The 72089-nt window shown below is 40.3% G+C and overlaps 1 protein-coding gene across 1 annotated transcript; it reads right to left on the bottom strand.

The window, feature by feature from the left end:
- Positions 1-15465: 15465 nt before the first annotated feature.
- Positions 15466-32070, bottom strand: LOC136874441 (insulin-like growth factor-binding protein complex acid labile subunit). Its single transcript, XM_068227803.1, has 4 exons — positions 32041-32070; positions 30650-30655; positions 25196-25813; positions 15466-17238 (listed from the first exon to the last, which is right to left on the bottom strand). The coding sequence occupies exons 1-4, from the start codon at positions 32068-32070 to the stop codon at positions 16006-16008; spliced, it is 1887 nt and encodes a 628-aa protein (XP_068083904.1). The 3' UTR covers positions 15466-16005.
- Between the last annotated feature and the right edge of the window lie 40019 nt (positions 32071-72089).

Genomic DNA, 72089 nt, shown 5'->3' with positions numbered 1-72089 from the left:
ATGGAACGCTGCCATGTAGGTATGTAAACGATCAAAGTTTCAGACCCATTGGATTGTTGCTACAGGTCTCCCCACATGATTGGTCACGGAGGAATCAACTCCAGTATACGGACTCTGGTTAGCGTAGTTGACTTGCAGTCTGTACAGTGAAATGTTCCCCGTAAAATATGCCTCGACGACAGAGAAGAGCACGCTATCAACAACTGTCGCCGTTTCAGAGGGCTCGGATAATTGGGCTGTGTGTGGCTGGATTATCGCTAAGGACTGTCGCTGCACGTGTTGGCCGACAGGCATCTACGGTACAACGTGTATGGCAGCAGTGGTGAAATGAAGGTACACACACTCGTAGACCTGGCACAGGCCCAGCGCGACGGACAACTGTGAGAGAGGATCTCCGCATCATTCGGATGGCCCGGATGGAACCCCATGCAACAGAAGCGCCAATTCGAGCAGCTGCGGAACCCCATGTTACACAACAAACAGTTGGTAATCGCCTGCATGCAGCTGGCTTACGAGCCCGTGTCCCTGCAGAAGGTGTTCCATTGACCCCACAACAGCGACGTGTAAGGCTGGCCTGGTGTAGAGAAAGATCGACGTGGGTCGACGAATGGCATAGGGTCGTCTTTAGTGATGAATCGCGCTTCTGTCTTGCCCGCAGTGATCACCGGAATCGTGTGCGCCGACGTACCGGGTAGAGGGGCCGCCCAAATCTTATTGTCGAGAGGCACACATGGCCAACAGCAAGCATTATGGTCTGGGGAGCTATTGGCTTTAATGTGAAATCACAGTTAGTGCTTGTTGAGGGCACTATGACTGCTCGACAGTACGTTGGTAGGCTACTCAATCCAGTGGTTGTCCCTATGATGGCGAACATTGCTAATGGGATGTTTCAGCAGGACTATGCCCGGGTTCACACCGCACGCATCTCCAGAGAAATTCTTCACATCACAAACTTATAATGGCCCGCCAGGTCCCCGGACCTCAGCCCTATTGAGCATGTGTGGGACATGATGGGTTGACAACTGGCGAACCGTCCTCAGCCACCCACAACTCTGGAACAACTGACCCGTGCAGTGCAGCAAGCATTGGCGACAATTCCTCAGGAAGCGATCCAGGGCCTTATTGACTCCATGCCTCGATGAATTCATCAATGTATTGCAGCTCGTGTTGAGCACAAACTGTATTGATTGTTGTCCAAACTTGCGGTCAGAGGGATCTGAAAGTGTAATCATCGAATCATAACCTAATACTCGTCCTGCATGTTTAATTGCAGCAATGTAGCACCACACCTTCTGGGTGTTGCAATTTACATTTTCTTCAGTGTAATATGTATTAGTTTTTGTTTCATACAAACAACTCCTTTATAGAGTGGAATGTCTGCACGAGTATTGGTAGTAAGTTATTATATTTTCTTTTCTGCATCTTTGGTGTATTTACAAATGCACCCTCTTATATAACGTGTGCAGTAAAATGACTGCTTTTGTTTTCGTTTCATTTCAGGGAGTTATTACATTCCCAGCATCATAATGATTACTGGACGGGCTGTCAGCTAAATGCTATTTGTTTCCCAGCACCCGATATACAGCACATTGTCGTTCCTTCGAAAACAAGTGACTAGGTGTCCCATGCATCACTACTGCATGCGGGACCTCTATAAGTAGAAAGTACGGCGCTCGCGAGCCACATGATATATACTTGAAATTAGTCATGAAACTGCTTTCTTTTGATTATAAAAGTATTCAGATTTACGACCAGGATTATGTAAATTTATATACCGAGGGCGTTTGCCGTGCGGTTAGGTCACTCGTCTGTGAGCATGCATTCGGGAGATAATAGGCTCAAATCCTGCCATCAGCAGCCATACTGCGGCCAGTATCCAGTATTCGGGAGATAGTGTGTTCGAACCCCACTGTCGGCAGCCCTGAAGATGGTTTGCCGCGGTTTCGCTTTTTCACTCCAGGAAAAATGCTGGGGATTAAACGTATTAAGACCAGGCCGCTACCTACCCAATCCTAGAACTTTTCCATCCTTTCGTCGCCGAGAAACTTCGATGTGTTAGTGCGAATTTAAACAAGTAGCAAAAATACAAGTTTTTACAAATTGTTTTACGTCGCACCGACACGGATAGGTCTTATAGAGACGATGGGATAGGAAAGGGCTAGGAGTGGTGAGGAAGCAGCCGTGGCCTTAATTAACGTACAGCATCTGCGTGGTGTGAAAATGGGAAACAACGGAAAACCGTCTTCAGGGCTGCCGACATTGGGGTTCGAACACATTATCTCCCGAATTCTGGATACTGGCCGCACTTAAGCGACTGCAGCTATCAAACTCGGTAGTAGCAAAAATAATACATGTTTGTAAACGATTTGTTCCTAACTTGGCCAACAGTTAGAGAGCGTTTAATCGGTTAACTTTAAAAATCTGTTACGATATTATTTCCATATTATCGGTACCGGTATTTTTAAATGATTTGGCATTGTGTAAATCAACCATCAAGACAGAATTAATTTACTAATCACTATATTAACACACTAGCTGTTATTCGCTATTCACCACAAGTCTGCACATTAGTAATGATATTGATTATTTTATGAATAACTTGAAAGCTAGATTAAGGTTAGCACAACAAAGATGCTACCCATTAGCATTTATACGTACCAACGTTTCTATTTTAAACTTTTACTGGCTTTGCATTGCGCGTGTTCGAAAATTCACCCTTATCGACTTGGATCAAACCCACGATGTTAGGTATGTAAAGCTAGCCGCTTACGTACTCAATTACTCGCGATATCAACAACTAGCTATAAAAGGTGTTATACAGAGCTGGATAGCTGCAGTCGCTTAAGTGCGGCCAGTATCCAGTATTCGGGAGATAGTAGGTTCGAACCCCACTGTCGGCAGCACTGAAAATGGTTTTCCGTGGTTTCCCATTTTCACACCAGGGAAATGCTGGGGCTGTACCTTAATTAAGGCCACGGCCGCTTCCTCCCCACTCCTAGCCCTTTCCTGTCCCATCGTCGCCATAAGACCTATCTGTGTCGGTGCGACGTAAAGTAACTAGCAAAAAATAAAATAAAAGGTGTTATGAACTAAAATTAATCAGAAATAAAATATGGATAGAAATATAACGGTAGTAGTAGAGAATATCTTAGAAATATATTACTATTCTACTTGAACTGTGCTTACTTTTAGTTATCTTCGGTGTGTTTGATAGTCTTATCAGTATTTGTGTTCTAAAGAGATTATTTCCTCCTCAAATGAATACATTTGTTTTCAGACGACTCGTGTGCTGTAATAAATTGGCCGACTGCTTAAGTGCTGAACCCTCAGCTAACACGCAATGCATTCCGTGCATTAAATTACCTCAACGTGACGCTTGAATTCGTGGCTAAGCGAACATTCTTCACCACTGTACCGCAGCAACCAGACATTCGAGATAATCAATTTCTTTCCTCTACCCTCCTGTGTACGTTCTGTCACTTCCGGAGAAATGTGTACTCCTTCCAGCCGTTTACACATGGTTCACTGACTTGTTGAAACGTCGTATGATCAATAAACAAAGGTTCTTGTAAAATAAACATAGAAGACGTATGTGTTTTAATTTCTCACGTATTGCTGCCGTAACCCTTATCCTTTCCTGACAAGCATTGCCTCTGTAGAATACAAGCATACAGTCTCTAAATAACAGATATTTTGAAAAGATGATTTTGATACAAGTTAACCTGATGGAAATAGCGTCCACAATGTGTATATTGGGTTCACATTCGAAGAATGTGCGGTTATTGGGACAATAATAATTACTGTTATTGGCTTAATGTCCCACTAACTACTTTTACGGTTTTCGAAGACGCCGAGTGCCGGAATTTAGCCCCGCAGGAGTTCTTTTATTTGCCAGTAAATCTACCGATACGAGGCCGACGCATTTGAGCACCTAAAAACTACTACTGGACTTACCAGGATCGAATCTGCCAAACTGGGGTCAGAGGGCCAGCGCCTGAACCGCCTGAGCCATTCGGCCCGGCCTTATTAGGATATGAAGAACAAAAGTGAGGATTTTATTTTTGGTATAAGTATTGTAACAGGATGTGTACCAATGAACGTTATTGGTCGATATTTAGAACCAAGATTAATTTGCCAATTTTTGTCGAATTAGGTTAGTGGTTAGTGTGATTACTGCAACCCCAAGAGGCCCAGGTTCAATTCCCGGCTCTGCAACGAAATTTGAAACGTGGTACGAGGGCTGGATCGGAGTCCACTCAGCCTCGGGAAGTCAACCGAGTAGAGAGGTTTCGATTCCCACTTGAGCCATCCTTGAAAAGGATTTCCGTTGTTCCCCATTTTTCATCCAGGAAAGTACCGGAATGGTACCTAACTTAGGCTATGGACGCTTCTTTCCCTCTTCCTTGTCTGTCCCTTCGGATCTTCTCTTCCCCCTCAAGGCCCCTGTTCAGTATAGCAGGTGAGGCCACCAGGGCAAGGTGCTGGTCCTTCTTCCCAACTGTATACTCGACCCAAGTCTCACGCTCCTTGACACTACCCTTGAAACGGTAGAGGTGGGAACCCTCACTGAGTCAGAGGGGAAAACCAACCCTGGAGGGTAAACGGTTTCAGAAGGAAAGAAAGAGAAAGAAAATAGAAACAAAAATGAGAGAACCTGTCATACAGGCCTACAGGTGTTGTGATGTCGTGTGAGTGCGGAGAAGCCAGGTACAGGGCATTCTAATTGATGTGGTGGTTGTGGTGCTGGTGTACACATAAATAACCAATGTCACAGACGGACAAGGGTTGATCTCATCCCATTTTCGACTTATGTGCGCAAAATTCAGGATGAAAACGAAGTATGCAGCACTAATCTGAAGTGTACAGGCAACAGTTTAAATTTATTTATAAAGATAACAGTAATGCTACACTTCGATTACGAGGTATATTTCTATGGATGCAGCAGTAATGCCATCTAGCTGAGATGCGTGTCATCAGAAGAGTCAAAGCCGGACAAAGCACACTTACAACAGTCGGTCAGTTTAATGTTATTGATGGTAAGATTTAGGTAATTAGGACATTGTATTATCTTTAACTACTTTCTGGTCCAGTGAGTGCTGGAGATTATGTTTATTGTTTTAAGAGGAAGTTCAACTAGGCAACCATTCTCTATTCCGGTCTAGCGATATAAGCATTCGAGGCCTGGGCTGCCTTTCTTCCCCTCATTACTCGAGTTATCGTGCCTTCATATATTTCCTCTCATTTCGATAGTCTTCTTCATTATCTCTCTCGTCCATAAGGAATAATGACCACGTGGCTTTTCAGCCTATAAAATCAATCTCACCAAGTGCCGGCTAGTTCTTTGATATGATTGAACAACTTTTCGATGTCAGCGATTCTCAGCGCTGATGAACATGGTAATGCAAACATAAATTACTGAATACATTCATTATATTTACTTAGTAATGTAATAATATCTGGTGGAAAGTCTCTGTTTTAGATATTAGTAATTTATTTTGTACAGGCTGTTAGGAAACACAAAGTTATTTCCAGGTTCAGAAAAACATCTAGGGAAAGATTGGTGAATCATACGGAGAGTCCAAATCATGCGACATGGACATACTGATGTAAGGATGATTCGTTAAGTTAGTATTTCTTTAAACCATGTCCTCCTTAAGATGTTAGCAGAGCTATACAGATCATTGTCTGTGTAGTTTCGTAATATGCTGCACTTAATTGTGTACATTTCCTCCTCCCATCGCTTCTTATTACTAATGGGAAGGCTGGTTGGCCTTGACCTGTGTTGGAGTAGCCATCTTGCCAGTTTTATTCCTGTCCCTGTACCAGACAGACGTGCTATGTAGCCTGTACAATTTTTCCAGGGTTTGCCCTGGTTCCCATCCCTTTTGGGTGGGAAACTTTGTAAGATACGTTTTTCTTTATTTTCTTCTACCTATTGGTTGTATTTGATAAGGTAAATTTGAGCTTGTACTTCTATAATCTCCGATCTGGATTATCCTCTCCGACCTAGCATTTTCATTAGTACTGGGAACTGATTTAATTATTAGTTCATTACTGACCCCTTTTCCTGAAACCCATTTTCTTCTGGTTCTTGGTTTTAATTTTTCTGATGGTCGGTAATGTTAATTCAGACTCTCCGTTATGGAGGCTATCAAACTTGATTATTCATACAGTAATTCTGTGTCCCTTGAATTGTTTTCAACGTCTGGTTTTATTATGATGTACCTTATTCTACCTAATGTGTCAGATAAGGTGTGTAATATCATCTTAAACGGGATGTTTATGGCTGTTTTCTTAAATTCTATTTTTAACCTTGGCCGATATCTTAAATATGCCTAACCGTTCTGTAGGTTAACCGTTAATCGTAATCCACCCTGGTGATAAATTGTTATTTAATTGTTAAATAAGTACCAGAGAAAAACAAAACCAATCCATTCAACGGTGTTTTGTGACATTTATTGACCATATTTGTTTTTTGGGAATATGAAGATAGAGCTGAATGGTACTGAGATCTGGTGAACGCTGGGAATTGATTTGCCTTGAGCTTGATCTTGAGAAGTTGGTGGTGATTATTACTGATATTACTTTATTTCACCACTTTATCTGATTATTTATTGTGTGATCCGGTCTTATTCCCCTGCGATTTAATTCGTAATTTATTGAATTAAGCTGTTACTTCAGCTTGACTTAAAGTGTTCTTAAGAGTTGATGGTGATATTTACTGTTTTCATCCTATTTCACCACTTGTTGGATTTGTTGTGTCATTCACGGCTTATTCCCCTGCGATTTAATTCGTAATTTTTGAATTAAGCAGTTATTTCTGCTTGACTTGAAGTGCTCTTAAGAGCTGATGGTGATATTGACTGATTTCACCTTATTTCACCACTTCGTTTGATTTGTGGTGTCATTCATGACTTATTCCCCTGCGATTTAATTCGTAAATTATTGAGTTCAGCTATTCCCTCTGCTTGTCTTGAAGTGATCTTAATACGTTTGTGTGCATTCTTTATTTACCTTGGGACCGAGCTCGATAGCTGTAGTCGCTTAAGTGCGGCCAGTATCCAGTAATCGGGAGATAGTGGGTTCGAGCCCCACTGACGGCAGCCCTGAAGATGGTTTTCCATTTTTACGCCAGGCAAATGCCGGGGCTGTACCTTAATTAAGGCCACGGCCGCTTCCTTCCAATTCCTAGGCCATTCCTACCCCATCGTCGCCGTATGACATATCTGTGTCGGTGCGACGTAAAGCAAATAGCAAAAATATTTACCTTGGGGGGAATTTAATCTAACGTTGCCGTCTGTATTTTATTGTATTGGTTTTAAGTTCTCCGTGTTAATTGATTTGGTACTGACCCAGTTCCAACCTTTGTATGGTGAGTTCCCATACGAATTAATATGTTGGTGTGTAATTGCTTGATTTTCTGTCCCTGGTAATTAATGTACCCTGTTCTGTGTTAACACCGTGCTAAAGGAATTGGTTTAGTTTCTCGCCTTTAATGCTTGTGAATTTATTTGAATGATTATCTACTTACCCCACCTTCCTTGGGCTATTAATCCTAAATCATTCCTTGATCAATTGTAAAGCTCATATTCCGTTGTTATTAAATTCAACTATTTCTAAAAATCTAAGCCTTATCCTTTCATGATAAACGTTGTGTACTAACATGCAAAGTTTACTGTATAAATTTAATAAAGATGATCATGATTGCAATGATCCACTATTTTTTTTATTTCCTTTACGTTGCCCCGACACAGATAGGTCTTATGGCGACGATGGGACAGGAAAGGCCTAGGAATTGGAAGGAAGCGGCCGTGGCCTCAATTAAGGTACAGCCCCGGCATTTGCCTGGCGTGAAAATGGGAAACTACGGAAAACCATCTTCAGGGCTGCCGACAGTGGGGCTCGAACCCACTATCTCCCGATTACTGGATACTGGCCGCACTTAAGCGACTGCAGCTATCGAGCTCGGTAATCCACTATTAAGGCACTCTCTCCACATTTGGGTTCTTTGAGGTAAGTTGGCTTGCCTTCTACTTGTATTAATAAATTTCATTCCTTTGTTTAATGTTTCTGGTGTGGTGACTCTGTGAGATTATCTAATGTTTGATTTTTCTGAGGGTGTCAGCGTGTTCGCAGAGTGTGTGTTATTTGGGGCTTGAATGATCTCTGTGCACTGCGATCTTTACTTCTAGTAGACTTGTGTCTGACACCCGGTTCGTTATTGAGTCTTGGGAACGACTATGCCATTATCTTTGATTATATTTAATTGAGCCCCTTATGTGCTGCACTTTACTGTCATTATGTTGATTTATTTTAACTTTCCCAACCGCACGTTACCACCTTACTGTAATCAGGGTTAGCAGATGTACTGGGTCGTAAATTTATATAAACACCCTGGGAGAGAGAATTATCATGTTCTATCAAAATTCGAGGATCCGTTTTGGTAAACCCTGGCGCCCCAATTCCGGACGTGTCAGACAATTACTTAATGTATTTTATTTTATTTTTATTCGTGTAGCCTATTTGATTTTATTTCGAGTTCAATACATTGTTTAGATAGAGTTGATATTTCCGGAGGTATTTGGAGGTGCTCTACCATCCGAACCACTTAGCCTGGCGTCCCAGAAAGTCCCATAAGTAGTGAGACGTGGGTAAACCTTTAGGCCATCAACTGAATTAGCACTGATTTACACAGAGGCTTACGTCAGTCTTCATCTGCCATTCCTTCTGTTAGATTGGAAGTTTTCAAGGGTTAAAACCAATATTTTTTTACCAAAAAATGTATAGCCCTTGTTCTTTGTACTATTTCTGTTTCCCGGATTCAGGTGAAGTTTTAGACCACATCCACACTCTTCCCTGCCCATCGTCAGAGGGGACTAAGAAGGACACTGGTCAGGAGCATGGTTTGGCGATCACACCGAGCTCAGTCTACCATTGCTTCCAGTTCCACATTTCCTACTGATCTCCTCTCATTCCTTTCCGATCCCGAACCTTTCCTTGCAATCTTGCTAAGGATATTAAATCCCGATATAGGAAAACAACAAAAATAATAACTTCTAAATATTATAAGAAAAACACTATCTCATTTTTATTATACTATTATGAATAATTTTAACGTTAATAGGAAATAAATACAATTAACCGAGAAGGAGTATTGAGCCTGCCGTAAATTATTCAGATTCATTAATTCAACTGTCGTTTTAAATGAAGAAGACCTCTGTACCCTGTATTGAATAGTCAGACTCTATCAGGATCTAAAACGAAGAAGTAAAGGAAGAAACGAAGGTATTCAAAGAAAGGAATACTCTCGTCTTAGTACTAGTTTCAAATTTATGCTGATAGTTCTGTCTAGTCATATTCGTTAAGATACAGTAATATTTCGGTTTAATGAGCCTCTCATAATACTGAAGTACATACCCCTATGATTCATAGTATGGATAAATATGTTATTTTAACATTATATACGAAATAGTCTCTTATTGTAAAATTTAAACTGCACATCATAATTTTCTGAAATTCACTCAATTAAAATATTAATATAATATTTTGACAATAGATAATCAATTTTAAGCATATGTGACTTTCAGAATTTAATGCGTGGCCCTTCTGAAAAAGGACACATATTGTTTGAAGGAAATTTTATAAGCCGAAGTGCAGCAATGTAATAGTACGAAAGAAAGGTTTCAAAATGAGTGGAGACTTGAATTAATAACAGTTTTCCAGGCACCTTACGAACCTGAAACTTGATATATGTTAACCCGGTGATCCCTGTCAAATCCCAAAATACCCTCGGTGGCCGAGCTGATGGGTACTGGTGAGGATCGGAATGGAAGCTCAGATTCAAAACAGCATAAGTACGCAAGCGTAAGCAGCTTTGTAGTAGGTGGGAAACTCGTGTTCTAAAGCGAGGATTCAAGGTTTTAGCGGACTTTATAATTGTCTGGGAGTTTAAAGTAGTTTTTATTATCAAAACTTGAGGAAGTGTTGAGAGAGATTGTTGAGATTGAAGTAAATACAGATAAACAAATATGAATCCTGAACGACGTTACATTCCGTATAAAATGAAGAGGGGGCCAGAGAAAGCCTGCATTTAAAATTTGCTACGACTGTAGAAAATAAGGAGAACCGAGCCATCCCAATGTCATGCTATGGTACATATATATATATATATATATATATATATATATATATATAAACTTATAATATAAATTCATAGGGGCTTGAAGGCTGAATACTGAAAGGCATTACAATCTATAATGTACAGGTATGTATGTTAATTATATTATATTATATTATATTATATTATATTATATTATATTATATTATATTATATTATATTATATTATATTATATTATATTATTATCGACTCGACCTTGTAGAGGGAGGAGAGAGTGTTACTTGTCAGTCACATCGCTAAAAACATGTTAGGGGGGAAAAGGAGTTCGACGCTGGAGAACGCGGTGTTCTCAGACATGTCATTACCGGTCTAAAGCGATGTGGGACAAATGTACTGCTCGCAAGTGTACGAACTGATGTGCGCACGTGTACAGCCATGTTGTATACTTAGAAATGTGTTATTTTAAATGCCTCTGAAAGAGATGAATAACTGTTAACAGACTTGATTTAATAAAATTCTAGTCTGTTGAGGGGAACATCGTTAAAAATCTATCTACAAAACACGGGAACATTTTCATCGACCTGTGCGTTCAACTAGTTTCAGCGAACATGGATCCAAAATGTATGTGTAGTCCCCTGGCTCCTGTTGTGGGGACTTGAGTAATCAATCTTTAAAGCGACCAAACTAGGCGTGGGAAGTGAGCTGCCATACCTGACAAGGGCTGGCTGTCAATCAAAACAATTATCTCCACTACCTCTACAACACGTCAGCGTGTGCCTACGAAACACTGTTAACAAGATAATATACTACCCCGTGACGGTTTGCATTGCAACATCGAATGTGACATTTTCCCGTATATGGAAATTTTTAGAATAAATATGACCTCCTGGAAGGAAGGAAAGTGAGCTGTAACGTACATGCTCGGCGTGATTCAAAAGGTTCAGGAATAGAAGTAGCCCAGAGAAGGTTCAAAGTACATTTTTTGCTAGGGGCTTTACGTCGCACCGACACAGATAGGTCTTATGGCGACGATGGGATAGGAAAGGCCTAGGAGTTGGAAGGAAGCGGCCGTGGCCTTAATTAAGGTACAGATCCAGCATTTGCCTGCTGTGAAAATGGGAAACCACGGAAAACCATCTTCAGGGCTGCCGATAGTGGGATTCGAACCTACTATCTCCCGGATGCAAGCTCACAGCCGCGCGCCTCTACGCGCACGACCAACTCGCCCGTTGTTCAAAGTACAACTTCCGAATAGAAACATATAGTCCAGGAAGAAAACCTGTGTGTAAAATCCTGGGAAGGACAAGAAAACATAATAGAGAATGTATTTGACATATTTTTCCCAAATTCTTCACATTCCTAAACAATTCAGAACTGACTTATATTTTTCTTAAATATATTCATGGATGTTTTTACCATCTAGTTAATTTATACTTCTACCTTCACAGATCCTAGTAAATGGCATTATTTCACCAAATGTGGAGTCCATATCCGCTGTTCAACACACACCAACTCTTAGAGATTTAAGATTGGCGAGAGGGCTAGTTTGTGCTTAAACTGGCACGTGTAGCTGACCTCCATTTAGGGTTCACCTTCACAAAGTTGCACCACCTCGAAAAGAGGAGGACACGTGTTTACTTTGTCCAGCCCCATGACTGAATGGCCAGAGACTTGGCCATCGGTTTTCGAGACCTCGGTCGATCCCTGACCTGTTCGAAGGAATTTGGTTAATTCGTATGGTTTGGGGACTGGGTTTTTGTGCTGTTCCCAACATCTATACCACGTACACCACGCATAACACTATCTTCCAGAAACAAATTGCACAGTTCCTGTACATAGAAAATGCCGCGCACCGTCTTCGGAGGGTCTGCTTTACAAGGAATAAACCAGGCTAGTAATAGTCGCACGAAATTATATAGACCAAGCAGGAAATTTCACGAACATGTAAAAGATATCTCAAAGGCTACAAACAGAAATGAAGCACTAGCAAAATGAACTAACTACTGATAATTTGAATAAACAAAGGGTCTAAAAAATTTAGCTCAGAGTTCGTAAATGCTTAAATGAGAACACTATTATAGTAAATCAAATAGTCCGCATTTCTTCAGAATAAAGTTTGGATTAGGAGGGCATTAAAAATCGATGATATGTTGGAAGAAAGAAAGATAGAGAGATGTAGTTTTTAAAATTACTCACCTGCTCCGGTCTGCAGCCAATAGATCAGGTGTCTTATCGTTGGTCGTCTGAAAACAAAACAAGTGCAGCTGGCTGTGCGATTCCACTGCATATGAATTACATAGAGTGCCGGATTAAGGTGTTTGGCGGCCCAGGGCTATTTTAAATGTGGGGCCCCTTCTTCGTAACCAAGCCTCCGCCCCAGGCAGCGCCGAGGAAGGTACCTGGGTCTTCGAGGATGGCAATCATTATTGCTACCACTACACCAACGAGATCGACAATTTATTATTTACGATTCCAAGTATTCCATACATGTGACTGAAGTTTCAAATACACATAATGATTCCTTTTCATTGTTCCTAAAACCATCTTCCTAATGCTCATGCTTTCCAATTCCGTAAAGACCTAATCTCTCTTAAAACAGCAGACTTAGATATTACATCATTCGCTTACCTGTAGAAGATTCCAATTCACCAGTAACAGTCTCTTCAGTCGTCGATGCACCTGTAGACTTCCGGTCCAAAAATGTTTATATTTTCGGCAACTTTTCATATTCTTTCAAGTGTTGTACTTTTAATTTACGTTTTCTTGGCACCACTAGGGTATTTTCTATCCATTTTACAAGAACATTACAGTTGTAACTTACGAATGGTACAATGATCAGAGGTGAACTGGAAGTTCTCTTCCTGATGCAAAGATATACTATAGCATGCGCATTCCACTGTACTTCCCCTTTCCCCTCCCGCTCATTTCCTAGACCTCATCCCCCTTCCCCCTCTTCCCGTACTCGCAAGCTGCCAGATTTAAATTTTCGTCAACGATAACCTTTATAATAATTACAGTGCGTAAGTGGCGAGGATTCGTTTCTCCGAACGGTATTTGATTCTAGCAGTGATGAAATACTAAAGCGGACAGGTGATAAGAAGGAAAGAAAGAAGGAAGAATGCATATTGGATATTTTGCTAGCGTAAATATTTATACACATGCACGGAGGTTGAGCAGTAGGCCCCTTTATACAATTTTAGGTTCGGCTAAGGGCCGGGGCCCCTTGGTACGCGGGGCCCGGGGCTGCAGCCCATTTAGCCCCCCTCCCTTAATCTGTCCCTGTCTGCAATGCCTAATAAACGTCGATGAATAATAATTGAACAATTAGGTGACTATATAGAAAGACTATAAGAGGGTAGCAAGACATTTCACAAAATTACCAATCACTTGGGGCGTGACGCGTCAGTGATCCAGAAAATGAGAGACAGAGGATTCTCACAGCCATCTAGCCTTAACAGTGCCACCTTGCTTCAATGATGAGCGCCCGGACAGAAGAATTGTTTGGGTAACATTGACTGAGAGAACAGCAGCCACTCAATCAGTCGGAACCACTGTGAAGGTAGATTTTCGTTCTCGTGTTTCTCTAGCACATTTACTCCTAACAAGAGCGCGTGGCTGTGATCGTGTCTCGTCTCGGGAGAGTACGTCGTATAGACGAGTGGAAATCAGTGATGTGCAGAGAGTCCTTTCTCTCCTGGATAAAGTAATAACTGTGTACGCACTCGTTGACGTGCAGATTGATAGAAAAGTCCCCTCTGTGGCATGTCGATCAGAAGTTTTGCAATACCGTACTAACACTTTCATCTTCCCAGGTCTCGTCCACCCTTTCCAAACTGTTACCATACATTTCATCCCAATAAAATTCCCTTTCGATGAGGACAAATTAATAAAATGAAACCTGAAGTAAATCCTCCAGTTACAAGCCGATCCACCAGTGACATGATACGCAGCTACATCAAAATGAAAGGAGGTGCACACTGAAATGTATCCGTACAACACTTAAACAGCGTTCGAATTCCAAAAACTAAATTCGGAATCTCTATATCCTCATTACAAGAAACTTCGAGGAAGAACGGAAAATTTAGGTTAACAAGACTCACTCTATCACCTGATAACAATCTGGCTATTCCTAAGGACGGATTTCTAGACTCTCGGAAGGTCAGGAGGAAACTAAGAGACCTGCATGACTTCCCTCTCAAACGTAAAGCCTCCAAGAAATGGATCAACCCTCACGATGCATTATCACACATTGAGTAGAGGGATGGCCTCAAAATGACTGGCAATACAGCAGCAGGTCATTCTGTACCCGGTAGAACCAAGGACAATAATACGTGTTGCCGCTATCTCAACTAGATTAAAACACTTGCACATGTCCTTGGTTCCTGCCAGCACAGCGAGACTCTGTGCCTCGCTGGACATCATCAAGTAAGATCGTGCCGGTTCTTAGAAGGACCGTATTAACCGTCCATGAAAAGATATATGATTCTGCAGAGACTGGAAGAACTTGAAGGATCGATATGATTGCATTTAAATACAATAGTGTAGGATACATAAAATCGATCGAACAGCCCACTTTGTATCCTGCCCGAATAAACTTGACGATATTGTTCGTGAAAGAAGAGAATATATGATCCCTCGGTTACATTCTACAAGAAAACATACAGCCCAAAAGAGTTCTGCAAGACATTACACCTCCAAAATCTTTAATAAACAACATTTCTCCATGTAAAACTTCAGTAGGCATGAGTGCTTCCTTTAACACTTGCTTTTCAAATAAATATTAAGCTTACTTTCCGAATACGCATACTTTAGGCATGGATTGCTGAATATAATTTAGAAAATACCCCTTTTGAAGATTTACAAAACTAAAAAAAGTTATTTTGAAGGCCCAGAAACTTGAGCATACTTACCAAGAAGTGCACATACTATGATTTGTGCTGCATTTCTGACGTCGGACATCTGTCATGGCAAATCTGTTGAGGCTATTCTAGAAACTCTGAACTAAATCTAATAAAGACACTCGAGTAAAATTCTCATTCTTCCACCTTTTAGTGGATCTATGTTGATGATTTGCCGTGAGGAATCATTTATATTCAGAAATGTGGTATTGAGACAGTATAACTGGACGAATTTCTATGCATAACTTAGCATGTCGTTTAACCCTGGAATTTTATCTTCAAGGATAATTTAACCTAAAACTAATTAGCATAATTTCTTTACTTTGGCATTGAAACTTTCCTGTTAACTTTTAATGTTTTAATAGGGACAATTTGAAGGGACTGGGCAGCAAGAATCAGTTCAATAATGATTTACTTTTAATATTAAATTTTATATAAAATCTTGTCACTTTATAATCTTAGATAATATCATACACAGTCAGTCACACAAAATAAATATAGTTATGATATTTATAAGAAACCGAATTAATTTAATAAATATTTCCACTTGAGTATAACATTTACAGTATAAAAATAGACTCTTTCTAAAATTACATTTACGTCTGTCCTTCTTCTCCTCATACACATTTCTCCCATTTCTGTTCAATGAAAACCTCTAAGGTGTTCCATATTTCTCCCCCCTCGTAACATTAGACGTTCACCAACTATCACAGACGATTTGTCCTTAATTTTTTGTGAGTTTTCACATGGTTCGAACAGGTTTTACATCTCGCCTTGTAGCGCATCTCGCTTTGAAATAGCCCCTTTCATATCTCCTCCTTCCTTCTCAAGACTCACGGAATGAATTAGTCATTGCACGCACTGAACGTTTCATTTACAGTAAGTTAGTATTTACAATGCATATCCCAAAACAATTCAGAGATGAACCATGAAGTCGTGTGAGTGTTGATCTAGCAATGAGTCTCCAGAACCTCACAGAACCTAACTACTCAAGTCCCGTTCGTCAATGTGTGTAGTTCGGGGTCTTTCTTGATACCATCAATAGTGGATATGGACACTTTCTTCTTCTTCTTAGCTTGTGTGACATCTGCAGGTACTGTCTTATATGTAATGTCTCCATTCTCGGTAAGCATCGCCGTTGGATTCTCAAAGATTGACTCGTGCTCGGGTCCTCGTTGTTCCTCACGGGTGTAGTAATGAGCAGCGTGATGCCGAGAATGTGCAATACCAGCGAAGAGGGCAACCCCTGTCAGTAGCAGTAAGAGTACTGCTGCGCCAGCTGCAATGAGCCCCAAGCGAGAGTCATCCATGAAATAATCTGTCGTTACAGTGGAATCACCGCTGGTTGCGCCGTCAACGTACCCAAACCCACCTTCACTTTTACTGCACCATCCTAAAGATGAACGGTGGAGTGTTTCCAACAATCTGCCCTCAAGTGAGTATGGTGAGACACACCTAAGTCCTCTGAACATGCTACTGTAACCTTTATTGATATGTGTTAATATCGGGGTAATATGACACAAATCACAAGCCCACGGATTACCATGGAGATGCACTGTCTTTATGGATTCAAATCGTGAAAGTAATCCTTCATCTAAGCCTCGAAATTTGTTTCTTGAAAGATCGAGTTCTTGTAATTTTGGCACCGGAGACAATATCTGAACTGGAAAGTGAAAAAAGCTGTTTCCTGACAGATTGAGAAATCTGAGGTGTTCATGATAGACAAGGAAGCCTAGAGGTAATTCTGAAAGTCCCATATCTGCAAGTGAAATCTCGCGAAGTTTTAAGACAACCTGAAGGACATATTTAACCTCAGTAAGTGGAACTGTATTACCACTAAGTTCTAGACGCCTTAGAGACTCATTAAGAGGCAGGAAAGTGGTAGTCTCCAGGTGATCAAGCTTGTTGTAGCTCAAATCCAGATCCCGTAGAGTAGTGAGATTTGCGAATGCTGTGGTTGTCACCTTGGCCAGGCGATTCCGGGCAAGTGAGAGCTTCTGCAGTTCCAACTGTCCACCAAACGATCTCTCTAGTACTACAGGAAGTTGATTGCCATCCAGTTTCAGCACCTGCAGTTTTCGTAAGTCCCGAAACTCGTCAGAGGCAACATATTTGAACTCGTTGTCCCCCAAATCGAGATGAATGAGATCAGGGAGCAACCGGTAGATCATCGTGTTAATGTTGGACAGGCTGCAGCCTCGGCACCGCAACACCCGCAGCTCCTGAAAACGAACACCAACCGTTAATGCCAATATATTTAATACAATATACAATAAGAGAAACAGCATTGATCTGATAAAAGAACAGTGCATATCATATAATTCCTAAATACTGTGCAAGTGTACTCTGTTCTAGGAATTAATACGCTTTAGTGTGAGAGTTGACAAGTTGAAGCTGAGCTGGGAGAAGGTTAGTTTTGGACTCAGACAAAATATAGGAACACGCTTCAAGTTTAGTCTTAGAGGAACGAATTACGAAGGACAAGCCTACCTGCACGGCATTCGTAGATCTAGAAAAAGCATTCGATAACATTGAGTGGACCAAACTATTTCAAATTCTGAAGGAAAGAACATCAAGGGCTATGGTAAAATTGCAGCAATCCAGAAAAAAGTGAAGTAGGCCTGCAGTTTGTCCACCCCACCCCCACCCTATTTTCAATGTTTATGTAGAAGGGGTAGTGGGGAAAATCAAAGAGGAGTTTATAAAAGGAATCACAATCCAAGGAGAAGAATTCATGCAATTGAAATAAGTCATTTGATGCAGGAAATATACTAAAAAATGAATTCTTAAAGAATGTAGATGGTCATTGTAACATGTATAGTAGAATAACGATGGGAGGAGTAAGGAGAACATAAAATGCAGACTATAACAAGAAAGGAAGGCCTTTCTCAAGAATATAAAATATACAAGTGGGAAAGATGTTTTGAATACTTTAATCTGGAGCCTGGCATCGCATTGAAGTAAAGCATGGGCAATAACTATCACAGAAAGATAATAGAAGTTTTTGAAATTTGATGTTACAGAAACATTGTGAAGGTGACATGGTTAGATCGAATCATGAATGAAGAGACGCTGAAATGAGTTGGCAAGAGGAGATTGATTTAGCAAATTTTGACCAGAAGAACGGATATATCGATATAACTCAATGTGGTTTACTTTGACGCCTGGCCTCTGCGGACGATCTGGCCATTTTTGTTACCAGCATCGACTCATAAGTCAGCATGATAAATAAGCTGATCGAAATAGTGGAGAAAGTAGGACTCCAGATTTCCATTCAGAATGTAAAATATATGACGACGGACCTGAATGGATGTTCATTAATTATTTGAAGATCGCTCGCGTCAAAAAATTCAGATATCTCGGTGAAGTGATCCAGCAAAAACGGATTAGAATATGAAGCAATTAACGTCAGGATAAAGAAGTCAGACCGGGCGTGCCAACTGACAAAGAACATCTACAACAGAATTGTAGATTGAAGGGACGAAGTTCAAACTATACAGCACCGTTGTCAAACTTCAGCAATTATATGCTTCGGAAGCCCTAATCATGGGAAAACAAGAACACGCCGATCTGCTGCAAAAGAGAGCGTAAACTATTAACGAAGAGACAACTCGGAATCTAGAACAGAGTATTTAATGACAGGAAAAAATTTAGACGATTCGTGAACAGCTACCATGGCTTTAAGATGCCATCAAACTCCAGACGACGGCGGGGCCCCCTGCCCGAAGAACACAAAAAAGCGCTTGTTGATGGGCTCGGGAAATCCTGGCAGGAAATAAAAGCCGGAATAAGAACAAGACCTAGCCACTAAGTGGGATTGATTGTTGCCACACAGTGCATACAGGCTCAACTCGATACAAGAAAAGAATTCTGGAACACATCTCAAGACACCTAGGACTTATTCAGTTAGCTTTTCACTCGTGAGTGAAGTATAGGCCGTAAGGACGCCAGGAGAAGAAACATGGCGTGAATATGATAAGCGGATTAGACTATATGTAGGATGTAGTAGACGCGTAGAAATGAAAAGGATAGCACAGGACCTGGTTGTATCATGGAGAAATGCATAAAACAAGTCTATGGACTGCTGACCCAAACAACAACAACAACAACAAATAAACAAATAAAACGTTAATTGATCGAATATCACACTTTCTATCTGATTTATATATGAATTACATAATATGCAGTATCATCGTTCTGTTCAAGTGTCCGTAGATTCAAAGATCCATTTTGATATATCTCCCAAATTCCTTCAACAGTATTAATAAGATATACGAGCATTTTATGTTGTCAGGTAAAGGTATATCACAAGAAACATAAATATACCCCAAAAATGACATATACTACTTTTCTAATGATATTTGAAATGGATATTTCCGTCCGGAATATCTAGTTTCACTATTCTCTTCCAAAATTCCTTTCCTCTAGACAAAAATGAAAGAGTACTGTCAACATTTCCTACACTCAGATCTCTAAAATGTAAGGATCTTTTCAAATCTGTTTCCCAACCCACTTACAAATAGCGATATGAAGCGAGCTTGATATTTCATCCAGCGAAGGCCAAGTAAAACAGATTAGTGTGGAACTGTTTGCCGGCACCTTGACCTTCGAGGCTATGAATAAGAACATTCTCATGGTTTTCGATCTGGACAGTTATTATTTGTATGTACCTGCTTTTCATTACAGTATAATTTGTCTGCTATGTTTGCTATATTCTACAACCAAAATTTATAAAACAGCCTGTTTCTGCCCCTGGCATTTCAAGACAGCTGTTACTCATCCCGTTCACCTGTGTCACATGGTTGTCGTGACAGCCTCATTATCACCCCGTTGCCTCTCGTATAAGCTACTCATATGATTTCAACTTTCTTAACAGTAATATTTTCTTCCTTAATTACATTAACACGATCAGCCAAATTTTACGATTTCAGCTGCCACATAAGTATCCAAAAAATAAGGTAATGTACGAAAATTTTACCCATATTTGACCCTATTTAATTCATGTGATTGTGGAATACGTTTGTTGATGTGATGTACTTTTAAAAGCAGTAAATCTCGAAATGAAGTTCTGCACTGTCTGTAATTTCGTATGTATGCGAGTGCCAATCCAGAAACCTGGACACCCTTTCCTTTGAAGAAAAATTCCAAGCTGTTCTAATTTATAACCTTTTGGCCCCGGAACATATCGAAATATGGAGGCAATTTCAATGACGGTGAAGATCTTCGTTTCGGGATAATTGGTGGCTAAATGGTAGGTCGTATCACAAAACAGACTGCAAAATTTGGAGAGATCTACAACTTTGGTCCTACGACATATTGTCGTATCTCTTGTACCTTAGATAGAGCAGCATTTCTCAATTTTAAGATAGTTTTGTACTTTTTATACATAATATCTTATCGTTTGACTTGCTTATAGTAAAGATAGAATCATCAAATTCGGTACGCCCATTGACACGATTAGGGGTCATATGTTAGCCAAATTTTATGATTTCAGCTGTCACATAAGTATCCAAGAAATAAGGTAATGTATGAAAACATTACCCATATTTCATCCTACTTAATGCATCTGATGGTGGAATCCGTTTGTTGATGTGACGTACCGTTTAAAAGCAGTAAATCTCGAAATCAAGTTCTGCACTTACAAATAAGTAAAGTTGTAGGGGGTCCACTGTCTGTAATTTCGTTTTTTGCCAATTTTACAGATTTTTATCCGGTTTTTGGTGTATTTGTCCGTCTGTCTGCTTATCCGTCTTTTCCAACATCACGGCGAAAGGGCTGTTTAAATCTCGACCAAATTTCATATACAGAGTATACTCATCCACGGGAAGGTTCAAATATCCATATGGTTAAAAAATCACTGAATAGACGGGGGTTTATAGTGGTACCACAATAGCCTTCTTCCATTTTCTCTTATACTATTGATTTTCTGTAAAATCCGTGGACTAAATGTGAAACGTCTATTCATATTAAACAAATTCTGTTACGTACATAATTTCGCTTGGCCACCGGACACGCTTTCCTTTGATGGAAAATTCCAGGCTGTTCAAATATATTACTTTGAGGCTCCGAAAAAATATCGAAATATGGAGGCCATTTCAATGACGGTGCAAAACTTCGTTTTGTGATAACTGCTTTCTAAACGGTAATCATTTCACAAAGCAGATTGCACAATCGCCGCTCAATTTTGAGTGATCTTCCCGTGCCTTATTGACGTATCTCGATTCTTTATAATTTAGAGAGCGCTGCATTTCTCGATTATAATTATATCTCTCCAACTCGATTGTGACTGGCATTAGGAAACGGGGCCTGGTATTATAATGAAAACTATGCATCTCCATTGTGAATGGCAGTGTGCAAGTGAGTCTGTCGTTATTGGAGAAACTCCCAAACTCGACTGTGAATGGCTGTAGAAAATGTGGCCTGCTATTATCATCAAAATTTCCCCAAATTGCACCTTGCAACGGAAACAACGTATGGGGTCCTTCCCGTTTTGTCTCTCGGATAACACTAAAAGACATACAATTCAGTATAATATTACTCACTGCATATACAGATATTTACGTAGAACTCCGTATAATAGGTAGATTACCGTAGCGAAGCACGGGTACATTTGCTAGTCATCAATAAAGGTTTTGAAATATACACTTCGAAAACTCTATGTAAAGCACTGTTTGGCAAGCAGAATTGAATGATACCACTACGGTATACACCCTTAATAAAAATTATTAAAAATTATTTTCATTTACGTTGAGCACAAAGGGATATGACACTAAAAAACACCCAGCACACAAGTAGTTTTAATAATAATAGCGAGAGGTGTGTACGAATCACACAAAATGGGAAAAAGTACAATCGCGCCCATAGTGTAAAGGAGGAAATTACCTGTTACGGTATGATGACCGGGCGAGTTGGCTGCGCGATCAGGGGCGCGCGGCTGTGAGCTTGCATCCTGGAGATAGTGGGTTCGTATCCCACTGTCAGTAGCCATGAAGGTGGTTTACCGTGTTTTCACACCACGCAAATGCTGGGGTCGTACCTTAATTAAGGCCACGACCGTTTCCTTCCAACTCATAGGCCTTTCCTATCCCATCGTCGCTACAAGACCTATCTGTGTCATTGCGACGTAAAGCCACTAGCATAAAAAACAGTTATGATATCACTAGAAATAAAATGCGCCGTAGGAGTTAAGGTAATAAGTCCAATATTCACCTCTCACACTTTGTACAGTAAAAATAAGGGCTTCTCATAAGAAAACGGGTTACTTGAACTGACAGAATGGATTTCGGTTGCAGTAATTCATATCCCTCGCAAAACATCCACAGTAAATTTTTTTATGGGAATAATAGCAAGTAATCTGGACAGTTAAAACAATATGGGAAGTATCTGGGAATCACATTAAAAATGATGGAATACACAAGCACGTGCATAAAGTGAGAATACAAATCGCCTGCTACGTTTAAAACATCACAAGGAGCAAAATGTCTGTAATAGACTATGAGTGCAGTTTGCCCATTTTTCATCTCTTACTTACAGAACTCGACTGTTGCCATTTCTTAATGGATGCAGTACTTTTGCACCTGTCTCTTGGCACAGGTCAGAATGAAATGTAGCATTTTCCGAAGTCCCAGACCCATCTATGGCTGTGACAACGTGAAAGCAAGCGAGGTATGAATGGTGCTGAGTAATGACTTGTTAGTGTGTGTGAGTATTAAGAAAAGAGAAACTCATAGGGTCGGTTATGCTACACTAACACATCCAGTGAGAGAACAATGGAAAACGATCTCATGTCCTAACATTTCCTCAGCAATACGACCCATCCCACACTCCGAGACACTCCCTCTTCCAGTTTTCAATAACTTTGTCTCTGCTGAGGACGCAGGCGGTGGACGATGTGACCAAGGGTCTTTTTAAATTGACGAGGAATTACAGTAGAACATGAAAGATTTCCTTCTGATACCATGCAGTCATTAATCCCTTAGCTGGAGCAGACAACGAGATTAGTGCGACCTAAAGCCACTATCAAGAAAAGAAGAAGAAGAACGAGATTATCCTCAGCAAGCCTACGAATGCAAGAACAACAAGCCTAAATTCTTGCCTGATTAGGACCTAACTGAGTTTTGCATATCATCTGTGCAAACTATTATCATTTACTTCCACCTATATGTACGCATGACTACTATTTTTAATAAAATTATACGATTGTATTTATTAATTAGATTATATTTAATTGACATTTTTATGCTCGAAATAAGTGCTTTTATTTTGTTGTATTACAGGAATGTTGACATACCTGATACAATTGGATGTTTTTGTGCAAAAATCAATAATATTATCACCAGGACAGTGTCCAAGATGATATAAAAATTCCATTTGTAGCCTATGTTGAAAATACTGAAAAATTGACATTAAGATGAAAATTTTTTAAAATGATGAATTTCAAAAATAATGTAGCTTGCGGAGAAAATCTAATTTGAGGTTTGAAAACAGAAAATCGATATTAATTAATAACAAGTGTTTATATAAATGTAACAACATTTAGTTCCCCGGAGTTATTACACCCAATCCAAGTTGTGCAAGGTAGCGTGATTGTGAGGGCATTCAGGATTGGTATAGAGTTATCGGGTGAGATAACTTAGACGTCTCCAAAACCGTTGAGTTTAACCAGCTATTTGTCTGGCATATCAGGCAAGTCATGATTGTCCACTATCACAAATAACTGGTGAACTCTGAACTGGAGGAAGCGATGGCCACCTGAAAATTCGCTTGAATCTCAGGGATGAACAGGATTGTAAAGGACTGATCAGCACTAAATTTTAACGTGTGGTATGCCTGAGAGTTTAGTGATGGTAAAGAGTTATAGATTGAGGGAAGGTGCCTCCGCCAGAATATACTTGAAGAACAGGCTTTCATCTGTTAAGACCCGCTCACAACCAACCAATGAGCAAGAGAGAAGAAACTGAATTGTAAAATGAATAGCTACAGATATCATGATTACTAGAATGCCGCTGAAGATCTCAGGGCAGGAATCGTGATCTGGTTGTCACAACAGTTAGATAAGTTTGTCCATCAAAGAGAAACGTTGCGATGTTAGAGAATTACAGGGTGAGAGATGTTCAGGTAATGCATCCATATAGGATCATGATCTATGTCTTAAAGATCTCGGGAAATAACCTCAACTTTTGATTGTCCCTGAGGGTAAACATGGTGTATCCGTGATTATCACAAACTTTCAGGGATGACGGAGAGCAAATAGGTCAATTTGAGATCAGGAACGATATTCGGGAAATGATCGAGTCAAAAGTTAAGCAAAATTCCATTCATTTAAGTCCGTTTACCTGCGCAAGTTTCACAAGCTGCTCCATGTACACAAATGTTCCAAACTGCGTTCTCCTTCGTCAATGCAGGCATGGTATCGTCGCACAAAGTTCTGTCGTACCGGTTCGAATGTCTCCGGTGTCGTCTGAACAGCGTCCCAGACAGCGAGAATTCTTGCCAAGTGATCCTATTTATTTCCGACAGGTGTCTCATACACAGGACTTTTTATATGGCCCCACAAGAAGAAATCAATCGGAGTCAGATCGGGTGAACGAGCGAGCCACTAAATAGGACCTCCTCGGACCTCCTCTTCATATCCACCTTGCAGGGAATGTCTGATCCAGGTGTTTACGAACCCTCAGTCCAAAGTGAGGTCGGGATCCTTCATGTTGGAACCACATCCGTTGACAAAGGGCAAGTGGGATGTGTTCCAGGAACGTAGGTAGTACATCTCTGAGAACCATTATGTACACTGCTGCATTTAGGCGAGGGGAAGAATAAATTATCGAAACGATTAATTACTGATAACGTTTTACTCGAATGTTTCCGGACTACGGCTCCGTATCTCGAATTGATCCATTTGCCGTTCTCCATCATACCTGAAAGTTTGTAACATCATTACGGATACACCCTGTAGATTATATTATTGTACGAAATCAGAACTAGATTTCTCAGTATGATACGGCTTTTCATTATAACTCATCATTATAGAATGCACGGCCCTCCTTGGTATCCAAAGTGTTCTGACACATTGTATCTTCATAAATGTTTCGCAACTAGTGAAGTTTTTCCAGTATGAGGAATAGTTTCAAACTGTTGGAAATAAAAATGTTGAAGTTGAAGATATATAAAAGGAATACTCACCTGAACATCCTTGAAGACTTCAGGATTGAGATCCACCAGTTTGTTTCCACTCAGATCTAATTCATGAAGCTTTCCCAGCATCAGGAAGAGACGTGGTACAAGTTCAGTGATCCTGTTCCGCGCCAGAGTCAACACTCGTAGCTCTTGCAGGTAGCGAAATGTACCACTGGGCATTGATTCAATCCGATTATCATCCAGGTGAAGTTTTAACAAATTGACCAATCCTCTGAAGTTGTAGTCCAATACATGAGATATGTTGTTGCGAACTAGATTCAGTTCTTGCATAGTAGGCACTCCCCAGAATGAGTGCTTTCCAATGGCTGGAATGTTCGAGTCCGTTATGTGTAGTTCTTCCAGTCGCGTAAACTGTTGAAAGATGGGTCCGATGGTGAGAAAGTTAGGATTTGACTCTGGTGCAGTTATAATCAATACTTCAACCTGCTGGTCCATGGAAGTGATGGGAATTGGATCGAACATTCCACCTTGCGAGCAGATCACTTGGTGGCGGCCTTTTATATCCAGCCCACAACTGCACAGTTGCGGACAGATCGTGGCAGCCAACGATGGTCCCGTGATGAGAACTGTAGCCATTAACAGGTACACCAACATTTTCATCATCTGAAACAAATGTACAATAATGAGTTAGCTTGCGATAGAATTGATTGGTGCACTAGATACGATGACGCTAGATATAGAGAAAGGACATGCAGTCTTGCAATAACGAAAACAAATTACTTTAGGAGTGAACGAATAAACTACTTGAAATCTTTCAACATCTCAAGTTCTAGAGAATTCTACGTACATATCCTTTCACTTTATCATAAAGCGACGTATGTAAATACATTCATTCTCATTACTGATCATTTAATGCAATTGTAAATTTTCTGTAATGAGAATTACATTCCAAATATCCTAAATATTCAGTCCCATTTATAATGATGGAAATGTATTGTATTAATATATTATTCATGAAGTATCGTTATTTAACTATATTTATGTTTCCATTTGAGATACAGTACATATAATGAATTGTTGAAGATGAATAAAAACATCAACTTTGAAATTGATTATTCTTATAAGAGTAATTGTGGAAATATTAAACTGGTGAAGTAATGAATTCATTTCTACAGAACTATTACTCGAACAAAATAATAATGTTAACCTCTCCACTACTAAGTTTTTTCAATATTATGTACGTTCCATCCCATCCCATCCCATTTTTTTTTTTTTTTTTTTTTTTGTTATTTCCCTAATGATAGTCCCCATTGGTGAGCGAGTATGGAATGAAAATTGGCACTTTCAAGACTAAAGTGATGTCAACAGGGAAGACACCTACGAGGATTGAATGTCAGATCGTGAATACAAAACTGGAAGTATTTGGGTTGTGGATTCTTCCAAGATGGTGGTATAATAAATGAAATATAATCAAAATGCAGCAATGGTAATTATGTGAACTTGAAGATGCCATCAGCTATATTATATAAGAAAGAAGTAATCTCCGGGACGAAAATATCTCTAGACCGTTCATTTTTCAGACCAACTTCGCCGTACGGGAATGAAAGTTGGGTGAACTCAGGATATCTGATAAGTTAAAAGTAACAAGCAGCGAGAATTATTACTTGTATGAACAGGAGAAACAATTCCCGAACGGGACTCGGATTGAGGAGATAAAACTTAAAGTAGGAATGAACTCGATTGATAAAGTTGTACGCAAAATCTAGCATCAGTGATGGGACCATGTGAGAAGAATGAAGGATGATGAGGAGAATAACGGACTGTTATGTTCATTCCTGTGTACTAGATTATAAAATTCTCTCGAATGTGAGAGATTACATAGCGCTAAATACATCAGCAGATTTTTAAGTCTTTCGCCTGCCAAGAAGACTGCTGCACTATCTGAAGGTAGTGGATTGCAATAAGGTCAGCTTGACAACATACTCAGAGACATTACTTGGATTTTGTTACCGATTCCGCTGTCCCTCGAATCATATATCTTCTCAGTATTGGTCTGACGAAGCTAAGTGAACCCCGTTCCAGCCCTGACTAGAAGGAAATCCCTTAGACTAACCGGGAATCGATCACAGGCTTTCTGGTTAAGAGGTGGATACGTTACCTCATTCATCAGCGAGTGGGCCATCTACATGAAATTACAATATCGTACTGTCGAAGCAAAATGTAATATTAATAATAAGAAGAAGAATTGTACCAGGGTACACCTTCCCAGGTAATGTAAGCTGCGCGCCTTCTCTACGATCATCTGTGACAATAGATTTGATCTTGAGAACTCCCAAGAAATTTAACCTTCTGTTAGATGGCTCTACCATCGATTTAGTTGCTCTCTCTTCTGGTCTAAAGATTAACTACTGCATAGAGAAATATTTATTTTATTTATTTATTAAAGTTGTCAACACTTCAGCCGGTTCCTCCTCAATTGTAAGCAGCCTATCAGATACTTGGAAATATGTTCTCTAACCAATTAACACCGATGGTGTGTACAGGAATGCAGCCTATCAGTAAAGAGTTCTGGAAGCTTCCCCTTAGGGTACTATAAAAACAGGGCACTTTTGGGCCGTCTTGTCTGAATTGCTCCATTGCTTGGGAGTGGGACTTGATCTAAGAGGGGCACGGATTAAGCCTGCGTGTGGAACATCCAGCGGCACAAGGTAATGGCTGAATTTACCTAGTCATGTGACAGCTCCTGCGTGTAATTTGATGGGAAGGTTTCAACCTCTTTTCATTTAATGTAATTTTGGAAACGGGTGGTTTCAATGTAGAATTTTCGGCAAGTCTGAAGACTCTGGTTCTATTTCCTACTGGGAGATATGTAACGTAAGGGAACAAGAGTGATGACCCCCTGTCGTTTCCCATTCAAATTTGCATTTGTGACCAAAGCCTTCAACCTCTACATTTCTTAAATCTTATGTTGGCATTAATCTTCCTCCTATAGTCACCCCCGTGTAGTATAGGATTAACCTCTGTATCTTCGAGTCGTAAGCCCACTTACGGTTTTAACAATTTCTGTAAGGAGTGCAGGTGCTTTTGCCTCCTTGCCTTTTGTTTATGGCCGATTATGTAACACCTGTTCTTTTACATTTAAGGCCACGTAGTATAGGCAATTATGCCCATGATTATTTATTTCTGAGGGTAAAGTTTTCCTTGCGTTAATTGCCTTTGGGAACAGTGACTAACGTAACTGTTGGGCACGACATAAGCACACATCGGGGCAACTGTACGAATACTTTAATGTGGGGCCAGCCGATAGGTTGTCAGGTGGAATTTTAGAGCACCATAAGAAACTGATGCCTCTGCGAGGCTAGACTATCGTATCTTAGAGCTCAGTCTCCTAAGTAATGTACCTTTTGGGAGCAAATCGTGCTCTTGCAAAATATTGTATCTGTCAATAGCAAAAAGGCTATTTTCTATGTAAATTAATTGCCTGGGATTATCACAAGTTTCTGTACCTGATTTTCGGACTTCTAAGTTCCTGATATTGTTAGGGCTGACAATATCATTAATAACGTTATGTTTGTCGGGTATTCATTGAAATTTCCTATCCCCGAATTTTAACAAAAGGAAAGAAATAAAATTTCCAAATTTGAAGTTCTACTGTAGTTAATATCTTGTCCAGCCATTCAACCTAGACAATTCTTATCCTTCTGTGAACCCGTAATAATAATAATAATAATAATAATAATAATAATAATAATAATAATAATAATGAAAATTGTTTAACGCCTTTTTCGACTTCTAACGATCTCACCAGACAATAGAATGTCAAACTATACTCCCTCCCCCACCAGAATTTCTATAAGGTGTCTGACGTCATCGATACAGAGATGTCCCATTTAAGCATCATCATCATGAATTCATGATCAATGATGTCAGCCGGACTCTAAACCATTATATAGTAAACATAAGGCCATAGACTGCCCGATTACGCCTCCTACATTAACTCAACTAATCAGTTCCCTTGAGACAATTATCACCATTATTACCAAGAATTCAACGATTTGGCACCTGACATGAATCTTGGTAAGGTATTATTTTTTCCATGTTTGTATACCGTAAGAACTCCATTAACCGTAATCGCAATGGCTGAAATACTGATTAAACGAAATGGAAATTTACTGGCTTTAAAGTATAACATTTGTTCAATTTTTGGAAGAAAATTTTCTGTTTTCAACTTTGTTTTTCCAAAGAAAGAAAAGAAAAGAGCAAATACAATAATAGCGGTTCAACTGCGGCATTAGCCATGAGTGTCTAAGCACGTAGGCCTGGCAGACTCGTAATGAAGTTTTGTTGAAGCATTGCTCGAGTGAACATGTTGGTGTTTTGTGTGTACAGTGATTATACGGCATTTTCGAGTGTGTCTGAATTGTTACTCAAGTTTACATCACATCAGTGAAACCTTTGAACAAATCAATAGACAGAAGAATAAAACAATCGAGAAATAATTAGCGGTGGAGTATGGCTTTGATATCTCTACTGTATCACACCGGATTAAAATGAAGAATAAACTTGAAGAACATGCTTCAAAGATTCCTACTCGGTAACGAAAACAACAAGAATATCACAAAACGACAAAGTGAACGAGGCTACTCAACAACGAGATAAAGCCGTGGTCTTACTGTTATTAATGTTACGTAATGCGACAGTCAGCTCTCTCGAAGCTCACTTCCAGAATTCTGGAAGGGATGAGTAAGTCAAACTGGAGAGCTACCGGCCTGCCTGCGGGCACGCAACAATCTTTGCTTCTGTTCCTTAATCTGGCCGTATACAGAAGATACTAGAACTTCATCCCCAGATACATAGACTCGTCTGGAAGAGTGGTGTGTGTGTGTGTGTGTGTGTGTGTGTGTGTGTGTGTGTGTGTGTGTGTGTGTGTGTGTGTGTGTGTGTGTGTGTGTGTGTGTGTGTGTGTGTGTGTGTGTGTGTGTGTGTGTGTGTGTGTGTGTGCACGCTATTCGGATCACCTTAGATTAAATTAGTTCAATAAAACAACCAGTGATTTTATCAATAACATTGAAATACAATAAATTGTGCGTGTCATTTCAAGCCAAAAATCGCCAATAGAAATTTTGGTTATCCGAAATCGCCTAACCCCCTTTATTTCGGTTAATAGAGGTTTTACTCTATTAACGTCTTACATTTTTCTTTTTATGTCATCGTGGCAGGCGGCAAAACATATCGTTGTACTGAGCATTTATATATCGATGTATATCTAGACAAAATTCCTGATGACTGTTTAGTGGCAAACGCTTCTTCGTAGCATGGCCTTCACGAAATCATGTAGAATACAGAATAACTTCACTTCGGATAATGGACCTGCAACCAAGATAACACACCGTAGACTTTGAGAGTGCTATTATCTCTTCTACGCTAGGAGGTCAGTCCAAACTTTTATAGGTCAATATTTTTCTATTCCTGATAAATATTATATAACGTTTCACTTACTTGCCCCTGCAACAATATCAAGACTGCACTTATACTCTGAGATGTTTAATTCAGCTTCGAGAAAGGAATTGATAAAGAAAACCGGATTAAAATATAGGGGGCCTACATTTCGTCCTCATGCAGAGTGATTTTATAATCAACTCCAGGGAAATGATAGAATAAAAGTACATAACTACTGCTTCCTAGCTCAGAGTAAGTGAAGTGCATAATGTTTATTGTTTTCAAAGTTAAATATAAGGTCATGGGCAAAATTCATTACAGCATCAACTGTTTCTCTTGGCCATCTGTCAACACAATGAATGCGAACTCAAACGACCGAGAGAGTTGGCCGTGCGGTTAGGGTCGCGTAGCTATGAGTTTGCATTCGGGAGATGGTGGGTTCTATTCCCACCGTCGGCAGCCCTGAAGATAGTTTTCCGTGGTTTCCCATTTTCATATCAGGAAAATGCTGGGGCTGTACCTTAATTAGGGTCAGGGCCGTTTCCTTCCCATCCTTGCGTCGCCGTAAATCATCGATGTGTTAGTGCGACGTTAAACCACCAGGAAAAAAAGGAACAAGCGAACTCTAACATCCAACAGGTCACAAAATAGCTGCATACAATAAATGTGTTAATAGAATGTTAAATGCATGGAATGGATGGAGAAGAACATATAGCAAACGCGAATGGTTATGACACAAAAATGTTTGATATTGTACATAGACTAAAAAGAAAAGAGAAAATGAATATTAAAAAGAAAAATATTAAACAACAATGCAACATTCACAAATTTCAGAAATTCACTTTACAGAATTTAAAACATTTTCAGAAAATTCGAAGTAAATGTAGTTGGAACTAGTAATCTCAAATATAAAATGTAAAATCGTAATAATGTTACTGGTCTTAGGTCCCTCTAACTACTATTTACGGTTTCCAGACACCCAAATTGCCAAAAGTTTGTCCCGCATGAGAACTTTTAAGTGACAGCAAATATGCTGTCACGAAAATGATGTATTCGAGCTCCTTCATAAGATTTATAACCGGGAAGTATTTAATTAAAATTATTATAGTACGTCGGGAAGCCTTATATGCAACAATTGTAATAAAATGTATACAGAAAGGGCTGGTCGGACACCATCTCAAAGCTATTCATAAAACATTAAAGCCATAAAATACAACAAATATTCGTCATTTGAAAAAGCCCATGTATACTCTCATAGTAATCATCATTTTAATGGAATTGAAAAAGACGTCGAAATAATGTTTGAAGGTAAATACGATCTACAGCTAAATGGTCGGGTAATATTTCCCCTTCAGAAAATAGACCTCGAAATGACCTTTAATAATTCTACCGCTATGTATTTATCGTATAGCTTTAAGTGCTGGGAGAGTCCGGGGACATGATCGCCTCACCTGGCGCAGGTCTTTCTGATTGAGGCCCATGAGTAACCTGTGGGTGGGGTGAAGAAGATAATGAGGTAGTGAGAGGAAGAGGGAGCAGGTGAAACACAGTGTCTGCATGTAACCTATCCTTGTCGAATAACACCCAGGGGTCTGCTAAACGCTCATCATCCCCATCCGACGGGCGAATCACCGTCAACAGCGTCACATGCCCTCACTCCATATTAACACTGAGGAGAGGTTTGTAGTTGTGTATCCAGGCTTTTTTGCACGTAATCTAGTGATTAGAAAGTGTATATCACCATCTCTCCTACCCGGCCGACCAACATTCTGAGGGTGAAAACTATTTTTCACCAAAGGGACCCAAACCGGCTAACTAAGGAGTCAGAGCAGTATAGACATGGCGCCTTTACAATGATGGCCATCAGATGTGATAATCTACGTTGGAAATGCCTTGTTAATATATATGACTGACGCATGAATCATGTGCCCCTTACCGTCAGTCTCACTTCTACAGTTGACCCACGCTTACCGATGTCCGACCAGTCTTGCCAAAATCAGGTATGTTTTATCATAACTTCTTAATTTAAACGTTATAACGATCATTAATTGATTAATTACGATATAAGGGAAACTATTTCCTTTCTTTCTTTGCAGATCAAAACGAACTGTGGGCCGATGACCTTCGATGTTAGGCCCTTTAAAACAACAAGCACAAGCAGCATCAAAACGAACTGTCGCTAATATAATTTCAATTCAATGGAACATTTTTGAGTTGATTTTCATGAAATTTTAGTCTCATATTCAACGAAACGTTTTAATGTTTATGAATGAGGAATTCATGTCTCAAAAACGGTTGTAATAAGTTTTAATTTGTGCTCATACTGACTGTGTTCATTTCCTATCGTACTGTGCGTTTCAATAAAATATTTAGAGTAAAAAACCCTTTTTAACGAATAATTATTAGATATTTGAGAATGTTTTATTTATATTTCTTACTAATAGTTAATGTCATTCACAGTGTCAATATCTTTTACCATGTGTTTAGATATGTTGTACTTCCGATAGTCATCTGGGTAATTAAGTACTCATAACTTAGACTTACGAGAGATAGTTGATTATTTCACTGCAGGAACACGTTACTGGATGCTTAGGTATTTTTAAATCTATACGTCATGTGTATGTATATATGAAATATGTATGTTACATGCACGTGTATTTGAAGATCAAAGACGTAGCAGAAAAATGTAATTTACACTTCCTTTTTGAAATTTATTTCCATGATAGATCATTGACATATTTTATAAAAGTTTATTCGATTGCATTCCGCTGAAGTTCGGTGCTGCTTTAGAGAGCCAGTTACTGTGACGATAGTCATATCGACCTTTTTGTTTTGCTAGTGGCTTTACGTCGCACCGACACAGATAGGTCTTATGGCGACGATGGGATAGGAAAGGCCTAGGAGTGGTAAGGAAACGGCCCTGGGCATAATTAACCAGCGTTTGCCTGGTGTGAAAATGGGAAACCACGGAAAACCATCTTCGGGGCTGCCGACAGTGGGATTCGAACCCACTATCTCCCGGATGCAAGTTCACAGCCGCCTGCCTCTAATAGCACGGCCAACTCGTTCGGTTATCGTCCTTTTAAACCATTATAAAAACAAGCTAACTGTCTTACGTGATCATCATCATAGTCACAGGATCTGCAGCCTTCCATGGAACCCGTACCATAGGGACGTGATATTTTATTTCTAAAATCCCACAGGCATTCACCGGATTAGAACCCACGTGCTTCTTGTTGCACTGCATGACATGAAGTAGATTTGTAGAAGAGCCAATTGGTGTTCATTTACTGATCCCAGTGATGTACCTGGCGCACAGTTCGCATATTAATGGGGCCAGATTCACCTGTGGATCACTCCGTGTGAATAGAAACACACCGTACATGTGAGGGACTTTTGAGTTGAATAGTAACGTCCATCTAGTTTGGAGTCCACGTAAAGCTGGAGGTCCTGTGGCTATAATCACGACATCAAAAGTCACATGTACCTACAAGTATGGTTCCTTTTACATCTTCACTTAAATCTCTTACATACTGTACTTATCAGAAATCTTATCACTGAACAAGTCTCAGAATGATAGTTCATGATGTGCCTTTTACATTAATATTTTGCCTTCACAGGTACATATTTTTTCCCCATATTATATTCTGTACCCTATGATTAAAACAATGCCGGGCGAGTTGCCGTGCGCGTAGAGGCGCGCGGCTGTGAGCTTGCATCCGGGAGATAGTAGGTTCGAATCCCACTATCGGCAGCCCTGAAGATGGTTTTCCGTGGTTTCCCATTTTCACACCAGGCAAATGCTGGGGCTGTACCTTAATTAAGGCCACTGCCTCTTCCTTCCAACTCCTAGGCCTTTCCTATCCCATCGTCGCCATAAGACCTATCTGTGTCGGTGCGACGTAAAGCCCCTAGCAAAAAAAAAGATTAAAACAATCCCAGTGTCTATAAGATTGATCATTTGTATTTATAACATCATCCTCATCTTCAGCATCACCGTCGTCGTCGTCGACATCATAATAAGCAAATATTCGGCCCAAGGCTTGGCCCATTGAGGTGAGATGGTTCTATTCTATCCGATTGGTGGTAATTATCTGCATCTCTACGTACTTTGCCGCTTCAAAGTCCTCTAACATCTGTTTCATGAACGAATCCCTAGGTTTTCCTTGAGGCCTCTTCCCTGTGTATAGACTTTTAATGTAGCTCACATTAATGGAGAATTATACGTGGTATGACCCCACCCCCATCTCCGAAACGACATCGTATGCTTATAAAGTTCAATAGAAACCTCTTTTGCCTCACTCCACGCAAAACTTCAGCATCTGTCAGTACAGGTTATATCCAGTCATAGATAATTTCATTTTTTCTAAGTTTTTGATGTTACAGACAGCTTTTTTTTTTTTTTTTTTTGCTAGTTGCTTTACGTTGCACCGACACAGATAGGTCTTATGGCGACGATGGAACAGGGAAGGGCTAGGAGTGGGAAGGAAGCGGCCGTGGCCTTAATTAAGGTACAGCCCCAGCATTTGCCTGGTGTGAAAATGGGAAACCACGGAAAACCATTTTCAGGGCTGCCGACAATGGGGTTCGAATCCACTATCTCCCGAATACTGGATACTGACCGCACTTAAGCGACTGCAGCTATCGAGCTCGGTACAGACAGCTTCAACATCTTTGTCTTCGATACTGAATTTTCTTTGTCTCTGAATCATATTTTCACTACCATTGCCTTGATTTTCTCCGCACAGAAACTGATTCCTCGGTCTGTAAAAAGGAGTCGTAAAAAGCAGGAAGCTGAAATAATCCCTAGCCTTCAAAACTTACATAATGCCTTTGTAGTAGGAATAAACATTTGTTGTGCAAATAGAGGTCAGAATTCACTTTGTGCGCACTTCCTATGCAGGTTAAGTAAACCTAAGGTGCATGTGCTCCTCTAGAAGTAGCCAGTTTTACTACTTCTAGACAAGGAGTAGAACCCACGTCTTCTCTTTTGTCCAGTATAAGTATATCGTGTCAAACATTTTAAATTCATTTTAAGAGTACTTGATATTACCCACATCTTCAGTATCTTTGTCTCCGATTCTGAAATATTGTATTTGCTTTCTCTTGAAGAAATATAAAAAGAACCTTCAAAAATTAAGTGGAAGCATTATCACTCGTGACAGTAGGTGGCCACGTCATAGTGAAATATAAGTAAATCTACACCTTGAATTGTTTAAAGTAAGAGTTATTGTTTACTTTTATCCTTCCATTGAGGGCGCTGTACCTCGCATAATGCAAGGCCTTATGCGCGCTGTTTATTATTCGAACGTCCTGGACCATGCCCATCCCTTCAATTTCCGTGGCACTATATTTCCATCAAAATACATAAAACAGCATGGCACGCGTTGCAGTTTCCGATGTTATTACGAGGTGTGGGATCCACCCTCCACACAACAGCCCCTCTGATCTCAGATTTCTTTAGTCATCCTACAGCTGTGTGTCAGGGGACCGTCATATACATCAACTTACTGCTCTCCAGGGTTGCCCAGAATGTTCTTACATGCATCATTTCTTCCATAGGAGACTTCAATAACTTCCTGTTTCAGGAAGGAAGAAGCTATGACTAGATAATAATAACACCACCACGGTCCGTAGATAATATATAATGGTGGTCCATCCAGTTCTCACGAGTTCGATAACGGTTTTGACAAAAATGTGAAGAATTAGTATGGCATACACTCGATCATCCGCCTCTGTGGTGTAGTGGTTAGTGTGATTAGCTGCCACCCCCGGAGGTCCGGGTTCGATTCCCGGCTCTGCCACGGAAATTTGAAAAGTGGTACGAGGGCTGGAACGAGATCCACTCAGCCTCGGTAGGTCAGCTGAGTAGTGATGGGTTCGATTCCCACCTCAGCCATCCTGGAAGTGTTTTCTGTGGTTTCCCACTTCTCCTCCAGACAAATGCCGGGATGGTACCTAACTTAAGACCACGACCACTTCCTTCCCTCTTTCTTGTCTATCCCTTCCCATCTTCCCATCCCCCCGAAAGGCTCCTGTTCAGCATAGCAGATGAGGCCGCCTGGGCGAGATACTGGTCATCCTCCCCAGTTGTATCTCCATACCGAATCTCTCACGCTCCAGGACACTGCCCTTGAGGCGGTAAAGGTGGGATCCCTCGCTGAGTCCGAGGGAAAAGCCAACCCTGGAGGGTAAACAGATTAAAAAAGAAAGAAAGAAATGGTTTCAAGACCTCTCTGCAGCCATTTTAAATGAATTCATTGTGGTTTCCATCAACCTGCGTATGTGGTTGATCAAACACTCGTCTTCTATGCTAAATGCTGAGTGACTGAACATCAACGCAATTGTCGGTACATGTATATAGCTCCTTCTATGTATCAGTGGAAGTGTGTTGGCCTTCGGATCGCGAGAAACTTGGTTCAATCCCGCCAGGGTTAGTCCTATTTTTAAAGGGCGCACATAAGCCCACTCGACACTCCATGTTGTACGGTGTCGGCATGTGAAAGATCTCTGGAGACATATTTGTCATTTACCCGACAAAATGAATTACAACTAAGCCAGAGATCGCCCTACAAAGATTAGTTCCTCTGTCACCTCTTGGAGTAAAACGGAACGTCGAAACTAAGACACAAAGAGCCCAAAATGGTGGTGTTAAAACAAAATGTCTCACATGACGGTTATTATTATTATTATTATTATTATTATTATTATTATTATTATTATTATTATTATTATTATTATTATTATTATTATTATTATTATTGTTACCGAGTTTTTGTGGTAGTTAAGCATGAAAGAAGGTGCTGGGTGGTGAATAGGTCTCAAGCTACTAAAGAGAAATTAAATTTTAAAATTTAACAAGGTTATATTTTCTTTTCAAAATTAGGTAACAACAAATAGAACAGGTACTTAGTAGCCGAAATACAACTTGAAATGTACAATTACAGGGATTAAAGAATTTGGGCTTCGAGCCCTGAAAACACAATTCTTGAGCAACTAGCTCAACTTTACGATATACCAATTTCAACAAAAGGGGCAGAAGACCCCACTCAAACCCTGGAGCCCTTGCTCCAAATTACACAGCAAAGCCTCCTCGAGGCATACAACTCTCAGTTTTAGAAAAGAGCCACTCGCTCTTAAAGTTAAGCCTCTCCCAGGCCACACCAAACTCAACTTTCAAGTTGTCCTCAAAGGACATATACACAGGGGTAAAATACCCAACCTACTGAGGTCTATTAGGTGAGAAAAGATTAATACGTGACCTCTAAAATACAACTTGAGAGGAGGCGAACTTGCACTCCTAATACACTTTGCATTTAAAACCTAATCTGGCTCTGGGCCACTAACGCAAGGGCTAATCCCATACTACAGAGGTGACTTAGAGAAGAACACTTTACATTACATAAACGAAGAAAAGTTTGAGAAAATAAGTTCACCTCAAAACAAATGTGAGTGGGAGCTCGAGAGGGTTAGCACTCTCTATCCCAATATGTAGCTTTACAAGAAAAAGAAGAAAAGAGTAGTTACATTTTAGGAAAAGGTTACATGATGGAAAACGCTTCGAACCCGCCGCGAGAGTTAAACTGCCGACCTAGCAAGAAAAGAAGATATTAATAGGCCATTACCTGGTAGTAGATCGCTGCCGGGGAAAGAGGCGCTTCCCGCCTCCTGCTATGTACTTAATACACTGAAAGATGGAACAGAAGTGGCCCGGAGACCCCAAAATCAGCAGTTTATATCCTCTCGCGGAAGATTCTAGGCGTTAGGGGAAATAAAACACCCTCCCTCAAAGTTTTTATTGGTTCGGGAAAAGAAACCCCTACATAGAGGAAAAAGAAACACATTATTGGTGGAAAATTAATTAAAGAAATTCGGGATTGGCTAGATCCAAACTAAGGGGAAAAAGAGGGGTATACAGCCAACTTAAACGATAACAGAAAGAAATTTAACAAGAAACAAACTTTTGAAATAAAAATTTCTCCAACAAAATAGTTCTTTGATTTCGCACTAGGTTGCACTATTGTAATTCTTCAGTAGTGTCCTCTAGAAGAGAAAGTTCACACTTCTTACTTCAAGCGAAACAAAAACACATCAAAAGTGACACAGTTCAAAAACTCAAAATTTTCCACGTGGTGACATCTTCTGAGAAAGTAGAGAATTAATAGAATAGATAAAGTTCAACCTTCCTCCAGAAGAGGAGTTTCAACTGGCGCAACTTTTAAATAAACAGAGTAGAGGTGTACCGCCCGGTACAGACCTCCCCCCCCAAAAGTTCCTCCAAGGGGTAACACAGAAGAACATAAGCTTTGTTTCCAAAATAAGGTCCAAGTTTTGATGTTGATATTAAGATTAATTGCGGAAGCATTTATAAGATTTTAGTAATTTGGTTGGTTGCAATTTCAACATTTTGTTGTTGCAGGTGCAGTAAAGTTTTTCTGTTGTAGTAGTTGAATTTCTGAAGATAAACCTTTAATGCTTAAAAGTGAAGAAAAGTTTTGCAATGTCCACCAAATATTGTTGTTAAATTCCCAAATGTAATTATTGCTTATGGTGACTGTCCATGTAGTTGATGTAGATTGAGTCGGATGGCCAGACCGGCCGTTGCAGCTTGCGTCCAACGGAGGCCGCTCGGACCCCTCAAGTACCCTGAGATACCGCTCGCCCGCACTATGAGGGGAGCAGAGGTGTTGAAGTACGCCGCGCCCGCGGTGAACAGATACAGGCTGCGGGCATGTAGCAGGTCGTGCGCCGCACATCAGCCTTGGCCGGGAGGAGAGTTCCGGCTCGCCGTGCACATGTCGTCCTCACTGGAGAGGAGGGGGCCCATCCCCCTCCCCAGTCGCTGCACGGCGCTGCGCGGCTGCGGGGGCGCTGAAACATTAAAGCTAGGCGGCAGAATTGTGTTGGACAATCATTTCCTTTGAGGGTACAGGCTTGTGGAGAGGTTGAGGGGCCAGCGGCGTGTAGATATCCATGGCATTTACTATTATGAAGCCACAGTGTAAGGTGGAGCAGGAGACGGGAGCGTGGTAATGGCCGTGGCAAAGACAGGATGGCAGTTTAATGGGTCGGGGCAGGTTTCACAAACATGCTTACATCTAAAACCAAAATATTACAGAAGGGGCAGAATGCCTTAAAAGTGAAACTCAAAAAAAAGAAAAAATATAACCTTCCTATCCTTTCAAAATAATATGAAGCAAGTTAACACAGAAATTACACCGGTTTCACCTGGGACAGGTGAACTCTAAATATCCTCTCGGTGGCTGGATTACTTAGCAATAAGGTAACCGGCGTAAGAAAATCGAGAATGATACAAGGCCCATGAAATCTGGGGGCAAGCTTGCCCGCGGGAACAAAATTTTTGACCATAACCTGGTCGCCTACCTTCAAAGGGGTGGGTCTCCGTCCACGATCATACCTTTCCCTAACCTTTTCATGAGACACTTTAAGATTGGCTTTAGCCTTCTTCCAAAGATCTTTAATGTTGTCCGGATCTATTGTCTCGGGCAGAATGTCATTCAGAGACCAGAGGTTAGAGAGCGGCGTGTTGGGAACAAACTTAAACATCAAAGAAGCTGGAGTAAATTTGTGAGATTCATGAACCGCCGAATTCAAAGCAAAAGCTAACCAATGCAGGGACGTGTCCCACCTAGAATGATCTTCATGATGATAGGCAATAAGTGCGGACCTGAGATTACGGTTAACCCGTTCAGCCAGAGATGGTTGAGGGTAATAAGCAGATGTAGTTACATGAGAGATGGACAAGTCAAAACAGAATTTACGAAACAGATTTGATGTAAAAGCTTTAGCATTATCAGATACAATGTATTGGCATGGACCAAAAGAAGCAAAAATGGAATTTAGGCAAGTAATTGTGGACTGAGCGGTAGCCAGCTTAGTCGGAAATAACCAGGAAAATCTTGTAAAACCATCTACACACACAAAGATGAACTTGTTGGCATTACCCTTTGACTGGGGGAAGGGTCCCACATAATCGATATACAGGCGTTCCATGGGGCGCGACGCTTGATGAGAAGACAAAAGGCCTACTTTAGTGGACATGGTGGGTTTACTGATCAAACAAGATTTACAAGCTTTTACAAGTTCCCGAATTTCACCGTCCATACCTTTCCATATGAACATTTCACGAATCTTTTCACGAGTTTTAAAGATTCCAAGATGCCCCCCCAATGGGGTCTCATGATAGTATTTGAAGATCATAGGTACAAGAACCGCTGGAACAACAACTTTCATCAACTTATCATGCCTCGAAGGGCAACATAGAACACCATTCCTCAGAACATAAGGGACAGCATGTTCCCCAGAAGAAAGGGTTTCCATTATAGGAGCCAGCGTCGGATCTTCACGTTGGTATTTCTCAATATCCCTAAAAAGCATGGGAGCATCTGTTAAGATGGCATTAACACCAGATAGTATGGACTCGGAAGGTGATGAACTGTCGACCGGTTCGTGGGTCTCTACGTCGTTATGAAACATACGGCTGAGTCCATCGGCAACAACATTTTCAGTACCTCTGATATGCCGTACATCGAATTGGAAGGCAGAAATACGGATGGCCCAACGGGCTATACGACCTGTACGACGCGGCCTACCTAAGACCCAGCTTAAGGCTTGATTATCTGTCTCCAGATCGAATTTGACGTGTTCCAGATAGAGACGGAACTTTTCTAAGGCGAATAAGACTGCCAAACCTTCAAGCTCATATATGGAGTACTTTGCTTCTAGAGCTGACAATGTCCTAGACGCATAGGCGATGGGTCGCCTCCCTAGTTCAGTCTCTTGAAGAAGAACTGCGGCTACTGCTGACGACGATGCGTCGGTTTGGACGATGAATTTCTTCGAGAAATCAGGCATAGCAAGTACAGGGGCATTACAGAGAGCTAATTTTAGATCTTCAAAAGCGGCTTGTTGAGAAGGTCCCCACTCGAATTTGATGCCTTTCCTACGAAGAAGGTTTAAGGGCGCCGCTCTATTAGCAAAGTTAGGAATGAACTTCCTGAAGAAATTCACCATACCAATGAACCTGGCGATACCTTTGATGTCCTTAGGAGGTTTAAAATCACGGATGGCCTGTGTTCTAGAATGATCGACAGCTACCCCATCGGGTGACACAATATGCCCTAGGAATGACATTGAGGGCTTAGCAAAGGCAACCTTGGACAACTTAACAGTTAACCCAGCCTTACGAAGGCGATCGAGAACTTCTCGCAGATGATCTAGATGTTCTTCAAAAGTCTTGGAAAATACGACGACATCATCCAAGTAGTGATATAAGTACTCAAATTTGATGTCGGAAAAGACCCTATCTAGTAGCCTAGTGAGCACAGCTGCCCCCGTGGGGAGCCCGAAAGGCACGCGGTTGTATTCGTATAAGTTCCAGTCCGTGGCAAACGCTGTAAGATGTTTAGACTCTTCGGCAAGGGGAATTTGATTATAGGCCTGATTCAAGTCCAAGATGGTGAAGAACTTGGCCTTACGAAACCATGAAAAGCAAGAATGAAGGTCGGGAAGGGGCACAGATTGCAACACCACCTTCCGATTGAGAGCCCTGTAATCAATGACAGGCCTGAAGCCTCCTTGGGGTTTCGGGACTAGAAAAATAGGCGAAGAATACGCTGACTTAGATGGCCTAATAATACCATCCTTCAACATCTGATCGATGATTTCTTTCAGAGCCTTCATTTTAGGTGGAGATAGCCTATACGGTGGAAAACGGACAGGAATCGAGTCCGTGACCTCAATTTTGTATTCAATAAGGTCAGTAACACCAAGAGTATCAGAAAACACCTCGGGAAACGACTGACACAGTTTGCGAATACTATCAGCCTGCTCCTCAGGTAGATGTCTAAGGTCTAACAACATCTCATCCTGGGTAGGCGAAATAGATGAACATGATACAGAATTACACTTTAAGAGTGGGATTTTATAACTAGAAGCAAATTTGAATGTGCACGACCTAGACCGAAGATCGAGCACAAGACCAGTGTGAGAAATAAAGTCAGCTCCCAATATGATGGGGCAAGACAAACGCTTGGCCACAAACAATTTGATCTTCCATGTAAACTTAAAAACCCGAATTTTGACATGTATGGAACCTAGAATTTCTAATGGAGATGAATTAGCCGAAACATATTGAACAGGAGAAGAGACATAGTCAGGGAGTTTACAAACAGATTTCAATTTAGAATACCAATCAGCCGAAATAATGGAACAAACACTGCCTGAATCTAAGAGAGCTGTTACAGGCTCGTTATTTAACTCAATCTTAAGAAAAGGAACAGGTGCGGGGGTATCCGCCGCAATCCTAAGACACTCTTTAGGGCATTCAAAAGATGAATTTGAAGGCTGGTCGTTCTCTGCATTTACAACCTGTTTACTAGGGGCTGAGTCTCGGGAAGATGGATTAGTCGGCTCAGCCGACGCCACTAGTCACTTTTTATTATTGGCATAGCTGGAATTTGCACCAGAAGTTGAGCAGGAGGGGGTGCTATTTGAGTTTGGGCAATTCTTGGCGATATGTGAGAAGGCCCCACACTTAAAACAGCCTTGTGATGACCCTACTCCATTCCTTGTCCCACTTGACTTGATCAGAGGACACTTATTCCGCAGATGGTCAGGCGACCCGCAAGCATAACATTTACGGGGATTGACTGGTCGGCGAGGTGGAGGCCGAGTGTTACTAAAGGAAGGCGGGGGTTCTTTCGCGACACGCAAAGAATCGGCGTATCTAACTCCTTCCGCTGAGACTGCCAATGCTTCAAGTTCCGAGAACGTTTGCGGGCACGCCGCGAAACACAAATATGACCTATAGGATGGTGAAATACCTTCCACAATAGCTTGTACAATTTGATCCTCAGGGAAGTGAAGAGCAAACACCCTAGTATAAAACTTAATATCTTGGATGAAGTCTGCCAGGTTTTCATCCAAGCGCTGTACCCGATAATAGTATTTCTGAATAAGGGAGGACCTGGCCCTAGCCGGGATGAAGTTAGCTAGCAAATGGGCGTGGAAATCCTCAATAGAAGATTGCTCGGCAATGGCTCTAACTATTTTGTCAGATAGAACACCAATAGCATAAGGATAGATAATTTGCAAAATTTGACATGGGGAAAGAGAAAACACAAGGGCATGATCCTGAAATTCCACTAGAAATCTTAAAAATGAAATTACGTCACTGGTGGTGTTGACGGAAAACTTAGAGATACCTCTAAGCAACATTGCCAATGGATGAGGCAAGCTGCTGAACCCAGGTGTCATGGTCGTTAAAGGTTTCAATGGCAAAGAAGTTAATTCAGAGCGGATGTTACTCAATGACGCACGGTGTTCAGATTCGTTGTTCGATGGGGCAGAGATAGTTTGAGCAGCAACGGTTATCCTATTGACTTCTCCCTGAGGAGGCTCTTCCTCGTTACCTACATTCACCGTGGCGGGTTGATCAGTTTTGGGAGGAGCTTCGCCGGTTAGCAATTGAGTGACCTTATTAGACAATTCAGAAATAGTTTCAAGGAGCGTATTAGCGTCCTTCCTCTGAACGTCATTCACCTTTAGAGACAACAGATCATTAACTCTATTTGCAAAGTGATACAGCCTGCCTTGCACACGCTTAATTTGATTAGGAGATGGATCGTTTTCATCAAAAAAGCTGACTACAGATGCTAGCCCAGTAATATTCTCGACGATCGTGGAAAGAGAGTCATCAATTTCTTTCTCTCCCAAATTGGGGATGGAAATGGGCAAATCAAGGGACTCTCTAAGCTTGTTGGTGTCGATTGCAACCGTGCCTCCAGATTGCACATTTCTGATAGTTAACTCGTATATCAACTCCTCTTTGCGCAAATAGTTAAGGAGGAGAACATCGCGAGGGCCGGGCATGATGACAGAACAATTTTGAAAAACTCAAACAATTCCAGCAACTGAGACAATTGTTAGAGTTCGAATTAAAGCAATGTTTAGCCGTCAAAAGGGGCTAAATTGAGACCCATTCAACCACGCTCTGCTACCACTTGTTACCGAGTTTTTGTGGTAGTTAAGCATGAAAGAAGGTGCTGGGTGGTGAATAGGTCTCAAGCTACTAAAGAGAAATTAAATTTTAAAATTTAACAAGGTTATATTTTCTTTTCAAAATTAGGTAACAACAAATAGAACAGGTACTTAGTAGCCGAAAAACAACTTGAAATGTACAATTACAGGGATTAAAGAATTTGGGCTTCGAGCCCTGAAAACACAATTCTTGAGCAACTAGCTCAACTTTACGATATACCAATTTCAACAAAAGGGGCAGAAGACCCCACTCAAACCCTGGAGCCCTTGCTCCAAATTACACAGCAAAGCCTCCTCGAGGCATACAACTCTCAGTTTTAGAAAAGAGCCACTCGCTCTTAAAGTTAAGCCTCTCCCAGGCCACACCAAACTCAACTTTCAAGTTGTCCTCAAAGGACATATACACAGGGGTAAAATACCCAACCTACTGAGGTCTATTAGGTGAGAAAAGATTAATACGTGACCTCTAAAATACAACTTGAGAGGAGGCGAACTTGCACTCCTAATACACTTTGCATTTAAAACCTAATCTGGCTCTGGGCCACTAACGCAAGGGCTAATCCCATACTACAGAGGTGACTTAGAGAAGAACACTTTACATTACATAAACGAAGAAAAGTTTGAGAAAATAAGTTCACCTCAAAACAAATGTGAGTGGGAGCTCGAGAGGGTTAGCACTCTCTATCCCAATATGTAGCTTTACAAGAAAAAGAAGAAAAGAGTAGTTACATTTTAGGAAAAGGTTACATGATGGAAAACGCTTCGAACCCGCCGCGAGAGTTAAACTGCCGACCTAGCAAGAAAAGAAGATATTAATAGGCCATTACCTGGTAGTAGATCGCTGCCGGGGAAAGAGGCGCTTCCCGCCTCCTGCTATGTACTTAATACACTGAAAGATGGAACAGAAGTGGCCCGGAGACCCCAAAATCAGCAGTTTATATCCTCTCGCGGAAGATTCTAGGCGTTAGGGGAAATAAAACACCCTCCCTCAAAGTTTTTATTGGTTCGGGAAAAGAAACCCCTACATAGAGGAAAAAGAAACACATTATTGGTGGAAAATTAATTAAAGAAATTCGGGATTGGCTAGATCCAAACTAAGGGGAAAAAGAGGGGTATACAGCCAACTTAAACGATAACAGAAAGAAATTTAACAAGAAACAAACTTTTGAAATAAAAATTTCTCCAACAAAATAGTTCTTTGATTTCGCACTAGGTTGCACTATTGTAATTCTTCAGTAGTGTCCTCTAGAAGAGAAAGTTCACACTTCTTACTTCAAGCGAAACAAAAACACATCAAAAGTGACACAGTTCAAAAACTCAAAATTTTCCACGTGGTGACATCTTCTGAGAAAGTAGAGAATTAATAGAATAGATAAAGTTCAACCTTCCTCCAGAAGAGGAGTTTCAACTGGCGCAACTTTTAAATAAACAGAGTAGAGGTGTACCGCCCGGTACAATTATTATTATTATTATTATTTTCTTCTACTCCATCTGTTTACCCTCCAGGGTTGGTTTTTCCTTCGGACTCAGCGAGGGATCCCATCTCTACCGCCTCAAGGGCAGTGTCCTGGAGCATGAGGCAATGTATCGGGGGATACAACAGGGGAGAATGACCAGTAACTCGCCCAGGCGGCCTCAGTTGCTGTGCTGAACAGGGGCCTTGTGGGGGGATGGGAAGATTGGAAGGGATGGACAAGGAAGAGGGAAGGAAGCGGCCGTGGTCTTAAGTTAGGTACCATCCCGGCATTTTCTTGGTGGAGAATTGGGAAACAATGGAAAACCACTTCGAGGATAGCTGAGGTTGGAATCGAACCCACCCCTACTCATTTGACCTCCCGAGGCTGAGTGGATACCGTTCCAGCCCTCCTACCACTTTTCAAATTTCGTGGCAGAGCCGGGAATCGAACCCGGGCCTCCGGAGGAGGCAGCGACACCACAGAAGCGGATATTTATTATTATTATGATTATTATTAGTAGTAGTAGTAGTAGTAGTAGTAGTAGTAGTAGTAGTAGTAGTAGTAGTAGTATCCAACCTTTTCGGTATAATGGAGGTATAAAGAGAAGATGCTTTCCTGGAAATAAGCAGGAATAATTAGGGAAAGTCGATTTGTGATGATGATTATGATGATGATGGTGATGATGATGATGATGATGATGATGATGATGATGATAATAAAGTAATAATCTAATCTCAAGCATGATGTGAAGACATTTTGCTTTTAACACATTTTGGCTGCCTGCGTCATAGTTTCGACTTTCCGGTTTTCTCTACTAGATGACAGAGGATAATATTTGCAGGGTGATCTATGGCTTACGTGTAATTCATATTGTGAAATTAACCCAAATCCTCGTTTTTCCTTGGAAGGATGACTTTCTAGTATCTTGGAGGTGTCCTTATTTTAGATGGCCGTAGATGCAATCTTACTGTAATTTTCCCCCTTTTCAAAGAATGAAATCGTCATCATAAGACCTATCTGTGTCGGTGCGACTTGTAAATAAATAAATAAATAAATAGAAATATATTCGTCCGTCTCTGTGAGGTAGTGTTCGGTGTGATTAGCTGCCATCCCCGGAGGCCCGGGTTCGATTCCCGCCTCTGAGACGAAATTTAAAAAGTGGTACGAGTGTTAGAACGGGGTCCACTCAGCCTCGGGAGGTCAACTGAGTATAGAGGTGGGGGGGGGGTGTTCGATTCCCACCTCAATCAACCTCGAAGTGGTTTTCCACTTCTCCTCCAGGCAAATGCCGGAATGGTACCCAACTTAAGGCTACGGCCGCTTCCTTCCCTCTATCCCTTCCAATCTTCCCATTCTTCTACGAAGTCTCTGCTCAGCATAGCAGGTTAGGCAGCCTGGGCGGGGTACTGATCCTCCTTCCTAGTTGTATTCTCCCGACCCAGAATTTCACGCTCCAGGACACTGCCCTTGATGTGATAGAGGTGAGATCCTTCGCTGAGTCCGAGGTAAAAACCAACTCTGGAGTGTGAACAGATTAAGAAAGGCAGTTTGGCCTCAGCTATCATGTGCAGGCATTTTAGTTTGATGCCATCGGGCTGCTTGCTCATCAATTTCGACGTTCCGTTTCACTCTAGCCTCCTAGATGGCAGAGGAAACCGAATCTCTCCTGGGCGTCCATGGCTGAGTTTTAATGAATTTTGTCGGGTGAAAGCCAAATGTGTCACCAGAGATATTTTACATGCCGACATTGTAGGCTTCCGCTTTTTAATTTACATATTAAGTTGTGATGACAAAATAAAAACCTGTTCGACACTGAACTATATTTACCCGTTCACCTGCAAAAATGAATGGAGGAACTAGCTTACCGACTAGCCGCTTAAAAAAACACGTCTTGATAACGAACGATGTACGAAGGCGTTAAAACTATTGTAAAGCAAGAACAGGAATCTTAGCGGGCTTACAAGGAAAGTACATTAAGTCGGTGTTTCGATGTTTGGAAAATATAATAGACAATCCAACCAGAAATGAGTATAATATATATCTATTAGACTCCGTCTTGTTATAAATGGAGCTCGTACTTCAAAGTAACGACAGTAACGACTATCAACGAAAGTAACATACATACCGTTTACTTGTAGACTAGAAATGAGGAGATCTCGACAAATGTCTTCAGTATCCTGAAACAATAGAGAACAAGTCAATGTAGCTTGAATATGGATCAGTTCATTCTATGTCACAATATTCCCTCCAGGAAGCATTATTGGTGCAAGAACGTGTTTTATAAAGTAATACAAATGTACAGAGGCAATGTGCAGTAGGCTTACTGGTAACTGAGTGTGAATTTATTTTACACTATCTTTAAAATCCTCCCGCCAGGCAACAGTTAGTTTTACGGGGAAGTACAATTAAGTAACAATTTCCTCTTAACACAAAAACAAAGAGAAAGGGAGTGAAGTCCGACACCTCGAAGTATGAGGGTATATGGCAGAATTTCCCTAGACCTCGCGAACCTCGTAAGTCTGGGTCGGGAGGGTACAACAGTTGGCCAAGAAAGGGCGATTTTCAATGCCCACTTTCTGCCTTCCTGGACACATTGTCAGATCTTACATGAAGTTAATCCTTCCAATGGATTTTGAATCTGGATTTGTATTTGTGACTAATATTACGATCTTGTCATTTCGCTGTATCTGTACCTTTCTTCTTATTCTTTTCCTTCCACTACTACTACTAGGCCTACTATTACTACTATTACTTCTACAACTAATACTATTACCATTGCTTTTTCCACACCCTGGTAAGGTCACGGGAACAAACGCGTCGTACATGTGGATTTGGCCTTGTGTTACGGCGGGCTGGGCTTCCTGACGCAAATCCTACGAGGAGGGATGTATTCAATTTACAATTTACTTTTCCACGTCGCACTCGTAGATAGGTCTTATAGCGACAATGGAACGGAAAATGGCTAGGAGTTGATAGATAATATTCTATTTTTTTATCTTTTTACAATTTGCTTTACGTCGCGCAGACACTGATAGGTCTTATGGCAACAATGGGAAAGTAAAAGGCGAGGAGTGGAAAGGAAGTGACCGTGGTTTTAATACAGGTATATCCCCAGCATTTGCCTCACGTGAAAATCGGAAACCAATGAAAACTATCTTAGGGCCTGCCGACAGTGGGGTTCAAACCCACTATATCTCGAATGCAAGCTGACAATTACGTGACCTAAACTATGCAGCCCTCGCTCGGTGGAATGTGTTCCTATGGTGGTCGGTAGTGTGGTGTGTTGTATAAATATGAAGATGAGTTCGTTGAAACAACCGCAATCATCCAGTCTCTGAGGCAGAGAAATTAACCAGACACGATTAAAATACCCGACCAGGGCGGGAATCGAACCCGGGATCCTCTGAACCGAAGGCCTCGATGCTCACCACTCAGCCAAAAAGTCGGACAATGTATCTTCCTTCTGTAGGGACAATAATGCGTATATACGTTTATCACATCATAGAGTAAATAAATAAATAAATAAATAAATAAATAAATAAATACAAGCATTGCGAAGCAGAAAATTTCCCTCTGTAACTTATTTCAAACAGACTGCATGGTGTACTACATATACGATATCTGAATCAGAAACCCAAGAGTATTAAACTACTATTTCATTATCTATATCTGGAGTAAGAGGGCCATTAAAACTGATATCTAGTTATTAAGCTTATTTACTGCAAAGTCTTAAATCAAATCACTATTCTAGATAAGAGTGCGATTGAAATGAAATGGAAGATCTACTGAATTATATTTTGTTGACAAGGGATGGTTAGACTACGACATAGGACGTGCAGAGAACTGAAGAAAGTCACTTTTCATTATTTGTGTAACTTCCCACATACAACACACATATAAGAAACCAAATAACAGACTAAAATGACCGAAGCCCACCCGGTAAAGCGCGATTACTGGTTGTATATTACAGTATAGTTAACTTGAAGTTCGCCCCCATACTTCAAGAAAAAGATGTCGACTTGAGACATATTCGGTTGGTACTCAAGAATGCTTAACGCAATGAAGCCCAGTATCCTACATTGAAGACTGTGCCTTAATCCTGGTTTTGAAATGATCCCAAAGTGTCTATTAGTAAATGTACCGTATTAATAAATCATAAAAAGTAGGCTGGTTAGTGCTTTGTCTTTTGGCTAGAAATATGTTCGTTTACCATCAATAGATACAGTGTTGAAACAAAGAAACCACTAGGGCTTTGGCGAGCCAGGGTAACTGCTGTCTGCCCTGGTGGCCTACAAATACTGGCGTGCCACATGGTGTGCGTGAAGAAATTCTCAGCTTTATTGCTTGGCTGTCGGTATCGGGTTCGCAAACTCTCGTATCGTGCAGCTCCTCGGCCGGTCTTTCGAGTTTGAATGAACCAAGTCTTAGTCTAGAATTAAATTCGCTAGTCGGGCTACGATTCGACCCCGAGGCATCGGAGTAAGATGCAGACACGTTACTCGTGCAATGAATATACTATTCGTAATGTACTTAACATCACCTTATCAACACCTTGGCAACTTTAGAATATCTTTCTATACCCTCCATACTTTCACCTGGGGAGCCAGCCCGCACATCGTGAGGACTAATGCACTTGCACTATGTGTGTCAGCCGCCGAATATGCCGCTCCTATGTGGAACGCTTCACCACATGCTAAGCAGGTTGATACTACAGTTAATGATACTGCAAGGGTAATCCCCCGATGCCTAAAACCAACGCCAGTGCAGAATCTGAACCCGATTGTTGGAAGAGCCCCGCCAAACACCCGGAGGGCCACTTCTTCAGACGCCGAGAGAACAAAAGTAGGAAAATGACCATCGACACCCACTTCATGGTCACCAATCTGCAAGGTCGCGCCACAGATCCCGCATGAGCTTCCTTCTTGGGGCTCTGCCGCTGGAGAGAACACCAGAGGCAACTCATCTTAACAGATGGAGGAGCTCGCTGCCCACAGACATGCCACCAAAGGAAGAATTAGCTCCAGACGTCGACCTACCTTACCCAGTATGGAGGCCCCTCAACCGCTTAAGAGTGGGCGTCCCTCGATGCAAGACCAACCTGAAGAAATTGGGGATCCTTCCAGCAAACGCAAACATCTCGTGTGAATGTGGTGCTGAATAAGACCAAAACAAGACCCAAGCCACCTACTTATCTGTCCCCTCCTGGACAACCCATGAACATCACAAGATGTTTTAGAGGAAACAATAAGGCCATCGCAGCTGCATTTTTTTGAAAATGCTGACCAGACACGGAAATGAAATGAATGAATTAATGAGCAGTAAAATCTCAGTTGCCGGTCTAGCGTATAATTTTTCCCGTTGCAATTATCATGAAAATAGTTTAATGAACAAAGTTACTTGTTTCCTGCCGTAAACAATAGTGTCCTGGAGAGAGAATGGTACCGATTTCCAAATTAACTACAATCTCATGTCTTCCCTTAAAGGTTTCCTATTTTAGGTGGTCCCAGGTCACCCGGTCTAAGTGCATTTTATTTTAAAGAAATATGTTTCAATATTTGTACAGTAACTAAAAGTTGAATGCATAAAATAAATAATTCGGGTTTTAATGGAATAAACACAGAGGACTTGGGTTAATACAATTCCTCGCACTCGAAAGATCTGTATTTCATTTTTAAAATTCTGGTATTTTAGTCCCCCATTAAACCGATAAATTAAAGTGGGCATTACCATATTAATTAAAAAATTCGTACTCCATCTTCTGTGTGCTATTGGTTCGTAAATAGGGCTTTGTCGATTTCTTCAGGAGCAGATTACCTCGTTCTAGGAAGATTCAACTATTCGTAATGCTTTATTTAATTAGAAATGTTCTAGAATGCACTTACCTCCTTTTAATCACGGTAAACTCTTGCTTGTACATCGTATATAACATCCCGAATTAGGGCATAACTGAGCATTTAGCCTGTTGAATCCTGATCTTAGCTTACGGAGATAAGCACAAGTAATGGGAGTGTGCTTTCCGCTTGCTGCCAATAAGTGTATTGGAGCTACGCCAGCAGGTCTTACTCCTAGGTTTGGATGAATCAATGAATGGACAGAGAGGGAGTGTGTTTTGTTTGTGTGGGGGGAGGGGGTGAATGGGTGGGTGTGGGTGCGTCCTCACTGCAATACAGACTGTTCCTAAAAAGACCCTAATCCAAACACGTGCCAAAAACTATCTTACGGAAGATACTTTAAATAATAGCCTTGTCCCCCTAACTAAATATAACAAGGCTTCTTTGTTCACTGGACCGAACTGAAGTTAAAATCGTATAATACATCTTGGAATTCTTGTATTTGTCTACAAGCAGAAGGACGACGTCAGGGACTGCTGGCATTCCAAACCAAACGCTGCAACAGCTCCGAAGGGCCATGGCCTGCCAAGCGACTGCTGTTCAGTCCGAAGGCCTGCACATTACGAGGTGACGTGTGGTCAGTACGACGAATACTCTCGAACGCTATACTTGGCTTTCTAGACTGGGGCCGCCATCTCACCGTCAGATAGCTCCTCAATTGTAATCACGTAGGCTGAGTAGACCTCGAACCAGCACTCAGATCTAGGTACAAAATACCTGACCTGTCCGGAATCGACCCCTCGGCCTCCCCGGTAAGAGGCAAGCATGCTACCCCTACACTGCTGGAATGACCGAAGCATTTAACAAACTGCACGCACCACCAAAATTTGGAAGCAGGTCATTGAAAATTACGGTGTATGTATGATTGACCTGCACCGCTACGGTTTCAAGAAACGGGAAGGCCATGAGAGATGGGAATGAAAGTCAGTTTACACATCCCATACCGAATATTTCTGACCTGCAAAATTTGGCGAGGGGAAAACTATAAAAAGTATAAGAAATACCAGTCTCGGGTTTCCTGAGAGAGACAGAGAGGGGATTCACTGGCCTCAAGTGAACACCAAGACGGATAAGAAATGTTCTATTACCCGAAAACACAAACTCATTTAACGTCGGATCATCCTTGCAATTATATTTTTGAGTACTGTCGTAAAGTTCAGACAAGTAAATGAACGAACAGTAATTAGCCAATGCAGCACCGAGTTCCTTCCAAATATAAGTCCAGTTCTTTTAGGAAAATTCTCACAAAAGTGTATTTTATGCGGTGAGAAAAATGTTTCCCATTAGCAGCTGCATTATCGTTGCATTGTAAGATAGCATCCCCTAAATTATTAACGAGACAGGATGTAATCAACTTTTTTCAGGACCGGACATTTAGTCGTGCTTATTTACCTGGTGGGTTCATTCAGAGATAGATAAAATTAATACTTCCGCTGACACAAAATATCCGTGTTTGTGTTTACAAGGTAAATCCTGAACTTAATCTGAACTGGCCTAGATCACGCCATCCATTTCCGTGTGACGCCTCTGACATGACTACTAACAATTTCGACTCGATCAAGGAATGAAACTAACAGTAGAAAATAACCCTTTTATTGTACAACGTTCTTTGATAGATATTACTAGATGTTGCCAGTTACATTACCAGACCTAGATCATTCTTGAGGGAACTTGAATAGATAATGAGAAATGCAGTCACTTGCTACAGTATTAAAATAAATGGCTTATCACGAACATAACCCCATTGTTCCGCATTATAACAGTGAATGTTTTATTCTTAAAAGTGAAAAACGAGCTCTCTATCGGTCCCTCTTACGGCTGTTCAAAAGACATGGAGGAATAAGTCTAAAAATGACGGGAGAGTTAACGATTCCACGAGGTCTAGAAAATCTATTGAAACTCACAATACCGGGCGAGTTGGCCATGCGTTAGGAGCGCGCAGCTGTGAGCTCGCATCCGGGAGATAGTGGGTTCGAACTCCACTGTCAGCAGCCCTGAAGATGGTTTTCCGTGGTTTCCCATTTTTACACCAGGCAAATGCTGGGATGTGCCTTAATTAAGGCCACGGCCGCTTCCTTCGCATTCCTAGGCCTTTCCTGTCCCATCGTCGCCATTTGTGTCGGTACGACGTAAAGCAACTAGCAAAATGAAACTCACTATGATATTTGTTGCTTTTAGTGGTGTAAGAACGAGGTCATCAATTCTTTATGCAAGACAGAGCCCACGACCCCACAAGGGGAAGTCGCACAGGAAATATAAGAGGATAAAATGGGGGTCATTAGAGGATCCCGTCAACCAACACACATTTTGAGAGTACATTCTTCGCGTTAGTGATCTCTTACTGCCCATCATAACTAATGGATGTGGTTATAAATCTGTGGCACACTAATATGGTGAAATAGCAGAACACAAGAACTCATTCTAAGTTACGCTGCAGAACCAGAGGACCCAGGTTCATTTCCTAGACCTCCTCACCTTTTTTTTTGACACAGGGGTCGGACAAGGGCAAGTAACTCCTTTACTCGTGATAGTAACTCAGGGCGATTCTTATTCGACAGGAGGGATCCACTTTTAAATTATCGGACATTAAAAGTAATAAATGAGGTTCCTGTGTACTTAGCGAACTTTTGTCAGTTCATTCCATATACTTCAATACAATCCTCCATTCTGAATTTATCCCACATTTATTTGTCGGCATGGGGCCGTACTGTACATATCCTAAGTCTAGTTATACTGTGTTCAACGCAAATCAGATTGGATCATCCTTAGACTAACCGATATTCTTAACATATTTCATGACTATAAAGTCTTATGCAATACAGTCTGCTGTGGGACTGGTATTCAAACCCTCCTAAGCCTAAAAATGTATAGTGTTATCCTTGAAGAATGAATCCTGTATTGGACCAGAAATTCAGTAAGCGTTTCACTTACTTCTAAGCTTCTAATTCTTGTCTTGAAGTTACCCATTAACACTACACTAGCCACACTGTTGACCCTGATCACAGTGCGTTTTTGAAAAGAATCTACCTGTTCCTTAATCTATAGAAATAAAGTTCTAGCGGGTCCACTGTCTGTAATTTCGTTTGTTTTGCCAGTTTTCCACATATTTATCCGATTTAGGTCAACTTAAGACCGCATCGGTGGTTTTTAGCTTTCGTGTCTGTTCGTCTGTTCCACCATCACGGCGAAACTGCTAGATAGATCCCGAGCAAACGTCGTCATAATATAGAGTATACTCATCCAAGGGAAGGTTTGGATCAGCATATGATTTAAAAATCACTGAATCGACTGTGAGTCTATACGGAAACCACTACAATTTTCTTCCATTTTCTTTTATACTATCGATTTTCTGTAAAATCCGTAGACGATATGTGAAACGTCCCTTCATTCAAAACAACTTTTGTTATGAGCAAAATTTCTTTTACCCTTCAGATGACGGAGAAAATTACTATTTTATGCGGGTTTCATGCTCTGCACTGAGTGACCACGCTCTGCTACCACTTGTTACGGGGTTACCCGTGGAGCAGAAGAGGTGAAAGAAGGTGCCGGGATGAATAGGTCCTACTACAATGTCAAGAAAAGAATTTAAAACTTAAACTGAAGGTTATATTTTTGAAAAACAACAAACTTAACAACTTTTCACTTAGTGAGATAACAATGACATTTCCGGTCCAAAATGGCAATTAGAAACAAGACTTAGAAAAATCCAAGATTTCAGAACCTTAACAGGGGCTATTCCCAAACTATGGAGGTGACTCGTATAAGATGACGGAGAAAATTACTACTTTATGCGGGTTTCATGCTCTGCATTGAGTGGCCGACAGACCGACAACAAACCTACCTGTTACCATTTTATTTTACAATACATCCACTTGGTATTTACATATTTGTCGTCTCCGGCTGTCCTCGGTTACAATCTTATTTTTTGTTAATTTCAACTTTCCTAACTGTAATATTTTCTTCCCGGATGCTTGCCAGCGAGAAAGTAACACAAGGTCATTTTCGTCAACATTCCTGTACACTCGTGGTTGTTCGTTTGGTAGAAGACGAGACAGACGTCATGTTGCCATTCTGCAGGATATTTGCGGAATACCGTTGGAAGATACAGTCGTCTTCGAATAGCACTAAAGGGGCTATTAATATCTCAACAGTACCGCGGATGATTCCACACCGTAAGTTTTCTGACATTTGCTATCATTTTTACTGTATTTCTTTTCTACTTCTGTTTTCCGCTATAATTTATTGCTTCGGTCTTGCCTCTTTAGGCTTAAGTAATAGCACCATAAGTCATCTGCTTATCTGTTTACCTAAGAATACCTGCACCTAAATTTTTCCTCTGTTACTCTCTTCTGATATCCGTAACTCATTTCATCACAATTTTGTGATGGACATTTCATTTTACAATACATCCACTTGGTATTTACATATTTGTCCTCTCCGATAGTCCTCACTTACAATCTTACTCTCATAACTGTAATATTTTCTTCCTTAATTACTACGTATGTATGCAAGTGCTAATCCAGAGACCTGGACACTCTTTCCTTTGAAGAAAAATCCCAAGCTTTTCAAATGCATCACTTTTTGGTCCCGGAACACATCGAAATATGGAGGTAATTTCAATAACGGTACGGAGAGTCATTTCGGGGTAATTAGTTGCTAAATAGTAAGTCGCATCACAAAAGAGAGAGCACAATCGGATTTGAATTTGGAGATATCTACAACGTTGGTCCTATGACATGTTTTCTTTTCTCGATCTCCTAAACGTTAGATAGAGCTGCATTTCTCAATTTTAAGTTAATTTTGTAATTTTTGCACGTATATCTTATCGTTCAACGCAGAATCACCAAATTCGGTAATTCGGTACGCACATTGACACGACCAGAGGTCACATATTAGCTAAATTTTATGATATATGCTTATCTAAGCCTTTCCCTGGAGGAGTATACTCTATATATGAAGCTTTGTAGAGATATATCCAGCCGTTTCGCCATGATGGTGGAACAAACGGACAAACAGACACGATGCCAAATATGTATCCGAAAAATAAAGTAATGTGTGAAAACTGTACCCAAATTTCACCCTATTTCATGTTTCTAACTAAGTATAATCCATAAATATAGGAGGTACGAGAAAATGTCGTAGGACCAACCATGTAGAATACTAAAAGGGGCGTCTGATGGCGGAATCCGTTTGTTGATATGATGTACCGTTTAAAAGCAATAAATCTCGAAATAAAGGTCTGCACTTATAAACGTGCCCATGCTTATCTATATAAATAAAGTTGTAGGGGATCTGCTGTCTGTAATTTTGTTTATTCTGCCAAATTTTTAGGTATTTATCCGATTTAGGCCAACTCCAAGAAAGTATCAGTTATTTTTAGCATTCGTGTCTGTTTGTCCGTCTGCCTGTTTGTTCGTTTGTTCCACCATCATGGCAAAACGGCTGGATAAATCTCGACAAAGCTTCATATATAGAGTATACTCCTCCAGAGGAAGGCTTAGATAAGCATACGATTTAATAATTACTGAAAGTACTGGGGGTTTATAGGGAAACCACAACAGTTTTCTTCCATTTTCTCTTTTACTATCGATTTTCTGTTTTCTGTTAAATCCGTGGACTATAATTGAAACGTCGCTTCATATTAGACAACTTTCGTTATGTACATAATTTAGCCTGGTCACTAAACACTCTTTCGTTAGAGGGAAACATTCAGGCTGTTTCAGTTTATTACTTTTAGGCCCTGAAAATGATCGAAATATGTAGGCAATGTTAATGGCGGTGAAAAACCTTCGCTTTGTGTTAACTGCTTGCTAAACGGTGAGTCATTTCACAAAACGGATTACACAATCGCTGCTGAATTTGGAGAGATCTTCGACTTTGGTCCTATAATTTATTGTCTTGCCTCGACTCTTTATACATTTGATACGCTGCATTTATCGAATATAATAAAATCTCTCCAACGCAATTTTGACTGGCATTAGGAAACGGGACCTGTCATTATCATTAAAATTTCTCCAACGTGCACCTTACATCGGAAATAAATTATGCCTCCCCCCCCCGTTTTGTTTCTCGGATAGCGCTAAGAGACATGCAGTTTAATTCATTCGTACTCACTGCGTGACAGTAATTTGCGTAGAACTCCGTATACACGGTAGAATACGTAGCGAAGGACAGGTACATTTGCTAGTTGTTTCATAATACTAGGACCACATTGACATAAACCTATACAGTTTAAAATCTTTCAAACATGTCCACTCCTAAATTTGTTTGCCCACCACTACGCTACAGTCCTTAAATCTGCACTCCTTCTTGTCATTCTTCTCGCTAGACAAGGAAATATCTTAACCATTTATTGTGCAGCTCTGTGGAACTCACGAATAAAATAATTAAATACGGAAAATTCACGTCCTGTGAGATATATAACGATGATTTTAAAAGAATTAGATATGACCACCTGGGCCATTTCATGAATGATGCAGTATTATTATTTCTGTCTCATTGCACAGGCCGGAGAACAATTCCACCGAAATTGAAGTCTCATCTATGACTGTGACAATATGGAGGTTTGGATGGTGCTGAGTGCTGAGATTCCGAGCATGACTAGTGCATCTGAGTATTATGAAAGGTTTTACTCATAAGGTCATTCGTGCCGCAATAGCCCTTTCTGGTCCGGTGAGAAAAGTAATGGCAGACAACCTCACTCCTCACATTGCCTATTAAGCTTCATTTTGGCGATGCCACTCAATTTGCTGTTAAACCTCTGGTGATGACTTTTGAAGATCCAACCAGCCTTTGGGCTGATTACCTAACAGTCAGATGAACATTTTTGCGTTTATATTTAGTGTGGTAATTATGTTTACCAGCGATTGCAACTGATATTCAACACATCTTTATATGTAACATATGATCCATCCAGTCTGTCGAACACAAATATAAATATTACATTTTATTTATATTTGATCTGCAGTTTTACATTTGCGAGGTTACGGTAAAGGTACGATTATATGACGCTCATAACCTCCCTTCATTTTGAAACTACACATAAGTTCATCACTATGTCATCTTGTGATTTCAATTAAGGACAAGGCAATACAAATGATTAAATATTAGAGTCTTCATTCTGTTGAAAGCAATATAATGGTTACCAAAATTATCTTTCAGAAACATGTAAATAGGCAACGAATTTCGATACAGAAACCCATGATCTTCATTACTCCATTTCGAGTCATAGTGTATCTGTACTCGTATCTATACCTATAATTTAAGCTTGACACTAAGGTACTGATGTGAGGTCCCTGAGAGCACTGAGCCACGAATTCTCTGCCCTTCGCTGGTATTGGCGGCCTGGAAAATCTCTTTGCCCAGATCTCTAACTTCCTGTCTTCGGTATTCCCATTACGATCAAAGCTACCACTGTTTTCTGTAGGGGACTTGTAACAGCGCCGACCCTGGCACCTCACATCCATAGTTGTGTAAGTGAAATGCTTTATATTTCCCATTTGTGAAATACAGACCTTCGCAATGAACAGACATGTAGATGATTATCCTGGACAGTCGTATATGAGACTGACGGGCACATGTTTTATAAACGAAGAGACTCTTGTGTTACAAAATATCTCGCAAGAGGAGTTTGATTTATGAGGTGATATAAAGTGCTTTAAAGTGTTACACAATTTTCCTGTTGCATGTGATTAATGTTCTTATAAAGAAATGCAGTGTGCAAGAATGCAGTTTTGTAAATACTTGTTACAGACTGCGAACTCTCCGACATTGCAAAGCTACTGGAAATGTATTAATTTTGATGTATGAACTATGTATTCAACTGAAACAGACATTTATTGAAATAAAATAAATAAAACATAAACCGAGTACATTAAAGCACCAGAAATAATATTACTTGTAAAGCTGTAGTTTACGTAGTACAAAACAATTAATTAATATTATGAATATTATTATTATTATTATTATTATTATTATTATTATTATTATTATTATTATTATTATTATTATTATTATTATTATTATTATTATTATATATATTGCGAATGAGCCCATTAGGACTACGCAGAGTACTTAGAGACAGGCATTTGCCTTTCTTTGTGCCCACACTTCCTTCATTCGTTTGCTGTGTGCTTCTTTTCTCTCTTGAGACCATGTTGTTCCGGTCTTCTTCTTTGGTTTTTCCTCTTGGTCAACTTGCCACTTACGAACTTTGCTTCTGAAGATAACCCGGCTTTGGATGTCTTCAGGTGTAATTCCTGCCAGTTTGAGATCTGTTTTAATTTCGCCAATCCATTTTATTGTGTCCGTTTTAGCTTTACTTCGGTTTTCATAAAATTCAACTATTTGCTTGGTAAGTCTATCTGGGTTCATCCTTTTTATATGTCCAAAGAATCTTAATCTGTGTTTTCTGATGTCGCTGTGAATGTTAGAAAATTGTTTGATTTCCTGTTTCCCTCTAAGGCGGTACTGTTCATCTACGAGTTTTGGGCCTAAAATTTTTCTAATGATCTTGCGTTCCTTTTTCTGAATATTTTCTAGATCAGTTTTCCTGTTCAAAATTAGTGTCTCTGATCCATAGAGGCATTCTGGTTTTATAACTGTATTATAGTGTCTTAGTTTAGCATGCTTGGAGAGACACTTTTTGTTATAGATATTTTGGGTGAGTCTATACGCAGTTTCCATTTTTTGGCATCTAACTTCATTGGCTTTTGTTTCCATTCCATTCTCCTGAATTATTTCACCGAGATATTTGAATTGCTGGACCCGTTTTATTTTGCCATATTTTGTCTCCATGAATTTAGGGGCTTCTTTGCTGCAGGTCATGTATTCAGTTTTTTCAAACGATATTTGGAGGCCGACTTTTTTCGCTGTTTCTTTCAGGAGTTCGATCTGGTTTATGGCTGTTGAAACGTCACGAGTTAAGATTGCCAGATCGTCCGCAAATGCCAGGCAGTCTACTGCTAATTTGCCCCTACCAAGAGTGATTGGTTGGTCAATCTTGAGGGCAGACTTCTGTTTGCGCCATTCCTGTATTACCTTTTCAAGGACGCAGTTGAAGAGTAGTGGAGGGAGCCCATCTCCCTGTCTTACTCCTGTTTTGATCGGAAAAGGGTCTGAGATTTCCCCCATGAATTTAACCTTAGATTTTGTGTCTGTCAATGTCTCTTTTACAATTGCGAGTGTTTTCCGGTCTAGACCCTGTTCTTTTAATATCTGAAACAGTGATTGACGATCAACTGAATCATAGGCCTTTTTGAAATCAACAAAAGTACAAACTACATTTTTGCTACAAATTCTCTGATGCCTTAGGATTAACTTTAGGTTCAAAATTTGCTCTGGACATGAACGGCCTGGTCTGAAACCTGCTTGATATTATTATTATTATTATTATTATTATTATTATTATTATTATTATTATTATTATTATTATTATTATTATTAGAAAGTAAGAGGAATGATCACCTTGTTTGAATGATACTACATATTTAGATATTCGGAGATACAGTAGACCACCAGGTATAAATCACTTCAAACGAAATTACGTATACATATATTGACTGCTTATAGAATTATATAAAACTGCATTTTACGATTAATAGAGTACACTTACAACGTGATAGAAAGTTATGTAAATTGTCCATATACAGAAATTAATAAACGTCGCAATAAAGTTTTGTATAAATATTGTTGTCCGAATGGTCTGTTAGCAAAAGGTAACGTAGAAGGGTCGGTGGCTGGCATTGCAACCGAAAAGTTAATCTTGCTATATGAGAAAGAAGTTTGAAATGTTCTCCTAATTTGAATAGAAATAATACAAGCATACGGAGAACATCAACAGTCTGTTAATATGAAGTTTCCAGATTAAATTTCACCTAGTGGGAAGATGTGCGTCAGTTATCGAAGCTGCTTGGTGCTATTCAGTTACGGCTTTGAACACGCTTGTGTTAATCCTCTGTGAGTATAAGATGTTTAACGACGTGGAATTAAATTTAAACACTCCCTTATCTGCGTGGTGACTACACAGAGAGCTGCCAGCAAATATGCAATAGATAACGCCTCAGCATGTAGGAATAGAGCTAAATTAATAAAGCACTTTACGGCTGTGTAAAGGAATTAAACCTCAAATTTCACCAAACTCATAATATTGAACGATATATAATTCCTATACTGTTGTTTGTGTAAGTGCTTCTTAAACTAGTTATTGAAGTAGAGAAAAGAGAAAGGAAGAAAAACGGAAGGGAAGAAAGGAGCGTGGATATTTTGAAGGAAAGACGGAAGGTAGGAAGGATGGAAAAAAAGGAGGATGGGAAAGAAAGAAATAAGAGTGAGAGAGAGGGAAAGTAAGAACTAAAGGAAGGATGGTAGAGAGGTAGCGAAAAATAAGAATATAGGATGTGACGAAGGAATCAAGGACTACAAAGGGAATGTTAGGAATGGAGGAAGAAAGGAAAGAATAAACGAACGAAAGGTTGAAAGGAAAGTAGTAAGAAAGAGAGGAAGGAGATAGGAATATTGCAGTTTCACTTCATTGTATCGTGATTATAGAAGGCGCAATCAATGCAACATCGACCGTAAGAAATAGATGTACTGAAAGTGTTGTCTGCGTTGAAGAATTATAAGGGGTGGTGGACCATCTATAATAATAAAAGGAAGTGTCTGTCTGTCTGTCTGTCTGTCTGTCTGTCTGTCTGTCTGTCTGTCTGTCTGTCTGTCTGTCTGTCTGTCTGTCTGTCTGTCTGTCTGTCTGTCTGTCTGTCTGTCTGTCTGTCTGTCTGTCTGTGCGCGATGCCCAGCAAAATCTACAGCACGCAGAGATCTGAAATGTTGAAGCCGGAATTTTCATTTTCGCTTTCGTTGGTGAGTTATGAACGAAAAACCATCGGAAAACGTGTATTGGGATATGACAATCCAACGTGCTGTCACCAAGATTATATGCATAGAGTCAATGTCGCTAGGCAACGTACATAAGGTAGGTAGAGAACACAATTCAAGGAGCCATTTTACGTCCATGGCGTAGGAAGCCGTTTTTGGTCTTAATGGTGTGAGGGCATATGTCGCCGTTGATGGTGATTCGTCCGTCGGGTGGGGACGTAAAGTCTTGAGCTATTCGAGAGGAGTGGTCTATGTGCCGGCGCCGAGTTTCACCCTTTTCATTCTTACTCTCAGATATCATGTCACTCATTTCATCTCATTAAACTCATCTGAGTAGGTTGACGTCATGAAAGATATCCGATCGTAAAAACTCGCTACGAAGATTCATCTCACTTCATACCCAAACAGCGTAGAGAAAGGGGGCAAGGGTTGGACATGCATATATTTAGAGGAAATATATAGGACAAGTCAAATCTACGGCAAACAAAGATATGAAATGTTTGTCATAGGTGGGCACACGTTTTCACCTAAGACGCAATGCTGTGTCTAAGAGCAATTCTTGCGCCAAGACGTGAAGCTGTCAACGTCATCAATAAGCAATACTCACAAGAATTATCCGGTTACCTTCTTTCAACTAACTCAATCTCATGTTTTATTATTTCATTTAGAGAAAACATAGGCTATAGTAAAGAAGATTAGATTATAATAAACACGCACAGATCTGAAATTTTTAACATTCGTGGCCACAGCATTTCACAAATTACGCATGGCTATGTCAAAGTGCGATTCTTGATCCAAGAAGTGAAGCTGTCAACGTCATCAACTTTTACAAGAATTACCCGATGTTCTAAAAAGTTACAAGTCTATCGACTACATGGCAGAGCTTTTGAAAGACTTGGAGTCACCTGGAGTACCCTCCAACATCTTAGAGCGGACGATTGTGGCACCGATTATCCTTCTTTAAGAATAAGAATCCTGCCCTCTGCAATGAAAACGACTCAGAAACTGATGACTAATATTATTGAAGCCATTCTCATGATTGGGCATTCCGCGAGCGAAGTAATATCCATTCCTCGGATTCGAATAATTTCTTCGTATATACAGTTCAAGTTTAGATGTCTGCAGCTCCCCGTTTGTTTCTGTTTCGCTATGAACATCAACAAGGCACAAGAACACTCTCTTAAAGTTGTAGGACTCTATCTTAGAAAAGGCTGCTTCTCCCATTGCCAACTGTACGTGGTTTGTACAAGAGTTGGAAAGGTAAACGCACTATGTATCTTAGCTCCACTTGGAAGGATACTAATATATAGTTCAACCGGAAGCTCTATAAGGAAAACATAGTTTTTATTACATAAAACAGTTAATAAACGCGGGTAAAGCCACGAGTACATGCTAGTGCCATATAAACATACCTTGTTATTGGTAAATTGTAATTCAACCTCCGTATATTAACTAGACACGAAATCTGCATGATAATAATGCTCCTTCCTTTCGCTCGTGTTTACTCTCAGGGAAGTAATTTTCATAATAATAATAATAATGCTATTTGCTTTACGTCCCACTAACTACTTTTACGATTTTCGGAGACGTCGACGTGCCGGAATTTAGTCCCACAGGAGTTCTTTTACGTGCCAGTAAATCTACCGACACGAGGCTGTCGTAATTGAGCACCTTCCAATACCACCGGACTGAGCCAGGATTGAACCTGCCAAGTTGGGGTCAGAAGGCCAGCGCCTCAACCGTCTGAGCCACTCAGCCCGGCAGTAATTTTCAATCGATTACCTTTTGTATCTGAGATTGTACTTCATTTTGACCGGCAAATGGCCCTGTACATTTAAATATACTTTATTAAAGATTAAAGGCTAAGTTGGGGACAAACATTTTCCGCAAAACTCTCTCTCTCTCTGTATGTGTGTGTGTGTGTGTATGTGTGTGTATGTGTGTGTGTGTGAATCAATTTAAAGATCAAGGAAAAGGTTAGATGAGGTTATGTTACCTAAGGCACTAATGGAATCGGTTGTAGTAGGTAAGGTAAAGCAGGAGTATTAGGACGTGATGATTGCACTGGCAAGAAAAGCCTCCGAAAAGTCCGTGTGTGGGGAAAGATAAAATATCGCAGTTTGAAGACTTCTATTAGATATACTCATTCTCTAAAAATTAAGTGCCCACGTTTAGACACTTACAAACAGCATAAAACCTCAAGAAGCGGCATAGGGGAGGTGGGGGGGATGGTTGCTTTGTTCAATATATAAAGGGATGATCTATTGAGGTCTATAAAAGAATTTGAAGACGGGCCTACTGCATGAGCCATTATTTTATATTAGCACAGAATTTCTATTAATACTTTGATTAACATATTACGAAGCATTGTATTCCTTTGTAATGGAAGCCTGTAACTTTGTCATCGAGGTACTGTAGTACAACTGTCTTCAGAAAGCGATTTAAGACGAATAGTTCGCAAATATTTCCTCTTCCAAATGCTCCTTCTGGTTTCAAATAAGTTGAAAATAAACCACACAGTACCGTCACTGATCAACGTCCATACCTTGTTTGTCGGTCAGCACCACCCAAGTCTATGTCAAGCATTGTATTTGCCTCGGTCATCTTAGTGTAGTTGATAGCTAATGAGAAATGTGTATTTGTAAAAATTCACTGGAATATCCTCTCAAAAATTATATTTTTTAATTCAGGCAGCGTTAAAAAATTGCATTTTTTTTTGCTAGTTGCTTTACGTCGCACAGACACAGATAGGTCTTATGGCGACGACGGGACAGGAAAGGGGTAGGAGTGGGAAGGAAGCGGCCGTGGCCTTAATTAAGGTACAGCCCCAGCATTTTCCTGGTGTGAAAATGGGGAACCACGGTAAACCATTTTCAGGGCTGCCGACAGTGGGGTTCGAACCTACTATCTCCCGAATACTGGATACTGGCCACACTTAAGCGACTGCAGCTATCGAGCTCGGTCAAAATTTATCTAGAGATAAATCTGAAGCTTGGTTTGTATTTATTTTTGCTATTTAGCGAATAAATACAAAATGCAATATGATAATAAAAGTGCAGAAGTACAAATACAAAATTCACACATAAAATATATAAATGCGAAACTAATATGTAATACAAAATTTTCAGCAATTGAATATATTGTTACGTTCTGTAGATATTTCTTGCTGAGTCTCTAATGGTTCAATGATTTGTGATTATCTGGGATCAGTATTGTGGAAGAGTTACTTTACTGTAATTTACATGGAGCAACCCAGGATACCACCTTAGTATTCGGAACTCGTACCGTCCTAGCTAAATTATCGGTACCTTCGTCTTGATAAAGATTATTGGTATTATCTTCATTACTGTAAATGAATGTTGCATCGCGGACATCAGTTCGTATACATACTGAAGAATAACTTCTGTCTGATAATAATTATGTATGTTTCAGTGTTGTGTGCTTCAGTGTGCTGGATTGAATTTTCTTACCTGCAATCCCTCCAGTAGCGAATGTACACATCAACTCATCACTAGTTACTTCATCATCGAAGTCCGACAGTTCCTTACTTCCTTAATTGCTTCACCATGACCCCACTGGTTATAGGTAGCCATATACATATTCAATTTCCACCATAACAGAATACTGACCTTTTCTTACGTATACTACGTTTTTAATATAACCAACATCAACATTCTATACATACATTTTATTTACTTTCCTAGATCCGCAAAACAATTATCCTGAAGTTAAAGGAAGTGAACGGTAGAAAACTATCTAAGGGATGGCCAAAAGTGAGAGCAGTTACCCACCTTACAAGTCCATTCGTACATTACACACTTGCCTGAGTTTGAAGTAACTGATTTAGCCTGGCCGACCGATGACGGCTATTTAGGTTATTGCAGCTACTGAGTATTTTAAATTAAATTCTTAAAGAAGACTTGGCTTTCACCGAATTGCGACACTTACTCGTTGATACAAAATTGTTGAGTACATGGCTGAGATTCTGGGATATTTCTCAGTAGCACCTGTGACCAATGCGTTTAATATTTCCATTAACTCGAGCACAGTTGTTAAACACTGATCGTTACAAGCTCACCATCTGGCCAGAGAAGAGTTGAACCTTCGCCAGATGTTCAGTCACTTGACAGCAGAACCAGAGAAAGGAATTGTGTAGTTCTTGTCTTGAGAATAGATGGATATTGCGCATAAATTAGAGAGATTACCATGTATTAAGAAAGATGAGCGATGTAATGATTTGCTTAAGGAGCGTTAAGTTGAGCCGTTCATTCCGTGTGTATCACCTTTAAATCAGTTTACATCTCACATAAATACTTCCATTACGTCTGAATACTTAGTACATCAATGCACATACATATTCATTCCTTAGACGCACTGATGATTCGTTAAGAAGTACTCCTGAAAATGATTAGTGGATCACAAGGTACCAAAACTCATGTAGGCCTCATATAAACATTTAATTCAGAGATTAGTTACAGTACGGTATGCTGTCAAATGCAGAAGTACACTCCCTTTATTGACATGAGTCGGGATATGGCAAAGAGTGCATCAGTTGAACAGCTAAGAATAGGGTCATGAACACTACAGCAACTACCATTTAGTATGGTCTACCCGCACTCTAGCGTGGCATGGCTCAATAAGCTGTTGAAGGTTAACCCACCGCTATGCCACAAGGGAAGTTTCGAGTTCGGCACCAGTTTTGAGAGATACTGGTCTAACATCACTGTGTAGGCCTAAACCATCCCAGATATTTTCAATCGGATTTAAGTCCGGTGATCAAGCTGGCCACGACGTACACCTGAAAGCCCCGTGTGGATGATCATCCATGAAACGGAATGGATCACTTAAGGGGGCCAGTCCGATAGAATATCTGTTTATATCGACTCTATATCTTAGAGATGTCAAACTGTCATCGCGGATGTTGTGAAGGTCCATATGTCCACCAGTACCGATCCCTGCCTTCACCGACACTGGGGAAATTTCTTTCTTAAAATCTGGGTTATTGCACTTTCCACGTTCCCACTAGATGTGAACACGTCAATTTCCAGGTTCTGTACTGAATCGCAACTCGCCGGAGAAGAGAATGGATCTCCTTATGGCGATCCCCCAACCACGATGTTCCTCCACCCAGTTTCTGCAGGCTGTGTGGACTCGTCTTTTGAATGGGACACACACTATGTGCCTACGCGCATACAGGCCTCCTGCACGAAAATGATTATGGACAGTCTGAAATGACACCTGCGTACTATTGCTATTTCCGATTAATTCTGCAGTTGTGTTGCATTCTGCCACCTGTTTCGACGGACCCTTAAGAACACATAAGAAACCCTCCCTCTTCCTGTAGATCCTCGTGGATGACCATGACCTTGCCTTCTGTGAATACTTCCTTTCCTGTTAAAGCTACTCCATCATCTGAAATTCACACTTAGATACATTCTAATGGTCTGTGCTACCTCGCATTGTGTTTGCCCAGCTTCCATCCATTTCATAGCTCTCGAAGCCATTGATTCTGGTAAATCACCTTGCTGAGGTATCGTCATCCCTAACTAAAATTTATTGCTGACCAAAGGCGACTAGAATATGATAACAGCATATACACGCACTATCCTCCACCACCCTGTACCATCACTAGTGCAAAATGTACGTCATATATCATGGAAGGAAAATTTCATTTTTAGAATATCAAGATGTGGTTGTAGCTGATACTGGTGCTGACAACACATCTTGTATGATCTCCTATTACTTTTCCTGATCCCCGACTTATTTTAAGCAATAAATATTGCACATTTTGTAGTGGAAAATGCAATTAGCTTATTAGCTTATGTGTAGCTTAACATACTACAGATATTAGTTAATTAAGGATTCGAGTAAGTTGCATGCTAGACGCCATCATCAACCTTATACAGAAGACGTATACTTGAACGATCGAGATTGATTGGTCGGGGTGTGGTCTGTGGCGTGCTTCAAGATATTTGGTTTAGGCAAAGTTGAAGCGAAGGAGAGAATGCGAGGAATAATATTCTGAGTAAGTGTAGTGGAATAAGGAATGAGGTCATCGAGCGATTAAAGGACTGGATATTGATGTTATTTGAACTGGGGCATTTATATATCCAAATTCCAGTGCAAGTCTACGCAAATCAAGTTCACATGATCTGTGATTTTTACTCAAATCGAACTCTCAGACACAACAAACGTTTGAGTTTTCACATCATATTACATATCGAGCATCTCACCAATTAATGATTTTTTATTAAACTTTATTTTGAATGATAACATTTGCAATACGACAATACACATGTTCCCTTTTTAAAGGCTGTGTGAATGTGCACAGTCCTCTGCCATTTTAGTAGTATTAATATGTAAAAGAGACAGCTAGGTATCGTGTTGCCATAATAAGAGTAAACACTGTGTTCAACAATATGTAAGGATTTGGTTTATAATAAGTCTATATTTTAACAGTGTGTTAAAGACATTTATTTTGATTGTGATCATAAACTTCTTCTGTGTTAACTCATAACCATAAGGAGGGATTTATTCACTTTAAACTTACTGACGTAAAACTACGGAACGGTAAGACGATCTGGTCAAATGGAAATCTGAATATTGACATCTCCGAGATGAACCAAGACGTGAATAATATATTTAGGCCAAATGTAGCCTCTCATACTGAGAGTTTTCAAAGCCAAACTTAATAAATATAATTTGTCTAAACTAGAAACTAACTAAACTAATGAGAATTAAGGATCAAAATTAAGTATTTTTAAATGAAGAATAACATTCTCTTCAACTTTAGAAGTTACAAACCAAGTTACGCATGTAAGGTAATCAAAACACACAAACACACACAAAAGAAATCTTCTAACTGTGAAACTGAAAACTATATAAAATATTCACTGAAAGTCAGTTTTATAAGAATCATTCATAAGAATGACAAACGATGCTCTACGAATATTAGAAGCATAGCTTTGATTAAAAATTCGAGGACAAAAATTAACTGTTATTCTGTGTAACTCAACAATAATAAACGAAGAAGAATATTATTAAAAAAATGAAGTAGGATTATAGTAATCTATTATGTAGAACTGATAGAACTGCACTATTGCTATTTTGTTATTTAAGGTCATTATATCTTCAACATTATCGTCATCAGATGTTACAGAAAACATCACGAAAGGGGCGTACTGAGGAAATGAGGTAAGGTAAGGGTTATTCTGCCCGAAGGCAGGGCCGAACCTCCGCAGAGGTGTTCCTGAGCCGGAGTTTACGTGCGGTAGGGTGGCCAGTTCCTTTCCGCTCCTCCATTCCCTTACCCCCACCAACAGCGCGTGGCAACCCATCCAACTCCTGACCACGCCCAATGTTGCTTAACTTCGGAGATCTCACGGGATCCGGTGTTTCAATACGGCTACGGCCGTTGGAGGAAATGAGGAGAGAGGTATTTTTTCCGCAGGGAACATTCCATATCAAGTTGTACAAAATAATCAACAAAAATGTTATTCGAGCTTCTTGAAAATATTACTCCATGTGTGTAGGAAAGCGTCAAATTCCATATTATGTAACACATATTTGCTTAACTGGAATAGCGCTCATAGAACAAGTCGTTAAAAACTATAAAAACCAAAGTAAGTTTGTGCGTTTGTCACACAAATCTACACACCTCCATTGTTCAGTACCGAAATTTGCACCAACGCTCATGAGGCACCCGGACGGGTCGTAGAGGTAGTTATGACGTCAAATATCTATATAAATAAAATCGTAACGGCCGTGTGTTTGTACATTGACTATTTTGGGGAAATTTTCATTCAGTTATCCGTTTCACGTACAATAATGAGCATCTGCGTTTTTTTTTTTTTTTTTGCTTTGGTGTCTGTCTGTTTCTCTGTTTGTCTGAGTTCTTATAATTTGAAAACTACTGGATGTAATTCTACCAAAATTCATATTTAGAATCAAACTGTCCTTGGGAAAGTTTTAGAGTCAATATTGTTTCTAAGCCAAATGACTGGGGATTTATACGAAATCTAAACCGTGAAATTGCACTTCCACACAAAATACGCAACCAAACGTCATAGAAATCTACCTGCCTTCATGGAAATCGATTTCTAAACCTATTTTTACATGTGCATTACTTCGATATGAGATTTAATTAGGGAAATATCATTAACGGGCCGTTTTTTAGTACAAGTCCCACCGGACTTAATAGCGGGTGCATGTAAAGCGTTTTCCTTGTTATATGAAAACTTCTGGAGACATTTCAACCAAACTTCACATTTATCCATCCACCTGTCCAAAAGGTAGGATTTAGGTCCATATCATGTAAATTCCCGAAATGGACTGGGGGTTTATAGGTAACCCAAAGAGTGATTTTACGCTCCCACAATATAGATAAGACCAAGCTGACTGGAAATCGACCAACCTAAATGGAAATCCATTTCTATAACTTCTTTATGTGCATTTTTCCAATAGGAGGACATTAACAAGGGAGATTTCATGAACGGTCTGTTTTGCAGACTAAGTCCAGCGGACATAGCCCACAAGGTGTTGCACGTGGAGCATATTCCTTATCTATCTATATAAATAAAATCGTAACGACCGTGTGTGTGTGTGTGTGTGTGTGTGTGTGTGTGTGTGTGTGTTGACCATTTTGGCGAAATTTTCGTATAGTTATCCGTTTCGGATGTAATAATGACCATCTGCTATGTGTTAGCTTTAGTTTCCTGAAAGTCCTCATCAACCCCCCCCCCTCCTTCCCCAAAAACAAGATTGCGGCTCAATGTGCCAGTCGTGCTAGAATATTTAAATTTGCAAAATTATATGTCTTAACCTGTAACCGACGGAAATCTTCCAAGATCTCTAAATATTTCGCATTTCACGCACGAAAAACATCGAATTATTGAGGCAATTTTAATGTCGGTGCAGACCTTCGTTTCGAGGTATTTCGTGACTAAATGGTAAGTCGTATCACAAAGCGGATGGCACAATCTCCGTTCTATTTGGACTGATATACATCTTTGGTCCTATGACGTTGTGGCGTATCTCTTTTCCTTATACGTTAGATTTGTCTCCATTTCTCTATTATACGAACATTTTGCACTTTGTACACTTATAATTCATAGTTTGAATCACTTTTATGAAAGATAGAATCATCGAATTTTACACGAACATTGCTCCACCCATTATCTATATCTGAGCCAAATTCTATGTTTGTAGCTGTCAAAT

The sequence above is a fragment of the Anabrus simplex genome, chromosome 5 (assembly GCF_040414725.1).
Source record: "Anabrus simplex isolate iqAnaSimp1 chromosome 5, ASM4041472v1, whole genome shotgun sequence".
In the NCBI taxonomy this organism is placed as follows: domain Eukaryota; kingdom Metazoa; phylum Arthropoda; class Insecta; order Orthoptera; family Tettigoniidae; genus Anabrus; species Anabrus simplex.
Note: the sequence above shows the minus strand (reverse complement) of the source record. Positions and strands in the feature narration are given on the sequence as shown.

Excerpts from the sequence above, each read along its gene's own strand:
- LOC136874441 (XM_068227803.1), bottom strand. The coding sequence starts at position 32,070 with ATGGGCCTCAATCAGAAAGACCTGCGCCAG. Across the intron at positions 17,239-25,195 it reads AAGTCTTCAAGGATGTTCAG|GAGCTGCGGGTGTTGCGGTG; the intron begins GTGAGTATTCCT and ends GTTCGTTTTCAG.